General features: G+C 43.9%; 1 pseudogene; it reads left to right on the forward strand.

Moving 5' to 3' along the window:
- The first annotated feature begins 22130 nt into the window (after window positions 1-22130).
- Window positions 22131-48620, forward strand: LOC147027231 (uncharacterized; annotated as a pseudogene).
- Window positions 48621-72089: the final 23469 nt, after the last annotated feature.

The raw sequence follows: 72089 nt of genomic DNA on the forward strand, positions 1-72089 counted from the left end.
GAAGAAGAAGAAAAAGAGGAGGAAGAAGAAGAAGAAGAAGAAAAAGAGGAGGAAGAACAAGAAGAATAAAAAGAGGAGGAAGAAGAAGAAGAAGAATAAAAAGAGGACGAAGAAGAAAAAGAAGAAAAAGAGGAGGAAGAAGAAAAAGAAGAAAAAGAGGAGGAAGAAGAAGAAGAAGAAGAAGAAGAAGAAGAAGAAGAAAAAGAGGAGGAAGAAGAAGAAGAAGAAGAAGAAGAAAAAGAAGAAAAAGAGGAGGAAGAAGAAGAAAAAGAAGAAGAAGAAGAAGAAGAAGAAAAAGAGGAGGAAGAAGAAGAAGAAGAAAAAGAGGAGGAAGAAGAAAAAGAAGAAAAAGAGGAGGAAGAAGAAAAAGAAGAAGAAAAAGAAAAAGAAGAAGAAAAAGAAGAAGAAGAAGAAGAAGAAGAAGAAAAAGAAGAAAAAGAAGAAAAAGAAGAAAAAGAAGAAGAAGAAGAATTGGGAAAGGAAGCGTTTTTTTTTGTTGTTTTTTTAAAGATAAGAAATAGAGTGATTAGTTGGGATGGGGGACAGTAAGAAAGTGGGAAAGATAGAAATTGAAGATAATGTGGAGAAAAAACAAATAAACACGATCGTACACCGGGGGGAACAAAGGCCTCAAGCCTCAAGGATAGGCCTCAAGCACCCAGTAAGACAAGTTTGACGAAATCTCACAAAATAGCACGATTTTTGAAACAAAACCGAACTCGGAATACACAGTAACATGTAGGTGAGAAAATAAACAGTTAAAACGGGACAGATAACGACCGGAAACTTAACTTTGAGATCGTCAGCAGGGAGCCACCAAGGAGACCTGCCAATGCTCCAAACCCAGAAGCGGAAGTTGGCCGTTCTTTATCAATCGTTTCAAATGGAGTGCTTCCAGAAGTGTTTAAGCCACTTGGTGAGCGCTCCGCAAGAAATTGTGACTGAGAACATACCCCATACCAGCTATGATTGTGCTTTTTCGTTATTGTTATTTTCCTGTACTTGTATTACCCATGTCTGGTGTTGCCTTAATAGTTAGGGTGATGGGTTTGGGATCCCAGGGTCCTGCATTCAAATCCTGCATGGCTGTTGAATTAATACCAGGTGGGATTGATTCAGCCTGTCATCCTTCTGTGGTTGGCAAAATGAGTACCAGATTGCTAGGAAGAACGAGCCTTTTGAGTATCCTGTATGTTGGAGTGGTGACCTGTCCATGATTGTGCCCAATAGTCAAGGAGACTGCTTCCGCAGCACTGATGCTCTGTTCAGTGAATGTGACCAATGGTTGGAATACCTGTTCTCTCTGGGTACCCTCCCTGCATTTATGTAAATTTGGTGGAGATTGACTCAGACTCAGCCGTGTTTTCTTTTTCTGATTTTCCGACACACACACACACACACACACACACACACACACACACACACACACACACACACACACACACACACACACACACACACACACACACACACACTCTCTCTCTAAAACAAAAATGAAGGCAAAAGAATAGGTGGCAAAATGAAACCAAAAAAAAAATAAGGAAAAGAAGGCATTGCTGATTGAGGTTTCAGTACCCAGTGATTTTGATCTAAATAATACAGAAATCAAGAAAAGGACCAAATATCAAGACCTCAAGAATGAAGTGAAAAGATATTGGAAGCTGAAGAGCGCTGAAAAGCTGAAGAACGTAAGAGATTATAATTGGAGCATTGGGGATGATGAAGAAGAACCTCACAAAGATCCGACAAATCATCACTGGGAAAATGACGACAAACGAACTACAGTTGGAGGCTGTCCGAGGCTCAGTAATGATCCTGAAAAGAGCTCTCAGAGCAAAACTCTGAGAACAAGACACCTTCACAACTTAGGCTATGAATCACGATCCTTCACCGAAACGAAAGTAGATACTTTGAGTACTGGGAGGACTATTTCCACCTTCTGAAACCCAAATTATGGAGCTAACAATGAACAACACACACACACACACACACACACACACACACACACACACACACACACACACACACACACACACACACACACACACACACACACACACCATGGAAACCAAGGAGAGGGGAGAGAGAGAGAGAGTAGGGGTGGAGAGGGCGGGGAGTGGGGAGAGAGGGGAGGCGAGAGTGTGGTGGGGGAGGGAGGAGAGGAGAGTGGGGGATTCCAGCTGATGTGGTGCCCAGTTTAACGTCTGAGGGACTGCACACATATTGATGAATCACCCTGCCTGTGAAACACTGGGATGATCGTTCAGAGCTGGATCAGGATTCAAACCCAGGCGACACAGCTTAGAGCGAATGCGCGTGCCTCTTGGCTATCCTGCCATGATCTGGCAATTCATTGCTTTCTAATAACTGAGTGTGAGGGGAGGAGGTGGCAGCGTGAGGGGAGGGGGAGGCAGCGTGAGGGGTGGGGGGAGGTAGCGTGAGGGGAGGAGGCAGAGTGAGGGAGGGAGGCAGAGTGAGGGGAGGGGAGGCAGAGTGAGGGAGGGGGAGGCAGCGAGAGAAGGGGAGGCAGTGTGAGGGGGTGGGGGAGGCAGCATGAGGGGAGGGGAGGCAGCGTGAGGGGAGGGGAGGCAGCATGAGGGGAGGGGGCCAGAGTGAGGGGTGGGGGAGGCAGCGAGAGAGGGGGAGGCAGTGTGAGGGGGTGAGGGAGGCAGCGTGAAGGAATGGGAAGACAGCGTGATGCGAAGGGACAGGTGATAAAATACGCCCAAACAGCAACATTTTCTTTTTAACTGCTGGGTTCTATATAAAAACTGGGTGTGAGTATTTTTTTAAAAACACCCCACACTATCTACCTGGCAAGTTCGAAACTAAACCGTCATAGTCCCTTTAACAGAGTATAAGGGGGGGTGGAGGAGCAGGGGTGGAGAGGAAGTTGGGTGGGAGCGGGATTAGAGAGGGATGAGAGAGGGGATGGGGAGTGAGGGAGAGGGTGAGAGAAGGATTGAGGGAGAGGGTGAGAGAAGGAGTGAGGGAGAAGGTGAGAGAGGAAGGGAGAGGGATAGGGGTGGGAGGGAGAGGGTGAGAGAGGGAGGGAGAGAGAGAGAGAGAGAGAGAGAGAGAGAGAGAGAGAGAGAGAGAGAGAGAGAGAGAGAGAGAGAGAGAGAGAGAGAGAGAGAGAGAGAGAGAGAGAGAGAGAGAGAGAGAGAGGGCGGGGGGGGGGACAGAGAGAGGAGAGGAGAGGAGAGTGAGGATGGGAGGAGAGGCATATGTGACATCGGGATTAACGGAACTCATTGATGAAACTTCCTGCCTATGAAACACCAGAATGACAGTTTATAGCTGGGTCATGATTCGAACCCAGGCGAGACAGCTTAGAGCGAGTATGCGTACCTCTCGGCTATCCTGCCATGATGTTAACGAAATGTTTCATTATTTTTTATTTGTATTCATCTATGCCGAAGTGACAGGTTGTATAATGAAAGAAGATCGTACAAAAACGGAAAACGTGTGTAATAATATTTCACATTTTCAGCGAGCCAGCAACCGCCCGATACACCACCGAACAATGCAGAGCCAATGCAGCTGAGTGCCCCCTGAACATTGTTCAAGTCTCTCGATATGCAGTATTCAGTGACAGTGTGAATATTGTGGAGCACTCGCCAAGTAGTTTAAGCAGTGTAAAGACATGGTTGATGAGGAATGGCTGGCTTGACAAGCGATTAGTGATCGCCGATCCATCATATTAAACACACTCCTCTTGGAGATGCCCAAAATATCAAACTTTGTCCAAATTAGACAAATGAATACTTTCATATTTAGCAGTCAGAACAGCTGCTAAGTTCATTTCTGGAGGTTAAACTTTATAATTTGGCTTGCTTTAAGAGTTTTTAGATATTATGGTATATGCGTAAATGAAATAAAGCCACAAGCAGTGGTGTCTCCTGGCGTTTTTAAGCATTGCCATGTATCCAGTGATTCCGAGCTATGTTGATCAGGCATTCGATAATATGAGTGAAGAAAGTGAAGAAAAAAAAACATTGTCATGAAGAAATTGTTGCGGCCTGTTCTAAGTCAAGCCATGGTTGAGCAGGCCAAAGAAAATGGCGAATTAAGACCACAACGAGGTAACCGAGGATGAGCCTGGAGGGAGAGTGAGGTGGCCGAGGTTGCGCCTGATAAAGGAAATAATTAATTAATGCCGTTAATTATCTTCAAAAGGGGTGTTTTAATTAACCCAAACACACAATTTTCACTCTTGCACTTCCTTGGAGTTCCCTTGGGATGCAAACAAAGTTTCAGGCTGCTACATTTCATGGTTCTGGAGATATGGAGGAGACACACACACAAACACGCACACACACACACACACACACACACACACACACACACACACACACACACACACACACACACACACACACACACACACACACACACACACACACACACACACCCTGATTGACTGACTGACACACATACACCGACATTTATGATTATAGATTGCATGGTTCTTGGAAGTATTATGAAGGCGATTTGTGTTCTACAGTCTTCAACTCCATCATTTAATTGAAATAAAGGTTTTCAGAGGTTTAATGGAATGTAAATAAATATGTTCCTGTTTTTACCTCCGTTTTATGCAATGTCTGTTGCACCACCCGATCTAACACATTACATTTGTTATTCGTGCCTGTTGTATGTGTCCATTATAACATCCTTTAAAACAGTATGCTTCCTGTTTGGAATGATAATAAATTTTGCTTCATTGCTCGGCGGGCAAACAGAGGAAAAATATCATTTCGCTCCACTCTGCACATGTGCGATCAGGATGAATTCAAAGACAAAGTACGTTCAAACTAAACGCTTGTCTTTCTATTCATGTTCCGATTCATGTTCAAAATACAACATTCGATTGAAATAAATTGTTTCTCGATCATAAACTGACAAGACGGACGGAGAGAAACCTCTTGATTAACCACGATTTTCCCTTAACACAGGATTTGCGGGGTAACAACCACAACCACAGCCACAATGACGATATATTAAATATCGTTTTCGTGTGTTTCCCTTCATTGAGCATCACAGATAGACATGCATTGTGCTTGTGAAGTGCAACATGCTATATTTTGATTGAATATGTCAGTAAAGTGATGGGTCTAATATACTAGTAGATGATACAGCAAAATTCAACAATGGTTCTTTCTAGTTTCCTTGCTGTAGCTACAAATGTGATTTTGCAAACTCTATGTACAATGAGATAAAATCATAAAAGTAATGAAGAAAGTGAAGGTAATGATGTACTTTATGTACTTGAGTGTGCTAATACTGTACAAGCATTTTAATATGTGGAATCATTTCTTCCAGGGTGAGAGTGGAATCTTGGTATTCAGGGATTGCCAGACCATGCCGATCGAAAGATGAACGGCGTTTGCATCCATCTGGGATCAATTTCATATGAACTCATGTGTTGCGCATTGACCTGCACCACTGCAGAGTGAGTAGGATGAGGGTCATCGGAGACATCAAAACGTGCATTGGATTTCGAGCATTCATCGGGTTAATCAATTGTACACACTGTTGTAAAAATCCGAAAATGGAGCAGAATCATCCCATCCAAATGATGAGAATTATGAACGACAGTAATGACACCAATGCATGTAATTAATTGGCAGCTCTCACGAAGAAGCTGAGGCACAGGGGCTGTTGCTCTCACGCCACAGACAGGTCAATGGCCTCTCATTGTTGCCTCCTCTCCTTCAGTCTGGCTTGCTCTGCTCTCTCAACCCTCTGATTCATCCAACATCATTCAAACAGTAGTCCCTCGTTAAAAGGCCAAGATGAAGGCTTACCTCCCAACTCCATGGTTTTGGTTTTTCTTTTCTCCCATTTGTGGAAATGCCTTCTGGAAGTAGTTCAATCTCACTCTTACCCCCAGGGCTTCAAGTGAGTGGTGTACCCCCATCTCACAGCATTGTCCATTGTTACTCACGATCTGTTCTACCCCCCTCCCCCATTAACTATCCCTGACACAACCCTCCAATTTGCAGTTTACTGTGTGTGTTTTATCAGCAATACTCCGACGACATCCAAATGGAATTTGGCCTCCAAATCTTCCTGCTCCTTCATTCTGTTACTTGTTTTGTCCATTGCTGGCCCACCTACTTCGTTTTGAGTGCATTAACTCTTTTAAACTCTCTTCCTCATGCCTACATTTTGTATATATAGAGGCTTACAGCCATCTCAAGTCATCCTCTTTGACTGTTCATGATCTTTTCTACCCAATACAAGTGTTCTCATTTGCTTGTGTTGGCCCATGTTTTCGTTTTTCTTTTTTGAAACCCATCACCTACAAGACCAAAATGTAGGACCAATGCACCCCCACCCCCCAAAATTCCACTCTGCCTTATTGTCATGTCATCAAGAGACTACTTCATGTCACCCTCATTTTTATGTCCTTGAGCTCTTCCATAACCTTTGAGATGTTTTTAAAAGGAAAAAAAGAACTTATAATGCCCATGGAATGCTGACTTCGTTTTTTCACAGGAACAATACCAAATAATATTATATGTTCATCATGTATTATTTGCACTATATTTTACTGTTGAAGGTCAAATTTGGTTGCTGTTGTACTGGAATATCTTCCTTGGTATTTTCATGGATTCAAGGTTACAAAAATTTAGGCCAGTGTTATTCTGCGCAAGCTTCCATGAATGTTATCCTGTTAAATACTCTGTGTGGGAAGGTGTTGAACAATGTTCCAGAGGTTGACACAGTAATAAGATCAAGGCCTGTCTTGTCCAATTACTGAAAGTGGTTGGTTAAGGTTATGCCTACAAAATGAAAATGCCATCCTTGTTGGTTGGAGAATATTTAATTATTAAATTTGTTGAGAAAATGCAGGTTTCGAAAACAAAAATAAATGCATAAGTTGCTTTCTCATCACATGACTGCCATGCACACAATTAAAACTCCAAACTTCAACAAAGTTTCACAGGTAATGTTTCCTTGATACAGTGTTGTTGTTGTTGTTGTCTTTGAGCAGTCAGCCTAATGACAGCAGAGACATGGCAAGCTGAATATTTGCTCGATCGGGTTTATTTATTACAGACAAACATACAGAATACCAGAACCTTTTGAAAGCTAAAAAATAAAATAAAAAACTGCTGCAAGTCTTCTTACCGAGAAAGCCGAATAAATAACTTTCAAGATATGAGTCAATTAAACAGGTTTTCCAAAAAAACATGGTTCATTGTTCACTTTTGGGATGCTGTCCAAGAGGTATGGATTATCGAAACTCACAGCCTCTCAGGAAAGGTGGGAATTGCTTCTGGACGAACAACGGTGCTCCACGTGAAATGAACAAAGAAGAAAACGACTTGGGACCTGAAAATAAACCATGTATTGGGAGATTCAATGATCGGTGTGATGTCTGCAATTCACAAACTTTATTCTCGACTTGAAGAAACTCTCTCTGCTGGAATGTGATATATTTTTACCATCTGGTGTTGGAGAGGATCTTGTAGTGTGATCTGTGCCCTTTGATATGTCATTGGTTGCCTTGTATAATGGATGATTATGTTGAGTTGTTATGTTGAGTAATAAAGCACAAGACTCACAGATATCAATGCAGCTCTGAGTTAACTCACGACTTTTGAGTTGGCAGCTTATCTCAGGTAAACAGTTGGTAAAAGAAACCCCAGCAAGTTGTAAACGAGTGAAGGGTCGGCAGAAAGCACGTTCAAAATTATCTTGTACAGTGAGTGCGCACAGGATAAATCTGATAGGACAGTCGCATTACACAAAAGTCTTCAGAGGGTGAAAGCCTTGTAACACCAGAGCATGGAGAAGAACCCAAGTCCACAGGTCGAGCTGTCTCAAAGATAGGTTGAAGATGGGCACTTCAAGCTGTGAAGGACAATGTGCGACTGGAAGCAGATGAGGAGAGAGTGGAGGAACGGGCAGGCTGCCTTCTCGATAAGGCCAGTGAGGAGATGCCCACTTTAAAGTAGTCTTCAAATCCAACAGCAGTGCAGTAGATTTCACAACCAGAGCGACCAGTATAATTGATGAGCAGAGGGAGTACAGCCAATCTGACCTCACTGGTTATGATATAAACCAAGCTGAATCTCCCAAAACCAATGTACTATGAGGTGCAGTTGGTTTTACAGTAATTTGCACCACATGACATTGAGTAGTTCAGGAGAATACCTGTCTCCCCTTTGTCTCCTTTGTTCCTTCTCCTTCTACATTTTTCCTCTCTACTCTATCCTAATGCAAACTGTCATTATTTTATATTTTCCTAAAACTCTCGGTGCCTCTTTCAGCGAGAGTTATTTATCATTGCCAAGGCCGATACCGCTTCTGTCAGTGTCTCTTATCTCGTTGTGTTGGCTTTGTTGAGACTTCGTTGGTTTCTCCTCTCTCATCTTGTTCTTACAGAGGCCAGTTCAGCTTTGGCAAGGTTCAGTGACCCAACAAAACTTTCTAACAACCCAACAGAATATTAAACAGCCAAAATAATTCCTTTAACTGATACAATTGACTGAACCTTCACCACATTACAATTAACATTCACCCACAACACAATTAAATGTAATCCTGGTCTGTAACTCTCTGGTGAAATAAAACAATTAATATGTCTGTAACACTCTCCCCCTTCAAGGAAGAAAGTTTGAACAGAGCGACATCTTTATTACCCTTTCCACAAAACCCAAACAACAACAAAAAAAAATTCCACCATCATGATCAACATTTACAAATCCAAAATAAAAACAGCTTTTCCTTAATAATACTTCCCAACTGACTGCAAGAACAATCTCAGAGATACTCAGGTCTTGACAGAGCATCTGCAATTACATTGTCTTTGCAATTAATATTTTTAATTTACAAGTTAAATTATTGTAAAGAAAAGCTCCATCTCAATCTCTGATTTTTATTCTTCATTTTATGAAGGAAAGTTGAGGAATTGTGATCTGTGAGAACAAACACTGGAAAAGTAGTTGTACCAAGATATTCCTCAAACCGGAAGTCATCATGCCAGTTAGTTGCCTGTGTGCAGGTATCTCTCTCACCTACCATGGCACTTCAGCAAAGAAATTCTGTGACTCATTGGGACTGACACAATCTGTAACTTCCTGACCTGGATCTCAGTCAACGGTACTCCATCTCTTCTGGATTTGATTTTGACCAATTTCCCTGAAAATATCTGCTGTTCTTTCTCTGCTCCAAGTTGGTTCGTCTCACCACATGCTTGTCAAAGTAGACACCTCTCTGGCCATTATAACAGAACCGCCTCACCAAGTTAAGAACTGCCGAGAGAATCGAGCCTGGTATTTCACCCAGGCTGACTGGCAGGGACTTCAAGCAGCCATCAAACTTCGAGACTGGTCTCCCTTTTCTACTTTCTCCGAAATAAACTCATCCTGGGAATTCTTTCAACGAAATTTGATCTCTCATGCACAGATTTATCCCATCTCATCTTCAGTTGTCACTAGACGACCCGTGAAGCCATTGGGTTCCCGTTGTGACAGCAGTTGATGAAAAAAAATCATGTCAAGAAAAAAAACGATAGCTCCAGCAAACTATACCACTGAGGTTGTTTGCATTCATCATATACTCCCAAAGAGTACTTGAATGAATCGGGAATTGATTTTTTAATAACTTTTTCCTTTGCCTGATTTGAATGAAACTTGATACTGCACACCACAGGAGAATGGTGGGTATGGTGGCCCTAAAATTTTGTGCTATCGTGTACCGTTTTGACTGTATTTCTGGAAAATACATCCATACATATATACAAGATGAGAGTTTTAGTAATATATAGATAGATAGATAACCTTCCCCCTGCCCATGGTACACTAAAGCTTGTGTCCAGGCAGATATCGTGAAACAACTTGCCTTCACCTCATGGAAGGCAAATCCTACTGAAGGCAATCTCAGTTCATTCCACAAAGCTTAGAACAAGTGTGTGCCTACCCTCAGGAGAGCCAGAAAACATCTTTCTAATCTCAAGTCTGAACGCTCAAACCTCCCGCCCTCCTCCAAATCCTGGTGCCATCTTGTTAAGTCTGTTTATGGTGTATGTTCCCCCTCCATCCCCTCCATAACTTAAAATTGCAGTACAGCTGATACTGCATGCAAAAAGGCAGAATGCCTAAACTCTGTTTGTTTCTAAATCCTGTTTCCCAAACCCATCGCTTTCTGCACCTTACGCAGTTGCATCCAGCTGTTCGAGGACTCTGTGTCCTTTTCTCCTGTGATGTGGTTTTCAAATCAAAAGCATTGAAAAAAAATTGCAAACAGTTCAAATAAATAAAGTCCAAATGCAGTCCATCAATGAAATTGATGAAACCTGTGAAAAATGTTGTAATTGAAAGAATTCCATATATTTTTATACTCGTCCTACATTACATTTTGTGCTTTATAAAACATACATATATATATATATATATATATATATATATATATGTATATATATATATGTATACATATATATATATATATTTATATATATATATATATATATATATATATATATATATATGTATATATATATATGTATACATATACATACACAGACAATACATAATCTGATATTAATTGCTTGGTTTTCTCTTGTGTCAAGCTGTGGATTAATAAACCTGGGTGCTCTTACAAATTGTATTGCCTGCAAGATAAGATGTTATCTCATCCTATCTCTGTTTGTGAGGCAACTCCGTGGGGCTTCGTATTTGCAACAAAATGTAGAGCTTGTAAAATCTAACAGCAATTATTTAATATTTTAATGTTTTTGCATTCTGTTTGAATTTAAACTTAAATCAGCTTAAGTTTATGCTTATTGAAGGAGTTCGTTCTTAATAGAAGCTGCTTGGAATGTGAGAATATGTAGGGAAATTATTCACAACCTTTTCTGTACTCTTAAAGCATTTTTGGACTTCTCATCTGAAACATTTTAAATTGTAACTAATATGATAAAATGAAGACATTCTGTTCATAATCACAATATTGATGAAAACCCACGTGACATGCTATAATTTAGAAGATCCTGTTGGGAATACTAATTTTCTTTGTGTTCTATCAATTCACAATGATTAATAGAATTTACAAGAACTATTTAGTTACATGATTAAATAGCTTTTATATTCTGCTTAACTTCATTCTTAAAATTATATTTTAGCTGGCTTGGGTAAGTGCTGAAGTGGTCATTATCTACTCACAAACAGCTGTGTATTTCATCATTGGAGCTTGAGAAAGATGTTTGTACTTTTGAATTAGGCTGAGTTCATCCTTCAAAAGCAGTTTTGCTCAAATTGTCTCATTACATCATTGTTTGCTTGAGTGGATAAAAGGGACACTAGATGGCACTGGGAGAGGATTCCACCATTGTTGGAGTGCCTACCTCCATACGTATGTTTGAAGTGATTCAACTCTGTTGAATAAAGTATTAAAATAACCTGTGAATGAGTTTTCTTCAACACTCCCAAGATGGAGAGTTTGCTGTCAAACCTCGACTCTGATTTGGCAACCAGACCAGACGGCATCAGCTCATGTGTCCTAAAAACCTACTCCCCTGCTCTTGCTTACTCTCTCTTTGTTCTATTCACCCTCTCATTTTCTTATGGTCATCTGCCATCTGCTTGGAAATCGGCAAATATTCCCACTTCACGAAAAAATGCGCAAAAACAGATCCCTGCAACTACAGACCAATCAGCCTTCTCCAAATCATCAGCAAGGTTATGGAATCCATCATCGCTTTGGACATTCAACCCTTCCTCTTCTCCAATGGCTTGATCTCCGATCATCAATTTGGATTCAGACCAAGTAGTCAGGTTCACCATGTACCTGAAATGTGGTCCCGTGGGAATTTGCGTGCCAAAAGCGATTTTATTGTTTAAATGGCATCAATAGGGTCTTAGTGGACAGAAAACCTTGGGTGGCAATTTGACTTTTGGGAATTTGGGTTTTTGTGGGGGCTTAAATGGGGGTACCGTCATTTCGCAGTTTATTGCCCGAAATGAAAGTGCTAATATTGATATAACTATTTTTATCTCTTAAAATATTAATAGGAAAATTATGAAAAAAATCAGGTGTCTTCCTCATATCATCATTCATTTATGCACCAATTATTTAGTTGATATCTGAAATAATTATTGATATTTATGTATTTCCAGATATGCACTTATGAAGAAGTTCACCCGTTTCGAAGCAAGGCCTGTTTATATTCAACTATAACGGATGTGACAATGAAATTACTCACCTGCATCATTTGCGATAAAGGCAAGCGGAAGGGCTACTATACACCTTTGTACAGAATGTTACATCATATTCTATTGGTAACATAAAGAACTTTGCCGAGAAGTGAGCACAGTATGGAGAAATGCAGTATGCACCTCTGGCTGAAAATCTGTCAAAGTTGTCTGCATCTGATATGGAAAACATCCATTACCACAAATAATGTTACAAACTCGTAGTGCACAAAGGTATGCTGGAGAGAGCCGAAAAGATATTTTGTGAAACATCATCTCGTGAATCACAAATGCGACCAGCTAAACTCGGACGTCCATCCTTGGCACATGATGAGGGTTCTGTCAGACGTGTTCGCAGGTGTCGCCCAATGGAGCCAAAGACCAAGTCCTGTGCGTTTCTCTGTGATAATCCGACAGATGGAGAGTTGCATCTTGTCCTGACAGATACGATGGGGACCCGCTTTCTGGACATAATAACGAGGATACGTGATGACAAAGTCCGAGCAAACCTGTCACTGTTGCTTGAAGTTGGTGATGCCGCTGCAAATGAAATGTGGTATCACAGAGATTGTTTCCGAAATGTTGAACGCCAATGCTATTATTTCAGATTTGATTGTACTGGGGTCGATGATAATATCACCAAGCATATGTGTGACATTGAAATTGTAAATGCAGTCAAATGTTCGCTCTCGTCTGGTGCTGTTCTAAGTATGAATGATGTTAATTATGAGTATCTGTCAACTTTAACTGAACATTGTGTTAGTGTGGATAGCTCTGACTTCAAACGCCACCTAAAAAGTTTGATAACAGAAAATATCAGTACTGCTGAATTTGTCAGGCCCTATCGACTCAATGAAAGTGAGCATATCATCAATAGTAAAACCCTTTCAGTTGCTGTTGGTAAAGTAGTACCCCAAGATTCGGGGGAAACACTTAGTGACATTGTTAGAGTTACTAAGTTGCTTTGTGATGAGTTGTTGAATTGCAAAGATAAGTGGCACTTCACTGGTAACATGTCGTTTGAAAATCCATCAATGGTAGCTTTCTTTCTGAAGCAGCAACTCTTTGGCTCAAATGCACACTCTGTTTCTGGTAAGCGGGATGGAGCCATAAAGAACACCGTTAGCATTGTATCACAAGTACTTGTGCAAAAGTAAAGAGCGTCAAGCAAGTTCGCCATAAGCCGAAGTCAGATGTTGGATTTGTGTCACACACAGAGACAGCGCTGAACATTGGCTTAGCACTCTCTGTACACAACAAAGTACGCAGCAAACAGCTTGTCAACTTCCTGTCAGACCTACATCTTGGAACCAGCTGCAGCAGTGTCCTCAACATCGAGAAGAGAGTGGAGTGTGGAGTGGTCGAGAGAATGAAATCCACTGGTGGCTATTGCATACCGACATTTGTCAAGAAGGGCAAATCCGTCTTCTTTGCCGTAGACAACATCGACTTCCTGGAAGACACGTGCGATGGACAGAATACATTGCACGGAACAGTGCTTGTCATGAATCAAGAAGACACAGATAAAGGTGAAGTGGTGAGCCAGCCACTCATAATACCGGACAAAGTAACACCAGTAAGGCAGGATGTACTGTACCTTGAAGACCCACGGATCATCCCCAAAGCTACCAAGTTTGATACCTACAAGGTCAACGCGAACTCTGGACTTCTGAAGAGATACGCCACAATGGACCGCTCTTGGATGCTTGCTTGGCATCGAGGCAACAACACTGTCCAATGTAACAGTGAAGATGTCACCATCAACGCCAACACAAGCTTTGACGACCACATAGCAGGAGGTACTTTGACAGAAGACCTTGATCCGGTTGTGGAAGAAGATACCATTGAGGACACAGCAATGCCAGTGACGAGTGACCACCAACAAGCATCTCGGCCGACCAGTAGACTGAACAAACATCCACCTCGGCAGTCTCTCATGCCGACATGGTCTGCAACAAATTCCTTGCTTCTGCAACTCAAAGATTGCAAGTCAACAAAGACACACAGTGAAGTTGTTGCACCACTCTTTCAACAGGCTCCAACGGATTACGCGACACTTTATACCGTCCTTTCACTGACACAGAATATATCTGCTGTTGTGATGGGTCCTGACAGAAAAACTGTTATCACTCTAGACCTTCATCTCGATGAGAGAGCAGTGAAGATCCAAGAATCAGAGGGGAACACCAATTGGGTTCTACGTGCAGGGGAGCTCCACATATGTTTTGCAGCCCTGCATGCACTAGGAAAGTACATTGAAGGCAGCGGTCTTGACACGGTCGCCATCGAAAAGGGCATCTATTCTCCAACAACACTGCGTCACATCTATGGTGGGAAAGCATTCACGCGGGGTGTTGAGTACCACACAGTAAATGCCTTGGCATGCTACGTCATGAAGTACGAGCAGCTTGATGCTGATGACACCTCAGTCGTTGCAGAACAGTGCCAACAGCTCCGAGAAGTTCTGCACAGTTGAAATAAAGAAAGCACCACAGTCTTTGACAACATATGTGCAAGCTACACTGAGACTATCGACGAGAAGATGACAACATCAAATGATGGAGAAGTTGGTAAATTCCTCATGAATTATGTGCATCAAGTCGAGTGCCTACTACACTTAATCCGAGCGTGCAGACAAGGTGACTGGGAAGAATATTTGGCCACCCTTGACAATCAGGTCAAGTATTTATTTGCGCACGACATGTACAAGTATGCCAGACTGATGCCATTTCCTTTGGCTCAAATGAATGCACTGAAGACAGAGGACCCTGACACATGGAATGCACTTAAAGATGGTGACTTCTATGTCAAGAAGACAGGAACACCGTTCTGCAACCTGTTTGTGGATCAAACCCTCGAACAAGAAATCCGAAGACTCAAGGTAGTGGGAGGGATCACAGGAATCACGCAAAATGTGTCTGCACTGAGTCGTTTCCTGCTGACAGCAGCAGAGTTGACCCGTATTGTCAGTGATTTCTGACACCACTACACTTTGACCACTGATGCAACTCAACAAGAACATTATCAACTATCAGGAACAATAGCCCAGCGGTTCACTACAAATGTGGATAAAATGAAACGTGGCCTTGAAGAACATTGCGAAACTAACCCATTCGCCACTGACATGCAGTTGGTGAACATTGGGTCAATGATGGCTGTACCCGAAAGTGCGAAAAGCGATATCCTGGACAGAGACTTGAAAGGGACGAATCGATATGAACAGTTTGTGGCTGACAGACTTGTAGATGCTTCTCCCGTTTCAATATTGGAGAGAATTGAGAAGATGAAGCTGAAGACACACAGCACGTGTGTGAAGAAGACAAGCTATGGAGTTGGAAACAAAGTTGTGAAGCTTCGTGAAGATCGCCAGTTACTAGCTCGCTTCCTAGTAATTCAACAGTCTCGACCACAACTCATAGACAAATTGGGAGACACAATCGGAAACTTTGAAATGGTGGTCACCCCTCGTTTTCTCTTTGCAACAGATGGGACACTGCTGATCCCGAGTGACAAGAGCGCGTTCATGAAGGAAATAGAGTCTTATACACCACCAATAACTGGATCAGACAACACTACACCACGCATCCAAGAGGTACCAACTGAAATCGTTGCTCTCACCAACGATGAGGGAATGGAGGGTACCACAGAGGGTGTAGAAGAACATCCAGAATCCATCGAGGGCAATGGATGGAAACTAAATGACGACCAAAACCTTATACCAGTACAATGTCTCGAAAAGCCAGCACCACGTGTAGTACTTGAACTAGTTAGATGTGGATGCAAAGGTGCGTGCAAAGAGAAAGTGAACTGTTTATGCCATAAAAATCGTTTGCCATGCACAGCATTATGCAAATGCACCGACTGTGGAAACGTGAATGACTACAGTATTTGTGATGAAGATGACATGTAGCCAATCAGTTAGCCAATGTATTAAGATCAGCAAATGACCCAATAAGATTCATTTAAGATTCTACATTCATTTAGTCTATTGTTAGTATTCATCTAGATGTTGAGTAGAGTAATTACTGGTGGTAAAAGGTGGTATGAATGTGTGATGATTACAGAAAAGTATATTTTTATTTCCTTTATTTGTATCAGTGCTATGAAATCATGTCATGAATATTACATGTTTTATCATATAATACATTTGTCGTTTTTTTTCATATATATATATATATATATATATATATATATATATATATATATATATATATATATATATATATATATATATATATATAAACATACACAATCATCTCGTGTAAATATCACAGTATATGCCTAAATAATTTAGCAAAAGAAAGGCAATTCCTGACACTAACTGGTGCTGAGGTTGTTAAAATCTTCTAGTTACGGATGACTTATTTCTGCATTGGATACTTATCTGGGAAGAACATACTTCATAAAATATTGCTACGTTACTATCATCGATTAGGCCTAGCATTCATTTATTGTACATATATTAAGTGAGAATTGTTTTATAGTTGGAGACAATCAAAGGTGCTGAAATGGACAAAATCTTAACCTTGTTCAGAGAAGGCGGATATCGTGGTTCACATACTCTGCATGTACAAATAATATATTTGTTAATACATCAATGATTATTCAGGATATCAACTAAATATTTGGTATATAAATGAATGATGATATGAGGAAGACACATGATTTTTTTTCATAATTTTCCTTTTAATATTTTAAAAGATAAAAATAGTTATAACAATACTAGCGCTTTCATTTCGGGCGATAAACTGCGAAATGATGGTACCCCCGTTTAAGCCCCCACAAAACCCAAATTCCCAAAAGTAAAATTGCCACCCAAGTTTTTCTGTCTACTAAGACCCTATAGATGCCATTTAAACAATAAAATCGCTTTTGGCACGCAATTCCCATGGCATGACACGGTGAACCATACTGAAGTCACTCGACCCTGGACATACTGGTTCTGTTTTTCCAAAAACTGGATGGAGGTCCTCAATGCCAGACATGAGATCAAAGGCATTTCCCAATACATATCACGAGCTTTCAATATGGTCTGGCACCCCGACCTGCTCACCAAACTCTCTTCTTGTGGGATCCAAGGCAATCTCCACTCATGGGTAGTGAACTTCCTCTCCTTTCGCAGTCAAGTGTGGCTCTTCATGGAATTCGCTCATGTCCTCTTCCTGCCCATGCTGGAGTACCTCAAGGCAGTGTTCTGACCCATGTGCTTTTTCTGATTTTCATCAATGATCTCTCCGACACTCTGGAAAAATCATCTTTATCGGTTTGCTGATGACTCCAACCTCTGCTGTACCATCTTTCATCCATCAGATCAGCAGGCAGCGGCCTCTTCACCCTCTGCAGGCGTGGATAAAATCGCAAGCTGGTCAAACACTTGGAACATGTCTTTCAATCCTGACAAATCTTACACTTTCACGATGTCCCTCGGAAAGGACCTTCTGAACCCCCACCCAATCTACTTTTTCAACAATCCTCTTGAAAAGTCCCTTCATTCAAGCTTTTGGACCTTAATATCTGCCTTGGCTCTTTCCTGGGAAAGCCACATTTCCAAGCTAGCCTCCAAAGACATTCGCTGACTGGGCATTCTCCATCGTGCAACGTCTTTCCTTGGCACATGTGAACTTCTCACCACTTACAAAGCTTTCATCTGCAGTCTGATGGAGTACTGCTCTCCCTTCTGGGCTGGTGTTCCTGCCTCAAGCGTAGCTTAGCTTCGCGCCATGGCCACCATGGCTTTTAGGATCATTGGTATCTCCCATGATGAAGTTGCATCTTTGGGTCTTTCACTCTCTCACTGCAGGCAGGTCGGTGGTCTTTCTGTCCTCTACCATCTCCTCTGTGGCATTGCCCCCGTGCTCTGTCTGTGTTCTGTCCCCCCTATATTTATGCAGGGTGCTCAAGGTACATCAGCAACTCCTTCTGGTGATACTGCCAAAATGAAGAATCACTGCTCACCTTCACTGTTTCATTCCTTTTTTCCCATCTCTTGAACAAATGCCCACACTATCTTCAATCCCACTCTTCCCTCCAGTTCTTCAAGACAGCTGTTTACTGTCATCTCATGTCTTCCCGCTTACACAACCATGATCTTTTCCACTCTCGTTAATCCACCCAAAAGCCACCTCCTTCAAATCCCCTGCTTTCCTTCCTGAAACTCCCTGTAGTGTCCACCTTGTTTACCCCGTGTTCCCTGCTCCATCGCTCTAACTTCCACAGATCTCCTAATGTCTCTGTTCCCTACTGTTTTGTGCTTCCCTCTCCTGCCCCTCTTGTCTCCTGCTTCCTTTGTTATATGTTCTGCTTTAGCTCTAACTAGATGACCCGTGAACCCGTTTGGTTCCCGTTGTGACAGCTTTTGATGAAAAAAATCATTTCAAGAAAAAAAAAAGATAGCTCCAGAGAACTATACCGCTGAGGTTGTTTGCATTGATAAAATTCTCCCGAAGAGTACTTGACTGAATCGGGAATCGATTTTTTAATAATTTTTTTTGTTGCCTGATTTGAACGAAACTTGATATTGCACACTGAAAGAGGATGGTAAGTAAAGTGGGCCAAAAATTTTTGAGCCATCGTGTACCTTTTTGGCTGTATTTCGGGAACATACATACACGATGAGAGTTTTAGTAATATATAGATAGATAGATAGATAGATAGATAGATATGAGTGTCAACAATGTATCCAAATTTTTTTTCCAAATTTTATGGAGCAATCCCTCCCTCGAGAGGGAACATCCACAGACACTTGTTTTGAGCTTGTTGGCCCTCGTCAGTGTGAAGGAGTGAAGCAGTCAATCCCTGTTGGTCAGGATGCATGCAACAATAGCTGGTGTGGCACTTGCTTCCTGGTTCCCACTTCATTGAAGGGGTCTGATCGGACTTAATGTCTTATAGGGTGTGGCCAATTCACTCTGGGGAAGAGCTGCTCCACACTAATGAGGGCCAAGCATTTTGAGGCATGTGCCTAGACCTGAGTTTTACCCATCACAGCGAGTATTTGGGCAAATGCCATATCATTACCTTTGACGGATTATTCAGAATATTGTGAGGAGGAGTATGATGATGCTGTTTTGGGTGTTGCTCCTGTGGCCGATGCTGCTGAGCCGACTACTACTGCTGATGATGCTGGTATGACTGCTGTTGCTGGAGCTGTGAAGTCTGCCAGTGCTGTTGTGACTAGTGTGGGTGCTGCTCATGATAACTTGGATGAAGGTGATTCTCTGCTTTCGGAAGACTTGGAAGATGATGAGACATTGGAGGAAGAAGCCACGCCTGTTTTGGACTTTCTACCTCCATTGCTGGATTTGGGAGGGGGGGGCATCGTCATCTTCTGTCGGTGGGTTTGTTCCTCCTCTGTTTCCTTTGAAAGCTGATGTTGGTGCTTTGTCAGCTTCTACACCTTAGTCCTGGAGCCAAGGGCAAAAAGTGGCATAAAAGAGCCCCAAAATCACTCTCCTGATTTGGATAGAGGACCATCTTGAACACATTGTGAGGGAGGGTGGACATCCTGAAACCCGGCAGTAAACCCAGAATTCATGGTTTTGTCAGAATTGCTGGAGACTAAAACCGTGGCAAAAGTTAGGGGTAGAGGAGATTCAAATTGACAAAGCGTCACAAGGAAACAACCTATGGTAACATATTACCACTTAGAATTGAGCTTATAGAGTCACCTATAGGATGAATGTAGGCACGATCTGATTGGTTGAAGTTCAAGCTCAACAGAGGTCAAAATATGTAGTCATTTGACTCTTGCCCAAAATCTGGACCCTAAAAAACTAAAACGACCCCCAAAATAATGTAAATGAATGTATTTTTCATTTATTGATCAATTCTTGTACAGAACAAGATAGTTAAGTTTATAAAACCAGTGGTGGGAAATGTACATGTGCATTAACCCTTCGGGGTCCAATTTATATCTTGCTGAAATTCGAAAAAAGAACGAAAATGGCCATTCGGAGGCGAAAAGTTCAACTCACTTAAAATGTCAACATTTTGTGAATAAATGTCCTGGAATCACTCTCTATCAAATTTAGAGGTGTTCGACAAGGCAAACCCAAACTCATTACAGAAATATTTCGAAGCGACCCAGGCGCCGTGCGAATCCCGAGATTCAAAGCTGCGTCTGGGTGACAGAGGCTAGCGCTGGATGGGGAATCTACATGGGGAACTCCCAGGTGGGAATCCCCTGTTAAAACATCGATCCGCATGGCATCATGAAACTCATCTAATCAGCTCATCGATTTTCATGGAAATTACATCAGGTAAGTACATTAGTTAAACAATGGCACTAAATATTAACTGATTGTATAGATATTGCATAGCAAAGCATTGCCGTACAACATAAAATTCATGCAGATTCTCCCCAAAGAATAGAGGAAAATACCTTCAAGAAATCCATGTGATTGATGACACTGTAAATTCTGTTACAAAGACGACTGATCTGTCTCAGTTTATGGCAAGTAGTTCCACAACCTTGGAGCAGCACATAACGCCCTGTCAGCCTCCCCTTCACTACACAAACATCAGACCCACGGAATACCTAAAGGTCTAGGCCTATAGCTATTCTATGGACCATAATCAATATGTCACGAGTTAGCACAGTTGTGCTGGTGGTTTGGAAATGGGGCCCCACTATGGACACTGTAAGATTTTAATTGCAAGCCCATTCTGTTTTCCAGGAAATGAGATGTCTGATTTACCAAGTAAACGGCTGAGGACGACGTCGCCATCACCGACCCTCTCCAACAATACCGAGAAGTGCATCATATGTCAGAAGACTGATCTTGAACATGAAACTACAAGCACAGAGAATGGTAGGGCACGAATAAATAATCGAAGCAGCAGGCATTAGAAAGGACATTGTTTTTGAAAGACTGAAGCAAGCTGACCACAGTAAAATTACGTATCATGTATACAATGACTGTTACAAAAAGTACACACATAAGAAGATACTTGAAAAACTTAGGTAATCAAACTTCAGCTCCACTGCAGCTGACCCAGGTAATGCTAACCCCAGCCCACGGCAGAGTACCTCGTCTGCTGACCAACGGTCACGACGGTCAATAGCAGCCTCACGGGATTCAGCATGTCGGTCAGAGGACGTCGATGTCTTCGCAAAAAGTGTTTTGTATGTGGCAATGCAAAACATAACGTGTACACCAAGTACCGAATATCTGAAAAAGAAAGAGCAGAATCGTTCCTCCAGGCAGCTTCCTTACTTCAGGATGAAGTTTTTACATGGACATGTGATCTTCAAGATGTAAATGCCGTGTTTGGAGCGGATTTGTACTGCCACAAACAGTGTATCCGAAATTACATCAGGAAGGTCGAAAAACTATCCTCCGAATCTGTGTCATCATGTCAAACAAATTCTGTTCCACAAGAGGGAAGCGCTGTTCCAAAAGCATCAGGCGGAAGCCAGGAATTGGATTCGGACGCATTGAAGAGTTGTGGTGCCCAATTGAGACGTGTATCTTAGAACAGGATTTGAAACTGGACAACAAATTCTGTGATGCTAGTGAACTAGAAAAGGCATACAAAGATATTGTGATTCCGAAGTTAGTTGCAGATTTCTTCTTTGCACTTTTTGACATTGACATTAAGTGCAATGACATTGACAGCTTGGATTAACTTGAAAACACTGAAATGAACTCTGAAACTGCTAAATTGAAAAAGATCTTGTCTGTGTATCAAATCATCTTCTACATTTTGAACAATGGTAGAAAACGAACTCCGCTACACATGATGAATTCTGAATCAATTTACAATGCTTGCAGGTGAAAAACCGTGATTTCTAGCCTGAATCGGTTTGGACTGGCAATTAGCTACGATGAGATTCTCCGATATCATTCAGATATGGGATCATTTGTTACTTAATCAAGCCAGGGTCAGGTACCTCTCCCTAGTATGTTTAATCCTGCCGAATTCACCATGGGGGCATTCGACAACTTTGACCATGAGGAAGCCACACTGTCTGGTATTGGGGGGAGTCATGATACTGTCCTGATTCTTATGCAGGACAAATCACTTGGAGTGTCAGATAGCATGGGTAAACTGAATATGTCCGAGACGGGTGTAACACACCGAGAAAGACAATTCAAGGAAGAACGAGCTTGTCAAGTGCTGAAAAGTTACACCAAACCTAAAAAGAAGCCCAACCTTTCATCACAGTACGAGGTTCCCAAGGATTTGTTCAAAATGGATCAGAGCGACTCCGACTCTATCAGGAAGAAAGATGTTGCATGATTTTTGAGCAGATTGGATCTGGCAGACTTGAATGAAGACTGCATCAAAGAAACAAGCCCGGACCAAACAATGCCATTTTGGAGTGCCTTCAACTCCCTTGTCACTGATGAGAATGTGGCGCAGAAAATCAGAGGGTTTCTGCCTGTTCTACCATACCCTGTGACGGAATATGCCACGGTATACACAGCCCTCAATAATTTCCAAGATGTTCTAAGTCAGTTGAAACAGTCTCACTTGTCAGTTGCCTGTGATGAGGGCGTGTATCATATTGCCCGTGAGATCATTATGAACAACCCGACTGAATTCAGTAACTTAGTGTTATGTTTAGGTTCCTTCCATCTGATTAAGGTAGTCATGGGTGCCATTGGCAAATACGTTGACGGAAGTGGAGCAGAGACCATTTTGGTGGAGTCAAAGGCTTTTGGCCAAAATGTGGTCAGATCAGTTCTTGATGGAACGCATTATACTCGGTCACTGAAAGGGTTATTGTTGCTCTGTGAATGTATGGAAAGGTTGCAATGGGCAGAATCCTTCAAACCAAAGGTGTGGAATCGTACAAGAATGAACTGGAACTCCTTAAGCTGATGAAAGCTTCCGTATCAGAAAAGAACAGGGTAGACAGCAAAGGACACTTGGATGCATTCCTGTCAACCTCATCTTGCATGATTGAGGACTTCAATACCTTCAGGTCTGAGAGAAGCGAGATGTCCGAGACGTTTGCTTTCTTGGATCGGTTTGTCCAGATGATCTGTATCCTGAAAGACCTTGTAAGAGCTGACCGTGAGGGAAACTGGGCTCTACACCTCCACTGTGTACAAGCAGTGCTACACCGGTTTGCTGCATGTGACCGTATCAACTACCTTCGGTGGGGATCAATATATCTAGAGGATATGAGGAAGCTACCAGAATATGCCCCATCAGGTCAGGTCAGGTATGGGAGCATGTGCCAGAACAGCGCGTCGCTGCGTCCACTTTCCGCCGGTACTCCAGGGGCCTCCGTCTGGCCATCCCACAGGCAGATGCCAGGCCCATCCCCATCTCCTTCAGATGATGGTCAACCTGCTGCAACCATGAGGCAAGTGGTCAGCCCACTGGCCTCCTCCACTCATGAGACTCCCTCGCTGAGAGAATCTGGTGAGCAGGATCAGCGTCAGGAAAACGAGCCACATGTCCATACAGCCGCAACTGACGCTCACAGACTATGCAGGTAACAAATCTCATCCGAGTCTCCCTCAGCAACCGCTCGTTGGACACAAAATCTGACCATCAATAGCCAAGGATTCTCCGAAGACACCTGGTACCAAAGGAATTAAGTCTCCGTCTCAGATCCTTGGTCAGAGTCCAAGTCTCGCACCCATAGAGCAAGACTGGAAGTACCAAGGACCTGAAGACTCGGACTTTCGTCCTCCCGCACAGGTACCGGCAGCGCCACACCCCATGATCCAGTGAATTCATGACTCCCCAGGCCCGACCCAGACGTCTATTGACCTCTGACTCGCAGCCAGCAGATACATGAATATCACTGCCAAGGTAAGTGAATCTCTCCACGACCTCAACATCCTCACCACAAACAGACACAGACAGGACAGCAGCATCCAAGATGTCACCGAAAGCCTGGATCTTAGTTTTGACCCAAGAAACCCGTAATCCCAGTGCCTCCGACTCCTCATTCAGCACCTCGAGGGCCCCCAAAAGGATGTCTAAAGTCTCCGCAAAGATGACTACATCATCTGCAAAATCAAGGTCCGAGATCTTGACATTCCCAAACGATGTACCGCAACTTGATCTCTCCGACATCCTCCCTAAAATCCAGTCCATACAAGTGCTGAAAAGTGTGGGGGCAAGTACACATCCCTGACGAACTCCAGTAACAACTGGAAATAAGTCACAGATGGTACCACCACACTTCACAGCACTCTCAGTACCAGAGTAGAGTTCAGACATCAGATCGATCAGTTTTGGTGGCACCCCACGAAGACCAAGAATCCTCCAGAGGACATCCCGATTCACTGAATCGAACGCTTTACAGAGATCAACATAGGCTGCAAGCAGCCCCTGCCGAAACTCTCATCTGCGTTCGGTGAGGACACGAAGTGCAAGGATACGGTCAATCGTAGACCTCTTTGGTATAAAGCCTGACTGCTCTGGATGCTGGTGCTCAAGCAGATGGTGGCGAACCCTACCAAGAATTATCCGAGCAAAGACCTTGCCCGGCACTGAGAGCAGCGTCACCCCTCGGTAGTTGTTGAAGTCTTGGTGATCACCCTTCCCTTTCCAGAGAGGGACAACAAGGCCCCTCTTCCAGTCAGTTGGGATGATGCCTGTGTTCCAGGCAGAGCACAAAACTGCATGCAACGACACGAGTGCAGCATTTCCACCAGCCTTGAGAAGTTTGGCATGGATGCCACAGATCCCTCGTGCTTTGCCCCGTTTCAACTGGTTCACCGCAGCCCGTGTTTCCACAAGCGAAGGTGGACCACAGTTGATTCGAGGGTCAGCAACAGGGATTGTAACACCCTTGATGTCCAACTCGACAGCTGCGGGATCAGCCTGGTACAACCGCTCAAAGTAACCGGCCCAGCGGGCCTTCACTTCAGACTCCTCTGTCAAGAGCCTACCACTCTCTGCTCGAACTGCAGTGCTCCGAGGATGGGCTTGGATGAACGTAATGCGTGAATTTTCTCTGAAAGCGGGACGAGAATCACCTGTCCACAGGTGATGCTCTACCCCCTCACAGATTCCTCGCACATAGGCCTCCTTGTCCACCCTCAGTGCACGTACAGTTTTACGCCTCAGCTCCCTGAACAGCTCAGCTCTGTCATTCAGCCTGGCCCTGCGACTCTGGTCAATGGTATCCAGTGTCCCTTGAGAGACAAAATTCTTCTTTGCCCTGCGGTGAGCTCCAAGACATCCACCGGCAACATCAAGGACGGTGGTCTTGAAGGCGCTCCACAACTCTTCAGTACCCCCCAAAGCACCCAGACCCCCCCAAGTGTCCACTCAGCCTGTTCGCAAACTCCTCAGCTACTCTCTCATCCCTGAGCTTGGCAACATCCAGCCTCGGCTGGGATGGTACCATTCTCCAGGATTTAAGGTGCAGCTTTAGAGTTGCTACAACAAGCCTGTGGTCAGTATTGAGGAACTGAGCACTCCGGTAGACCCTGCAGTTCTGGATCATCCTCCAACGACCGTCAATGAGGACATGGTCAATCTCCTTTGCCACACCGCCAGCGTTGGAATACCAAGTCCAGCGATGAGCTTGTGGGTGCTGAAACCATGAACCAGCCACCCTAAGTCCATGACTTCTTGCAAAGTCAAGGAACTTAGTGCTATTCTGGTTCATAGTTCCTGACCCATGGGGACCAACACACACCTCATAACCATCCCTATCCGTTCCAGGTGATGCATTGAAATCCCCCAAGACTAGAAGTGTATCTCATCTAGGACACTGATCAACCACAGACTCGAGTGTGGCGTAGAATGCATCCTTCACGGTGAGATCACTCGCCTCAGTCGGAGCATAAACAGAGACCAGGGAAATGACACCTAAGGAGTGACGAATCCTTAATCTCATAATACGCTCGTTAACCGGTGTTTCCTCAATTATCATTGGGGTCAGCTTATTGGACACAGCTACAGCAACTCCTTGGGTATGGTAACCATCAGAGCGACCAGACCAATAGTAGGTGTAACCACCCACCATTATCTCGCCGCAATCCGGTCTCCGAACCTCAGAGAGAGCTGCAATCCCGATTTCCAAACGCTTGAGCTCAGATGATAACAGAGACAGGTGATCATCCTCTCTTAGGGATAGGACATTCCAGGCACCCACCCGAAGGGACTGCCTCAGGTTAACCCAAGGAGTCCGCCGTCTGGTGGACGACACCTCAGCACCATTCCGACACACTCTCCCGCAATCTGACCCAGGGATGTAACCCCGTGGTTTCCCTCCTATCATCAAAGATTGGGGGTCCCGAAGGCTTTGCCCCAATCCCGTCATCCGGTGAGCTGCCCTGCGAATGGGAAGCTGCACAGGAGGTACTCCCACGGAGTGGGTTTTCAGATTTTTTTGCGTTTTTGCGTTTTGCGGAATGAAGGGTTTTACGGTGGCCGGAGTGCAAATCCTGCCACCAACCTCCTAATAAGAAGTGACCCAACTGCAGGAGGACGTCTGCAGACACAGTTGGGCACTAGATATGGATGGCCGTTGGCTCACAAGGAGCTCCTCCGCCCTTTGACAGGTTTTGTTTTTAATCCTGCTGGGTGTCCATATCCAAACACCCTCCTCACCAGAAAACCTGGTGGGGGAGACGGTTTAGTCGCCGACAACCCGACCATGGAACAGGTTAGTACAGGTTTACATGGTACCTGTAGCAGGTCACAGATCGAACCTGACCTGACATGCCCCATCGGTTTATGAAAACTTCCAGGCTGGAAAATTTGTAGTAAAGTGGACAGAAGGCAGATTCAATTCGGTGGGCGCGGACATGTGTCTTGAGCAGACAATAAAGCGGTCCCAGAAGAGCATAGTTTGCATCATTGGCAGCACGAAAAGAAAACAATTCGTGGCTCAATGGGAGATCATACATACATCATGAGATGTTGTCTGTCGTTAACGTTCACCATAAAATAAGTGATGTTGTCACACCAAGCACAGAACTTCTTGTGAACCACGAGTTCAATGTACCCGCCACGCGAACATCTGAAGCCTTGATCCATGATATGATGGAGTACATCAAGCAACATGAAAATCCAGTGACCGTATGCACGGACAGAGACCATGATGAGCAGCAGACGCTGCGCAACATCTTCACCCAATAAATCATGTCGCCTGCAATCCGAGACCATCTTCTCAAGTTCGAAACCAATTGTAACATACAGTATGAAACATTTCGCACAGAAACGTTTGTAACAATGACAAGATCGGTATTTCACACAATCCATAGAAACAATCTGAAGACGTTCAAATCAATGAAGTCTGAGAAAACCAGCAGCCAGACGAAAGACAAGGTGAGCAAAAAGCAATTGGCAGAAAGACAGAAGATCTTAGATATTGCCCGCGTCCGAGAATATGATATGAAAGATTTGTTAAGCTTTGAACTGGTCGATAGTAGTTATCTATTCGATGGAGATGGACTTATGAATAAACCAAACAAAAGTGACCTGTGCACCGAGTGAGAGAAACATCTTGAGAAAAAGGACTATGTATCACCATCCAAGTGGAAAGTGGAAAAGACTGCCAGCATCATTGATGTAATGGGATGCGTACGTCGCATGCGCATAGCCTTGGTGAAAACCTTTGGAGAACTTTGGAGAACAAAGTCCAAGTGTCATATCAAGGAACGAACTTCCTTGATATGACACTTGGACTTTGTGGCAATTCCAACCGCATTGACTATGTCTTTGACACATATTTGGAGGGTTCCGTGAAAGACAGTGAAAGAGCACAGAGGTATAGCTGCAGTCCCATTGATCTGAATGTAATGTGCTGAGATACACATTTGCCTGTTACAATGGACGCCTTCTGGGCATCCTCTACCAACAGAGCCAAGGTACAAGGTTTACTTTGAAGCCACATCTTGGGGTACCCAAGGGCGATGACAGATGTTGTCGTCAGTGGTGTGGGTGTGTCTCCTGAAATGGAACCATGCAGAGCCATTTTGAGTGACTGTGATACTAAATTGCCTGATTTAGATGTTGATATCGAAGAGGCAGATGTGAGGATGATACCTCATACTCTTCATGCTGTCAATTGTGGAGCAACCAGAGTTGTTCTGCTATCTCGTGACACCGATGTGATGGTCCTTGGATTGCATTACTGGAACATTCTGAAATGTCATGGTTTGAAAGAACTATGGATGAGAGCTGGTATGGGGAATAACATGAGGTATATACCTCTTCATACCTTGGCTGATAGGTTGGACACACATGTCTGCAAAGTTCTCATCCCACTTAATCACCTTACTGGCTGTGATTCAACAAGCAAATTCGGTATAAAAGCTGCTGGTCTGAAGACAAATCCAGGACATTATCTCTGTGACTTTGGAAAGGACCCAAATGATATTGACTTTGGCTTGGTCGAAGAGTTTCTTGTCAATGTGTACAAATCGGGCACGCATTGTAAATCGATGGATGAGCTGAGGTACCACCTCTACCACCACAGCAAGAAAACTATCTTGGACCTACCTCCCACTAGCTATTCAATCAAAGGACATATCCTTCGAGCATTCCATGGCACATACTTGCAGTTACACTGCTTAGATAGACCGCAACTAGACCCACAAAGCTTCGAGTTTAGCCAAGAAGATGGGATCATGCAACCGGATCAACTCCAGATCTTGCTACCAGATGACGTCCCCATGCCATGTAAATGCAAATCTTGTGCTACCAAACGCTGTCTTTGCTGACAACTTGGCATCAGCTATTGCCCTTATTGTAGCTGTTAGGGATCCAATAAGGGCTGTAGAAATCCAATATGATACAAGTACAAGCGAATCACTGTCCCCAGCCACACCCCTTCAACTCCACCGAATCAACGGGTAGAGTTCTGATTTGGATGTTTCCTTGGTAAATACTTTAAGATTCCCTGTCCAGGGCTTGTATAGATGACTCATGAAACTGTATCATGAGATATCAGAAAACTGAGAAAAATAATTATTACACGTATTATTATTCAGGCCGACTAATTCTTTAAACTTTGAGCACATAATCCAGCAACAGAATAAATAGATAAAACACCTGGTTTGGTGACTATTCCATTTGACCCCCGGGGGCACCCTATCCATACCTACTACGAATTGGTTTCCTTGTCCAACACCTCTCAATTTGATAGAGAGTGATTCCAGGACATTTATTCACAAAATGTTGACATTTTAAGTGAGTTGAACTTTTCGCCTCCGAATGGCCATTTTCGTTCTTTTTTCGAATTTCAGCAAGATATAAATTGGACCCCGAAGGGTTAATGCACATGTACATTTCCCACCACTGGTTTTATAAACTTACCTATCTTGTTCTGAGCAAGAATTGATCAATAAATGAAAAATCCATTCATTTACATTATTTTGGGGATCGTTTTCGTTTTTGGGTCCAGATTTTGGGCAAGAGTCAAATGACGTCATAATTTGACCTCTGTTGAACTTGAACTTCAACCAATCCGATCGTGCCTACATTCATCCTATAATTGACTCTATAAGCTCAGTTGTAAGTGGTAATATGTTACCATAGGTTGTTTCCTTGTGATGCTTTGTCAATTTGAATCTCCTCTACCCCTAACTTTTGCCACGGTTTTAGTCTCCAGCAATTCTGACAAAACCATGAATTCTGGGTTTACTGCCAGGTTTCAGGATGTCCACCCTCCCTCAAAATGTGTCCAAGATGGTCCTCTATCCAAATCAGGAGAGTGATTTTGGGGCCCTTTTATGCCACTTTTTGCCCTTGGTTCCAGGACTACCTCCTATGGAGGTGATTTGGAACATTGAGATACTCTGGACAGACATTCTCTGGTTGTTACTGCACTCACTCCATGTTTGGAAAAAGCCAGGTATGAGTTGACGGTTAGCCTGCAGGAGAATGTTGCATCGGCAGTAGCACATGCACCCAGCCTGACTGGTAATCCTGACTGACTAGGATCAGGCGGTATCTCGTCACTCTACTCCTCAAAATACACCTAGGTCCATTGTAAGTGCACAGCACCAGCATGGAAGGAGTACGGCTGTGGCCACAATCATTCTAAGCATATCACGGGTGCAGCATTGGAACACTCTGCACCTTGAAATGTGTTAGGATTTTACAATGGATCGTCCAGCACCCATTTAGCAAACTCGTTGTTCACGGAGCATTGTTCTTTTCGTGTTTCCCAACTGGATGCAATTTTTGCTTTGCCTGGTGGTAGGATATTCAAAATTGTTTTCACTAACTGCCCTTCTGTGCTCCAAATTTCGGAGCGTTTGGAAGAGAGGAAGAACACCTAACTACTCAATCATCTTTCAGCAGTGGCATTTTGAGAAAAGGGTGTGGTCAGCATGATGATTGAAATGTATTGTGAGGTTCCTTTTGACTTGTGTCCTGATCTGTTCAGTGTCCTCCATTCGCTCTTCCACGAGCCTCGACTCTGCATACAAAAAAAAGGAAAGGACAACAGGAAACATCACTGCAGTGTTCCAATGAATTACGAGGACAATGGAGAAACGCATGTTGAATGGGATTTGAACCTGGGTTCCGACATCACGAGTTCAGATGATATTATTCTCAGATGGCAATGCCAAAGAGAGCAAACTCAAAAATAAATCTTTGAAAAAGAACCTGAAATTATGGATCCTTATTCTTTGAGCAAAAAGCATGGATAACTTCACCAATTGGAATTGATATAAGGGGTGTGGCAGAGGCATCACATGGTATATCATGATAAAGTCAATAAACGAAGCTTCACACAGTGTTACTTAAGCTATAGACCAATATGCAATGTTAACAATCATTGACAGCTGTAGTTAGCAAGTCTGGAAAAGCCATGCATTTAGTATGAGATGGGCCATTACACACTTCCACCAGCTTGTGCGAAGGTCAGGCCTAGTGCATGCAAGCTGAATATCAAGCAGTACCAGTACACAACAGCTCTGGCAACATTCATTTGTTTGAGGGATTGCTCATGGCAATGAATCGTTCTTATTTATTTATTATTATTTTTGCCTCTTTTGGAGTTACTTTTCATTTCGAAAGCTGATTGTCATGTTTTGTAACTTGTTCCATCATAATCCGGCATAGATTATTAATACAGTCTTAGACATTGCTGTCATTGTAAAGCAAAAAGGCTTTCTGTGGCTTTTGATGTCACGTGATTATCGGTGAGCTTGTCGGTTGCTTCGTGCACAGGATAAAGTAATGGCAAATGTTTATTTTCCAATTTTTGTTCTTTCGTTCTTTCCAACAATTTTAATTGCATAGCTTCCCTTCATTCCTGAGCCAATCCTCTTAAAATCTGGCAGGGAGGGATCTTGATCCAATGAGCCCAGATATCTTTTTCATTCTATCGATGTAACAACTCCTCCCCCTTCCCCACTCCCCAACCACTCATTCCTCTTCCTGTTCCAATTGAAAGGGGTCAAAGGTGAAAAAAAATAAACATCACACATTTAGACATTGCCTTGTATTTGAGTCCACAGACATGAAATTTAGCATAAAGGGGCTTTCAAACAGCCCCTATAGGGATGAAAAGAACAAATCATGACCGATTGGGGTAATTTTAGCAATTATACAGGGGTAAAAGTTCAAACTGGTCCCAAATTTCATGGTTTTGGTTTGCCATGACCCGTATTTAATTATAGGTAGACAAGAATGGAGAAAATGATACATCACTACAACCTCTTTAGATTGAATTAAACAGAGGTTGGTTTGGTGCGTTTCTTTAGATCCGACAGGGGGTCAAAGTTCAAAATCGCGCATTAAAATAAGGTGTTTGGCCTGTCAAGGATTCAAACCAATCTCGAGAAGAATTGACAAATACAAAAATCCCTTGCTATAAAAGATACCCTGCAGGTTAAAACAGGTAAACAATGTCTGGTGTCTTCTTTTTGATTTTTCCATGTGTCAAGGTGTATGCGGGGTGGGGGGCATGGGTTGGCAGAGACATATTGCATTCACTTGTAAATGTCTGTGATTCTCGTTGATATGATTTTCATTGTCGGCTTGTTTTGTAAATTCATGGATTTTTTTTTCACACAGACAAAGGCGTTCTGATGAAAACATGCACAAGATTAAATATGACCTTTTATTGTAAAGGAGCAATGATCTTACCTGGAAATATTACTGTAATGGAGCAAACGTGGATGTCGCCAAAACTCCAAAATTGACAAGTGGTGTAAATAGTGCCATCTTTGGTCAGGTCAGGAACGGGAACATATGCTGGAGCATGCATCCACTTTCTGCCGGTACTCCAGGGGCCTCAGTCTGGACATCCCCCAGGCAGATGCCTGGCCCATCCCGATCTTGAGATGCTGATCAACCTGCTGCAACCACGAAGCATGTGGTCGGTCCATTGGACTCTTCCACTCATGAGACCCCTTCGCTGAGAGAATCTGGTGAGCAGGATTAACGTCAGGAAAATGAGCCACATGTCCATACAGCCACAGCTGATGCTCACGGACGACACAGGTAACAAATCTCTTTTGAGTCTCTCTCAGCAACCGCTCGTTGGACACAAGGTCTGACTTGGGATAGCCAAGGATTCTCTGAAGAGACCTGTTGTCAAAGGAGTTAAGTCTGGGTCATTGGTGTGAGTCCAAGTCTCACATCCATAGACCAAGACTAAAAGCACCAATGACTTAAAGACTTCGACTTTCGTCCTCCTGCATCGGTACCAACAAAGCCATGCCCCATGATCCAGTGAATCCATGACTTCCCAAGCCAAACCGACATGTCTTATAACCTTTTGCACACAACAAGCAGAGTCATGACTATCACCACTATGGAAAATAAATCTCTCTGTGACTTCAACATCATCGCCACAAGCATGAACAGACAAGACAGCAGCATCCAAGATGTCATGGAAAAGCCTAGATCTTAATTTTGACCAAGGAAACCCATAATACCAGTGCTCTGACTCCCCATTAAGCACCTCAAGGGCCCCCAAAAGGATATCCAGAGTCTCTGCAAAGATGACTGCATCATTTGCGAAATCAAGGTCAGATATGTTGACATTCCCAAATGATGCACCGCAGTTTGATCTCTCCGACATCCTCCCCAGAATCCAGTTCATACAAGTGCTGAAAAGTGTGGAGGTCAGTATACACTCTTGACGAACTCCAGTAACAACTGGAAATAAGTCAGAGATGGTACCACCACATCTCACAGCACTCTCAGCACCAGAGTATAGTTCAGAAATCAGATTTATCAGTTTTGGTGGCACCCCACAGAGTCCAAGAATCCTCCAGAGGGAATCCCGATTCACGAAATGAAACATTTTGTGGAGATAAACATAGACTCTGAGCAGCCCTTGGTGAAACTCTCATCAGCATTGGGTGAGGAACTGAAGAGGAAGGATACATTTAGTCATCGGCCATTTTGGTGTAAAACCTGACTACTCTGGGCACTGGTGTTCAAGCAGTAGGTGGTGAACCCTATCAACAATTATCTGAGCAAAGACCTTGCCCAGCACCGAGAACAGCACCACCCCTCTGGAGCTATTGCAGTCCTGGCGATCACCCTTCCCTTTCCAGAGAGGGACAACAAGGCCCCTCTTCCAGTCAGTTGCGATGATGCCTGTGATCCAGACAGAGCGCAGAACTGCAAGTTATCTAGAAAATGATAGTTCTGGTCCACTTTTTCCATATACGGCTCTTCGTGGCTCTGGACCCCTCCTACGCTATGCATCATGCCAACTTATACCACTTTGTTGCACTTTAGGGTGCAACAAAGTGCAACAGAGTATGGCATACCTTGGCTATTGCAGAGTAAGCCAGGCACCCTGGTGTACACACAGAACACCATAAGGGATGAATATAGGCATATTGAGGCAATAGTGGTCTGGTTTGTACCACTGAGATTTCTATTTAGCAACTCCTGGAGCAACCCCGGGAAACCATTCGGTGCAACAAGAAAAACCATTGCCTACTCATAGTTGATGGCATCCGAGCAATGCTGAAATAAATTGGGCAAACATATCTGAATAAAAACTCCCCTCTTATTATGTGATGCCTCATGATTATTGACCCCCCCCCGCAGCTTCCTGAATCGATCTGCCAATGGGCAAATATCTTTTCACGGAAGCCATCAAAATTTGGGACCAGGTCCGACCCACCAGGTGGATGAACCGCCATTATTACCCTTACTACATATTCAATAACCTTGATGCAGTTCTTCCCAAAGATACTGACCCGTCGGCAGTAGAAGCGAAAGAGCTCCGGCAGGTCCTCAGCAACATACACATGCAGGAATGGGCTTACCCTCAAAAAATGTGACAGGAGTGGAAAAAAATTGTTTGGAGCTTCCTGAGATCGAGTGGACTGCCACGAACCAGGCAAAAGCCCAGCAACACTGGGGAAAAGCCAGGCGGCACCGGCTGCTCTAATTCTTATGGCCATCGAAGGCAACTGGATCATACTCTGTCGCAAAGTTTGGTTTCTGTAATTCTTGAGCATAAAATGAACCCAAGATTTCTTCGCCATACAGATCATATAATTTGTAAGTCCAGGGTACTGTGTCGAGCACAACAACAATTGTAAATAACTCATGAGTCCATCTCTTAGTATACTCCTTCTCAAAATGTGATTTCCATCAGTGTATTTGTACGGTATCGCCAACTCTAAACTTTGATTTGCTCAGATTAATTTCTTGTTCATATTTTAATTTTGCGAATGTTTCTGAGGGTTTTGATTTTGCGCTTGAGTGAAGTGTCATTGTAAGCATGTACAACATCTTGTATGATAGAAACCCATTTCTTATGGCTGAGGTGAGTAAACTTTTTGTACAATCTCTCCTTCAAAGTGTGATTAAAACGCTCAATGACAACAGCCTTTCCTTCATTAAAGGTACTGCATAATGGAATACCATTTTTTTTTCCTTTTTGCACAAAGTCTTCCTTTTTGGTGGAGTTTGATATGATAATGATATCATCCAAATCGTAGATACTACAAATCGCTTCCATACTTGTGCCTATTGAGAAGCAAATATTTTTTTTTGCAAAACTTTTGAAATCCTGACCCCAATATGTGTATAATTTTTTTCTCTTGTGAGGATAGTTGAGTTTTACCTTTCTTTATTTCTTTGATAGCCTGTAATTTACGAGATTCCTTCTGAGCATACATCACACTCTTTATAGCACTTGCAACATTTCCCACAGCAGAAGCGGTCGAACCTATGAGGTCCTTATGTTTAAGAATTGCTGAACCAATACCCATTAGAGTATCGATTATTCCATCTCCACATCAAAATTGTTCTCCAACACTGGGTTGCCTTTTAGATTTGTAGTATCCTCTACCAAGAAAAACACCTTTACAGTGGGGATTGTTCGAAGAAAGGTATGGATAAAGGTATATACCCTGTCCTTTAGGAATTATTTTATATTTCTTCAACTCATGCTTCCTCACTGTAGGCATTATATAATACAACGTAGAAAAATTTGCTTAATTGCTTCGCAAATAAGGGACTTCTCATAAGTGAATTGTGATGGATATAATTTCTCCATTGAAGGAAATCAGGCAATTACTTTGGTCGGTGATTCGAAAATTTACTCTGTCGATGGTTTTAACTGATACAGGCAGATAAACAAGATTTTTCGGTTCTATATTGAATCTATATGCAATGGGGGTTGCGTACGCATTGAAGGAGAATATTGCATTTATTCTTTTACCGTCATTGTAAGTCCATCAACCATATTAGAGTGAATCAATACAGAATTTATGCCTGAAGATATTTGGATAGTATCAACGCTGTATAAAAGTCCGTTCATTTCAATCTTTTTTAAGGAGAAACCCAATAATTCTCGAAATGAATTATCAATGCTGAGATCAACTATGTAATTGTTTTTCAACTGAATGCTTGATGTTGAAGTATGCTTTTGGATGCCGATGGTTATATTTCTTGGGTCATCCCCTTGTTTTTTTTTCATAAGGTACGCAATTTCAGAAGATATTTGAGAAATCTCATGTGCTCCGGGTGGGATTGTTATCGTTTTGTACCAGCTTCCCAGATTATAACTGAACTTGTTATTTTTATCTGTGATATTGAACAGGGTATTATAAGTTTCCATTGATAATAGTGAAGCTTCGTATTCTTTTGTCAGGTCAAGTTGCGGTGGGTATGGTGTTGAAGCCGTGTGATCACTAGTTGTGAAGTTAAAGCTTAAGATAGTGTTTCTCATTCTAAATAGGATAACATGTCTTTGTATTGGACTTTATTAATTATTTTCAAATTCATCAACTGGTCTGAAATTGCTGAAGCCTCATTAAAGCAATTGTTGTTTCCAGCCTTCTTACGACCGAATAGTAATCACAGTCTATTAACTAGTTGTGCTGGATCATTTTGAAGAAAGCTAACACCTGAACCTTAACCAAGCTTACTTTAAGCACTAATAATTTGTTTGTCCTTCTCATTCTTCTTTGTTCTGCCAGCAACATAACCTCATAGTCACGTGAGTCCAGTAAATCAATGTATCCTCCATCATCCTCATTTTTCAAATTCAATGGTTCAGCAAAATAAGTAGAATCGTGATAACCATCTTTTGTTTGAAGAAACATTAATCTTTGGAGTTAATTTAACATTTCATTGAGCAGAGCTGAGGAATGCCAATTTAGCATTGAATATCAATACCTTCTGTTTGGCAAGATAGAATATTGCTGGTTCTTCTGTTGGAATGAGAACCACGATGGTTATTCAATCCGCTGAATATTCATTGTTTTTTAAGAGCTCTCACAACATAATTGGGAGGTTGATTTGCCTCCTCCAGTTGTTGGAATAATCCTTCATCATCATATTCTAATTCTCCTTATCTTCTCAGTCTTGCTCCGTCATTTGACCAAAATCTTTTATAATTTAAGTTTTTTTGGGGGGTGTATTCTATTGAAGGAATTGTGGAAACTATTTCTCTTGTTTTCTTTCAAACGCTTCTTCACCCATTAGTTTTTGCCTCCGTTTCTTCCAGATGTCTTGTTGTTGTTGTTGTTGTTGTTGTTGTTGTTGTTGTTGTTGTTGTTGTTCAGCGACTTTGAAAACCCACTTTTGATGTTCTTTACATCTTCTTGCTCGTTCTTGTGCATCTATCTATATATAGGAAAATATCATAAAGCATCTTATCTTCTTTAACAATGAGATAATTATATTTGCCCTTCGTGGTGCTTCATGAAATCTTCAAATCCACTTTTATGATATACTGTTGAATAGTTATCTCTCCAAAAATTATGCATATCTCTCATGTTTAGCTTGAAGAGTATGAAGGTATTTGCATTATTTCTTATCGAGCGATGCGGAAGTTGAAAGTACGACTGTGATAGAAAATACAATTACACGAGGAATGTCTTCCTCTGGTATAGTAGACATCCATTACCGTTTGTTTTTTTTCATTAACAGAATCATCGAATATAATAAGGTTCTTGTTTGATTTCTCCAAACTGTGTGGTGCGGGAATGTCATCCGAGTTATCGCTAAGAATACAAGATACTTGAGGGTTTGATTTATTTTTCTTTTGGGTTTGGCAGAATAGCTGTACGACATCTTCAATGTTATAATAATTTAGCTTGTTTTGAAGTTTGAACAAACCGCTGACATCTCCTTTTTGAAAACCTGCGCTAATACCTTGTGAGAGCAGTTGATTTTCTGGTTGAAAGGTTGACTTCGTGAAAAAATTTTCATTGTCGTAATCTGAAAAGCCCAGAGTAAGGAGCGTCTTTAAAAGCAAATAAGTTTTTCCGCATCTCCTCGGGCCTACTATGAGATAGCCAAGTGATTCTGGGATATTTCTAAGGTTGCTACATTGTATCTTGCTATCCAAGATGGGTGAAAACTCCATTTGTATTTTAGTTGAAATATAATATCACCTCCTGCTTTTTTTTTTAGCGAAGTCGCTCATGTATCATGTCATTGAAAGGAGTCAGGGATGTCTGTGCCCATATGCAAGTGTGTAAAGACCTTTTTCCGCGATCCACCACTTGTAGTCGAAGGGGGATAAAGACACCTTGTTTACCCACATACCATAGATCTGGTGTATCTCGCTTCTCAGCATATTCATACCATGCCTGAAGGTTTTCCTATCAAAGAGAGCCTCTTTGTACTGCTCATGGCGAAGGTGCTTCTTTACAACACACTTCTTCACACCATTAGCCTTCCGGATCTCCTTATCATCAGACTTCTGGATTGAGTACATCTTCGGATGGAAGCCGACGTATTCGGCAATCGGTACTCCAACACACTCGTCCTTCACCTTTCCTAGGACCCCCTTGTTGGTATTGCTGTGTAGCGGGTTGTCCTTTAGGTAATCACTGATGACATAGAGCCCAAATATGGCTTGTGAGGCCATATCACCATATACATCTTCAGTTTGGATCTGTAAGAGCAGGCTGTCAGTGTCTGTCTCGAGGAGATTGCATCAGTCCCCGTATTGCTCTTTCAGCTGGTTGTAGTAGAAGTCATTCATCTGGAGCTTGGAGAGGTCCAGGATGCTCACACCCACAAAGACAGGTCGATTTAGCACCAGTCTGCTCTTATTCATGTGAAGAGCAGCGAGGTCGTTATCGAATATCTTCTGCCGTGAAAATCTTGGGCATGAGATTAGGCACCGCAGCTTGTCCTCCGACAAGGACAGGAGCTGGAAGCTGTAGTAGCAGCGACTTTCATCTTTTTTGTTGGGTACTAGTGCTTCATTATTGATAAAGCTGGCCCACGGAGACCTTAGCAACTCCTTTCGTATATGTTGGGGCACCCACACTCGGGTGTGCTCCCCCTTCCGGTTCTTGAGATCTAGAATCATGCCAGGCTCGATAAGTGTCATAATAGTTTTATTCTCCCTGATCCTGTATACTCCTAGGGGCAGGTCTCGCCACTTCATCATTGGCTGTTGCGCTTCGCTAAAAGCGCCTCTCTGCCGGTCGAATTGTTAGCTCTCTTGCCATTGAAGGTCTTCACTTGAAAATTCTTCCATTGCTGTTGCACTATGCTCTTCCATTGCTGCTGTGATATGTTACTAACTAGGATAGCTCTAATTGGATGTTTCGGTATTACACGTCAGACCTCTTTGTTGTAAGATGCCTGGGCAAACTAAGGAGTATACCAATGTCTAAATAGAAATCTCGGTGGTACAAGCCAGATCTCTATTGTCTTAAGATGCCTATATTCATCTCTAATGGTGTTCTGTACGTACACCAGGGCACCTATCTTGCTCTGCAATAGCCGAGGTATGCCATACTGTGTTGCACTTTGTTGCACCCTAAAGTGCAACAAAGTAGTACAGCATGGCACGATGCATAGCATAGGTAGGGTCCAGAGCCCTGAGGAGGCTTACAAGAAAAAAGTGGTCCAGAACTATCATTTTCTATTCTACGACTGCATGCAACGGCCAGAGTACACCTCTTCTTTTGATATGGAGTCGATGTTGTGATCAAGAAAATTTCTTTCAAAAATGACAATAATTATGAAGTGCATTTCCAAGAATGTTCCGCAGCACCTTGCTCACCGAAGGTAGGCCGAGAAGGGTACTCGTGCCCTTGGAGAGGGGGGCGGGGAAGATGTGCCCAAAGAAGTTATAATTCATTTTATTTCAGACAACAGTTAGTGGCCTGGTCATACTCTGCTGTGAGTTATGACTTTCATCTCTTCAAATGTGAGCCTTGTTTTTGCTTTTCCCTTGTTGTGTACCGTAATACCAGTTTGAAAAGCCAAATCATGAGAAGGATGAATATGTGCCTAGAATAATATTTTGAAAGCACAGAGGTGGCAATGGCTCCTGCAAAGTGATGTCTGGGCTAATCTGTGAAAGCAGTGAATGAGTAACGAAGTGAAAGAACACCCATTTTGGGAAAGAAGCAATGCCGCAAACAGTGGTATCACTCATAACGGCAACGTCATTCACCTGCACTGCATCCATCAGATGAAGGTTAACCAACGACAAATGATGCTGTGAAATTTTGACCGAGCTGCCCCAATTCGCCAAGGCCTTGTATCCCACGCTTTGCTCGATTTCATGCACGATCTTGTTAATTCTGTTCCTGTTCGTGAGGATTAAATTGTATTATCCACAGCCACCTGCCTAGCTATTGAATCATATGAACATACAATATTTGTGAATACGATTCATCATTACCCATCTGTATATTTGTATGTCATGTCATGTGCTTCTTCCCTCTGCGATGCTACAGAAGCGTTCCCTTCACACGGTTTTGGATTGTCTTAGGGAAATGATAGTTCCATGAGCAGATCATCACGCTTCATCAGATACGAGGCCAGATAACTATTACTTGTGTAAAGGTGTGGAGGTAATGGTAATTTTGAGAAAAAAACCCATTTTCAGAGGAACTAAGAGAAGGGGAGAGAACATGGGAGGAAAGGACATTTAATTCAGTGCATGTTGTGGAGAAGGGAGAAGAAAAATACGAGGTTTGGGATTTAATTGGGAGAAGAGGGCTGGGGTATGAATGGGGAATCGTTTGGTATGGGGGCGGGGGGGGAGGGATGGGGGTGGAAATGGGAATCAATAATTAAACCACTCTATGCTGATTATGCTATGCTAACAATGACAACTTACTTGATGTTGCCACAAGTTGTATGAAATTGTGGTCAAACTAAAAAATTCGACAAATGCTCATATTTGGCTTTTGAACCAAACATAAGTTGTCTTTTTAGATTCAAACTAAGCAAATGCCATCTGAACCACAGGCTCATGATGTAAGGGATTTTTGTTCATATTCCCTGTATGGCATGTGTTTGTCCATTATCTACTGATGGCCTTGTGATCATGTAAAAGGCCATTGATGTCCACTTATGTCTTTGTCCTGTATTTGATTTAACTACAAACTCTTCTATGAACCTTGATTATATAATTGTCAAACAACTCGTCCAACAGATGTCTCATGGTCTCGATAGACACACACACACACACACACACACACACACACACACACACACACACACACACACACACACACACACACACACCAAATTAAGCTCTTCAACACCTTCCATACAGCTGGAGTCAAACAAGGTGTATAGTTCCCCAATTGTTTTCTTGAAACCTTTATTAATTGATGGTGTCACATTTGATACCCTCCAATCCTCTGGTACTGGTCCTGATGCATATTATCTGGCCTGAGACCTAGAGCTTTATCATCCCTTAGTTTTCCTCACTATTCGGTACTTTCTCCACTCATACTTGGATCTCCTCAAGAAGCCCTTGCCCACCTCTGAGACTCTCAGCAATTGGAACTTCCCCTGACTATTATTCTTACATAAATGTGGAAGCAAAAAACCTATTCAATTAGCCTCTATTCTCACCATCATTATCATCCACCAATCACTCTGTGCTATTCCTCGATCGGTCCACATTTCTTTTAACCTGTTCTACACTACTTATTTAATTAAATAATGATGTTTAATATTTCTGATCTGATTTTTATGTTTAATATTATGCTCTGATGTTTAATATTTTGGCCCCAAATCCTTTTCATATACTTTTAATATCCTTTTTTGGCTTGACGAGTTATTTTCTTAACTAGCCTCTCTTCCATCCTCCACTGATGTCAGTTCACACTCTCGTCTCGTTTTTTTTTGTACTTTCTGAATACCCTCTGCTTGTCTTTAATCACACTGTTTACCTCCTACCTTATCCACCCTGGTCTCTGTCTGCCTCTACCTTTACACCTCACTTGAATATACCTGGAGCCTACCCTATTCATCCTTCTGGGTTTCCCATTTCTCTGATGCTTTCCCCAATTTTCCCACTCGTTAGCTTTCCCCAATTTGGAGCACCCAACTCTCTTCCCATACTTTCAAAGTTTACCTTTTTGAAATATACCAGCCTTACCTTACTATCTATCCAGAACTACACATGTCAACAACATAGGTTCACACACGATGTTTTGATCACTTGTCCCCAGACGTTCTCCGACTCCATCTCACCCAGGAGATTGGGATCATTGCTTAGAATAATCTGCAAATCATTTTACATTGTTGAAACAACAATGGCATGCGTCCGAGGGCATTATGATGACATAACCCTCCTGACCAATGGGGAAAACTGATTAACATGCACTGACACCTTTTAAATACTTGTTTTTTTCCTTGATAGTCTTCATCTTGATCAATTACCTCCATTACGAGGTAAAATGCACGCACTAGTTTTGTTCATCATTCATTGAAAGCTCGTGGAGGAACTTGTGCAGAAATATCATGCAATACAAAGACATAATTATAGACATAAAATATACTTTTTACATGGACTAAAAAGACATTATAAGATAGGGTATCCATCAACATAATATAAGCCATATATGGCATATGACCCTGGATCCCAACATCATAAGCTATTGGTTCAGATGAGAACACAAAACAAGCTGAACCAATTTGTACTCCCCCACCAGGTGGGGCCTGGAGTGTCAGGATGCCTCACCACTAAGATGTTTGCTCTGAGTTGTCTGGTTTGGGCCTCATTCTCAGCTCAAAATGTCATGCTGTTGCATGCTTCAGAAGTTCCATCCTGAAATTCTGCCGCAACACGTTCTGCTTGTTTGGATCTTTCAGATGCCACATATTCTTGCAAAAAATATCGAGGGTATTCTGTTAACTGCTTCTTCCTTCAATATCTGTCATGACTCGAAACAGACATGCTACTTACCAGGGGCATGCAAAAAGTTTGATGAATGAAATACCATACTCACATTAGTCGACGACATTGCAACATCTTGTCTTTTTCGAAATCTGAGCATATATAATCAGCAAGAAAACATTTAAATTTTAGATTTGTAAAATGTATAATGCATCGTTTGTGAGCAGGTCATTTGTCAAACTTCTTTGAATGCACCATAAACTTTGGCTCAAATCACTGAAACGTAAACAATGCTTCCACTCAAACAATGGATTTTTGCTCAGAGACAAGCATTGTGGGCTATGGAAATCCAGAATGCTGAGCTGCAACTGAAAATTATACTTAATGATGTGACATTCTTCCTGTGAAGGATTAGTAGTCAGATGAGATACTTTTCTATTGACAACCAAACCTAAATCAAACTAGAAAGCATCTGAAAATGCAAAGCCCATCCACATCCGTATTGTACTCAAACTAAACTTGATGAAAATGACAGTTAAAAAAATTGTACATTTTATTAATTTGTGTTCTCCACAATCTCATAATAAAGGTTTGTTGAAGATTTGTGAACAAAAGCTTAATTGGTAAAAATGTTACAGCCTGGACATACACACTGAATGCCAACGTCAACAAGGATTTCGAATTAAAACATTTATGGCTGGTCCACGACTCCACCGATGACATCATCCGTACAATTCCCAATTCCCCATTGGGGGTAGAATGAGATCTGCTAAGCTTCAAATTTTTCCGATTAGCGGTTTCAGAGATATAATGTTTGAATTTTTTTGTTTAATCAAGGATGGCTGCCATACCACGTGACCTATGACGTCACAATTATCATTAAAATATTATCTCCGGGGGGGGGGGACGGAGGGGCGTTGCTCCTACCTTGAAAATTGTATCACTCAGAGAAGTGGTTGCTGAGAAAAAAAAAGTTTTAAAAAAATAATAGAGCAAAAACAGGGTCGAAGAATAACAATAATGACAATAAAAAAATATTATTAATAATATTGAAAATTATTTTAACAAAATTATTAATTTGTCTTCTCCATATTCTCATAATAAACCTTTGTTGAAAATTTTTTATGACAAAAGCTCAAATGGTAAAAAAAAGTTATGGCCTGGACACACAGAACTGATTGCAAAAGCCCGTCTTCCACTATGCGGGGGACAGGCCAATTCGACAGTTCATAAAACATCTTATCCCATGCAGTCTCAAGAAAAAGGAGCACGTTGAGTACCAAGGACACCATCTTTATGACGTCACGTTTCTCTTCACACTCAATGGAGCAACTAAAGAGGAATTTCCTCCTCCACTTGGATTCCAAACCAATGGCACTTGTCCATGCACTATCCTTAAAATGTTGAGCATCAAGCAAGGCAGAAGTGCAACCATTTTTAGTGTTTGTTATGATTCGGCTAGGGTTCGAATCGATACGGCGACCTTTCAGACTCTTCGTTGATGCTCTAACTATTATATCACCGAGTCTGGTGATTGCACACATTTACGAGTAGTAGCTGTCAGGGGTCTGTCCAAAGAGTGACATTATTTAAAGAACAAGAGAGCGAAGCCACAAATATTTGGTGGATTTCTCCATCTCCTGTGATTATATTTTCATTGAGTGATGGCCAGACATCTTGGAACAACACGTCAAGGTCCAACCACAGCTACCTTTCTCTCTATATCTATTATGCACTCAACTTCAGTATTAAATGAGGTATGCTTATAGATACCAAAGAATGGCTTGTGTCATATTGCCATGCTCCCATGTGTTGAATCTTTCATGCAGACCATTATAATTTCTTCTAACCTGCCCAGTGGTGTAAATTAAGGCAAGATTTTTTCTGTCAAGAAAGGTGGAGAAAGATTTCCCTCCACCTCCCCCCACATCACCTCCTCCCCCGCCCCTGCCCAACCCACAGCCTAAAGTCGTTGGACTTGGGTATATGCTCAGTATCCTGAACATTCACACCAAAGAGCCCATTGGTTTATGGCATACCATCAATTTAAAATGAAAAATATTGATTATATTGAATGAAAGAAGTGTGCAGGATGGTGATGGAGGAAGGAAAAGCTTGCCCCTCTTTTCCAGTGGGGACTCTTGCCCTACTTTACTCTCATATTTCTGCAAATAATTTAATTGTCAGTCAATCAGGCTGATTGATTATCACAGCTCTTGCCAAATAAGTTCGATGAGATAATATGATGGATGTCTGGAGTCATCACAAAATTAATATCGTCCTTGATACATGACTTTTACCTGTGACATGTGCAATATTTTACAATGTAAAAAGGTATTGTCAATGATGCACAAACATCTCACAATCAAGCCTTTTATTTATGGTTCTACAGTCCAAGATGATTTTTTCTTTTTTGGAGGAATTATGTTATGTGACAAGTTTGAAATAGATCAAATGAAATTTGAGTTAAAATTTCAAAATCCTAGAGTACATGTCGTGTATAATCAGACAGAACATGAACATATCAGTTAACCGAACAACAACCATTATTGTGAATTGATACAATCCGCTTGACCTTGTGTGTCGATTTTATTTTATATTGATGCAAAACATTAATAAAACAAGAAAAAGAGCCATCAGAGATCACAAACCCTCTCCAGGACTTGTATTGAGTGGTGTATTTTTTTTTATAGGTTTTAGGGTAAATCCAATATGGCTGCCAAACCATGTGACCAATGGCATCATGTGTGTGAACCTTTTGTTCCTCATGGAGAGGCAGTCATACATGTAAAGTTTTGTCTTGATCTGCTCAGTCACTTCAGAGAAAAATATTTTTAAAGGTTTTTTAACAATATGGCTGCCGAATCACGTGACTGATGACGTCATGAATTTTTTTTTCTGTGGACCATTTTATCCCTGGATGACCTTCAAAATTTTTCATACTGATTGGATGTGGCGTTCTACATATGCATCATAAAAATCACACATTCCCCATGAGGAGTATTTGCTATGTGGCAAGTTTCAATTGTTTCCTTGGTGTGGTTTCAGATCCAAATGTCCAAAGTTTTTCCTTTTTTCCAATATGGCTGCCACACCATGTGGCCTATTATGTCATAATTATTAATAAAACATTCTACATGAGTAGTCGCACCAATGGTGAAAATTTCGTTTCAATCCAATGAACGGTTGCGGAGAAAAACACGAAAGTTCTGTGCAGACAATCAAACAAACAGACAGACAAACAAAAAAAACAAACGGACCCAAATGCAACACCCTCTCAAAATCCTTTGGCGAGGGTAACAAGACAAGGAGCAATCAGAAATTGCAGACCCTCACCAGGACTTTTTTGTGTGAGGTTTGTGTAGTTTTGTGTGGCATCTGTGTGAGTTACGTAATTAATGAGACATAATTCGAACTGTCACCTTATAACTGCTGGCAGTGATGACCGGGTACAGAGACGTCCCGCTTCGATACAACCCTGCTTTGATACAACATGGGACTGATGAGTTACGGACCGAGTAACACGAAGTGGTCAATCTGTTTATTACGAATGCAGTTAGCCCTTTTTTCCTGGGGACATCGTCGGGATCAATTCAATTGGTATTTAAATAACCTGAACACGAAGTAACAAATGTTCACAGCATGGGTCAAGATGCTTAAAACGGAACGCCCCCAAGTAATACGAAGGCCCCCACACGTCACTCTACCATATAGTCTAGGCTCTGGGGTATATTACTTTGTGTCCATTACTCTTCTACGCCGTTACCTTGGATTTTGTTGTTCTATATACTAAGACCTTCAAGAAAAGTCTGGGTAACACTTCCAGACCAAGTACGTTTTCTCTACAGCCCCGGCCAAACATTTACGGTTACGCCCGTCGTTTTCAAAATTGACGATATCGGAGTTCCTGGGAAAATATCATTATCCGGTAGACACAAATGGTTTATTTTGCTCTGGTTTGATTTTTGGAGTGCAATTAACTAATTTCTATTGCGATTTGTTACACTAAATGCATTACAATAACAAGAAATTGCTATATTTTAGCCAATTTTTTTTAATGGAATCACATTCGGGTTGAAACATACCTCAGTTTCCAGACAGTGCTATTACCTAACTATCGTTTCAAATGGACCCAATGAGAATCAAAAGAACCTTGCAAATGTTTTATACACAAACAATTTAGATGTAAACGGGAGGAATTTATCTACAACAGTTTATTTTCAGAGGAGTCGTAGTTTTGGTCCAATAAGCGATTTGACGATTTTGATATTTCCTTCACTGAATCACGATATTTACGAGCAATAGAATGATTTATCACTGTATATAACCTTTTCGCGTTTTGATGAGAGTTCCTTTTTTATCGATTTATCGACAAAACTACCAGACTGAGTGCAGTAATCCATCGTTCTCATCTCAAATCCATGAAAACGATCCGTAGTAAGCCACAGAAGACTATCAAAAAGACAATCAAGGAGCTAAACATAGCTGACAAAAACATCGAAATCGCCCGTGACCGTGGACTCACTACAGAAACTTTACTACTTTATGATGTTGTACCCTCCCCACTCCTTTTTAACGAGGAGGGACTGATGACCAAGCCTGATAAAAGCCAACTTCTCAAAGAATTGGAGACTTCCCGAAAACCTGACGACTACGGATACAAGCATCAGAGAAACTCAAACTTCATTATAGATGTTATGGCTAATGTTCGCAAAGTTCGATTAACCAGACTGGCAACTTTCCAAGAATTAATTACGGCCTTTTCAACATTTACAGATATATACCATGAGTTTGGGTAATGTGACTATGTTTTCGATATGTACTCTGAAGAAGGCTCAGTTAAGGACAGTGAGAGAATAAGGCGTACTGACACTGCACCAATCGAGCTCAGCTGAGTCGAGCCAGGGACACCTCTGCAAAAAGAGATGCCAACCTTTTGGCCTTCAAATGGTAACAAGATTCAACTAGAAAAGCTGATCTATTCTAATCTTCGTGAAAATGCGTCTCGAGTTGTTCGACATTACCCCACTGTGGTCGGCCAAGTGACGAGAGAAGACGAGGATTGTCATTGCATCAAGGTTCATGAGGGCACAGAGACTGTTTTAGATAATCTCCAGTCAACATTTGAGGAAGCTGATTTTCGCATCCCTATCCATATTCTTGATGCTCTGGACTCCGGATACAGCGTGTGTGTTGTGGTCTCCAATGACACCAACGTCGTTGTTGCTCTTTTGTATCACATGCAAGTGTTTCTGCAACACAACCTGGAGGAGTTATGGGTTCGAGCTGGTCTGGGGGATACAACTCGATATGTGCCACTTCATACACTTTTCCAGAACCTGGGTCAACAGTTATGTGCAGTCCTGCCAGCTCTTTACAGCCTTACAGGATGCGACATCACCAGCAAAGTTGGTACCAAGAAGGCTGCACTAAAGGCGGATCCCGAGAGATTCCTCAAGCATTTCGCCACATCCCCATTCCTATCGGCTGCCGTAGCTCGCAATGCTGTACGATATCTGGTGAAAGTGCTGAGAAGAGGAAGCGACGCTGACGATTTCGTCACCCTCAGAGCAGAGATCTTTCACTGCAGCAAAAACAGCTCTCTGTATAACCTACCACCGACTAGCCAGGGCCTACATCCTCACATTCAGCGTGGGTTTTATGCCGCTTATACCATCATGCACGCCCTGGAGAACCATCTGGATCATGAAACAGAGTCTCTGAAGCCTGAAGATTATGGATATGTGTATGATCAGGGTCATCTCATGCCTGCGAGTTCTTGGAAAAATCTCGATTTCCGCTGGTCTGTCTCCTGTACTTGCCAAAAGTGCACCAAATCAACATGTTCATGCCGCATGTTTGGGGTTAAGTGTGGGAAGTTCTGTCGCTGTAAGAAAACCTCACCCACTGCCTGCAAAAATCCCGTTGTTTGTTAAGATAGGCTAATTTGCAGCATAAAAGCACTGCTTGAGATTGTCGAGAATTATAATTCCCATTTATATGAAGAAATTAGTCTGCCATTTATAGCTATACAATTTTAGTAACTACCGGGTACTATTCGTTATCACTCAGTAAAATTCATTTGTTGAAATTGCTGAAAATTGAAATTCCCCATTTTGTTTGAAATGGATATATCGGTAAATTATGGTTATTACCTGTTTATCACTACTTCTTTTATCAAATTGTCATTTGTAGTACTGATAAGGCGATGACAGAAATGTCTTCCTTTCTTGCTCTCTTGTGAGAACTATGCTCGCATATGATACCAGGTTTTGTCATTACATTGACTTACATCTAATCATCAGAGTTCAATATATGTATATGTAGTACTTTGCTTGTCTTAAACAGTTTTTGTAGAATTTTGTATGATTCTACAACTGCCCATTTCACGGGATATTTAAGTTTCGTCCTTTGTTGCTCTCTCGTTTGAACTATGATCGGATATGATAACAATTCTTGTTATTACATTTTTACATTTAAGCATCAGTGTTCAATATATGATACATGCACTATATGTAGAACTTTGCTTGTTTTGAACAACTTTTTAGAATATTGTATGATTCTACAATGGCCCATTGCACGGGATATTTAGGTTTCGTCCCTTGTTGCTCTCTCATGAGAACAATGCTCGCATATGATAGTAATTCTTGTTATTACATTATCTTACATTTAAGCATCAGTGTTCAATATATGATATATGTAGTACTTTGCTTGGTTTAAACAACTGTTTTCGAATATTGTATGATTCTACAACTGCGGGTTTCTCGGTATATTTAAATAATGATGTTAACTCCTGCAATTTCGAGAATGTTTCCTATTGGAAGTGACATTCATGAACGTTTTGAATAAATTGTGTCATTTATAAACATCTTAATGTTTTTCTCTATGTATAATACCAGCAAGCTGTTGCATATACGTCAACAATCAGATCAGAGCTAAACCAGTCATTGTAATTTATTGAAAGGGATGAATATCGTCAACCAGCTTAATCCACAAACATTAGGGGTAATGTAGCGTGTTTAAAGCTACTACTCATACGAAACTAACAGTTATAGATGAATTCCTCATGTTTGTATTCCTAAATTCCTTTAGAAAGTGATTGCAAACAACCTTGCAAGGTTCTTATAATATTTACTGGTGGCATTTGAAGCGATATCTGGTAATAGTACCCCAATATAATAAGGTATGGTTGAAACCGGAAGTGATGTCATAAACAATTATCTAAAATATGGCAATTTCTGGATATTTTGTGCATTTAGTGTAACAAATTGCAATAGAAATTAGTTAATTGCACTCCAAAAATCAAACCAGAGCAAAATAAACCATTTCCGTGTGCGGGATTATGACATTTTCCCAGGAACGCCGATATCGTCAATTTGGATAACTATGGGCGAAACCGTAAATGTTTGGCCGGGGCTGTAGAGAAAACGTACTTGGTCTGGAGATGCTACCCAAATTTTTATTGAAAGTCTTAGTATATAGAACAAGAAAATCTAAGGTAATGCCGTAGAAGAGTGATGGACACGATCTCCCCCCCAGCGCCAGGACTAATAAGTTATTGAGTTACGGACTGAGTAACACACCACATTCAATTTCTTTATTACGTATGCAGTTAGCCCTTTTTCTTGGGGACATTGTCGGTATCAGTTGAATTGGCGTTTTAATTACCTGAACACGAAGTAATAAATGTGCAGGAAATGTCACCATTGGTCCACAGGGTAAACAGGAACTCCACCGAGTAATACGAAGCCCCCCATATGTCTCTCAATTATGTGGGATTGATGAGTTATGGACCCAGTAACATGCCGCATTCAATATATTTATTACGTGAGCAGTTAGCACTTTTTCCTGACGACATAGTCGGTATAAAGTATTGAATTGGTGTTTAAATATCCTCAACACAAAGTAATAGATGTGCACCTCACGGGTACAGAGGGTAAAGTAGGATTCCCCTGAGTCTAATGAGGCCCCACACATTTCTCTACAATGCAGGGTTCACAAGTTATGGACCGAGGAACAGGCCACGTTCCATCCATTTATTATGTACACAGTTGACCATTTTACCTGGGGCCATCATTGGTATCAATTGAATTGCGACTCCTGTACCCTCAAACGTATGCAGACGCACCCGAGTGAGCCTTCTCCAAAAAAAAATTCTAAACATTCTCAGATTCAAATAATTAAATAATTATCGCTGAAAGACCTTGTGGCTGATTAGGTTGAAATTTAAAACATAAATTCCACATCTCTACTCGATCATAAATTTGAAGTTTCACATTGAATGATGGTGCGGTTTCAGAGTAAACATTATTTCATATTTTTCCTTCAATCCAATTTGGCTGCCAAACCATGTGACCTACATCAAAAGGAGGTGCAAACTTTTTGTTTGCCATGCATAGGCGGTTATACCTCTAAAGTTTCGCCTTAATCTGTTTAGCTGTTTTGGAGAAGAAGACTTTTTGATTTTAAAATTTTCAATCCAATATGGCTGATGAACCAGGTGACCTATGACATCATAACAATATTCTGCCTCTAATGGGGAAAGGGATCATGCTTGTTAAGTTTCGTGTTAATTGGATATGGTGCATTTTTATATCCAAGATGGCCACCAAACCACGTGAGTTGTGATGTCATAATTTTTACCCAATATTCAGCAATGGCGTGAGATTGTAGGTGCAAAGTTTCACTTCAATTGAAGAGGGGGTTCCAGAGAAAACATTATTTAATATTCTCTTAAATCCAATTTGGCTGCCAAACCACGTAACCGAGCAATTATTCATTCATAAACTTATATCCATTATACTTGTAGAGTATGTTTGTGAAGTTTCCCCTCGATCTGTCCAGCCATTCTAGAGAAGATTTGTTTTATAGGTTTTTGGGTAAATCCAATCTGGCTGCCAAACTATGTGACCTATGATGTCATATGTGTGAACCTTTTGTTCCTCATGGATAGGCAGTCGTACATGTAAAGTTTCGCCCCAGGATCTGTTCAGCCACTTCAGAGAAGATTTTTGAAGGTTTAAAATATATATCTTCTTCTTCTTCTTTCGGCTTCTTCCGTTAGGGGTCGCCACAGCGGATCATCCGTTATGATCCGCATAATGATTTGGCACAGTTTTTTTTTACGCTGGATGCCCTTCCTGACACAAACCTGGTCGCCTCTTACGACACAGGGATATATATATATATATATATATATATATATATATATATATATATATATATATATATATATATATATATACATATATACATATATATATATATATATATATATATATATATATATATATATATATATATATATATATATTGTTGTGGTTACCAGATTCGCAAACCACCATTCAGTTCCCTTAGGTGAGGTATCTCGGTAAGTGCATGTGTAGTTAGGCCCAAACCCGTTGTCTAGTGGGAATACATGTCATTTATGCGAGCTGCGACTCTTCAGGATAGCCGTTTTTCTTTTACTATCTTTATTTTGGACCAATCGCCACCATCACAACCACAACAACAACCACCAACCACAACGCCGCTTCACCACAACCGCCATGACCTTTACCGTCACAACTCGCCACCATCGCATCACCGTCATCTCGCGCCACTCATGGGCACCGATGCTGGACTCGTGTAGGGCGCACGTTGAACAGCGTGTACAAAATCACGGATTTTCTGCTTCAAAAACGGATCAAAAACGACACACGCCCACTTTTTGCCGTCCAATCGGTGAGCGAGGGGTGAATTGGCCCCGCCCCCAGGGCGATCGATATATGCAAATTTGTGGATCAAAAAGCCTTCACGCCCACTTTTTCTCGGGCCAATGGGGAGCGAGGTGAAAGGTCAAAGGGAGGGGGTCAAAGGCGAAGTTACGGGGGGATAAAAGGACGGTGTTCGTTAGGGAACGAGAGAGTCAGCAGAACGGGTCGGAGAGTCAAGAAGAGGAGAGTCGGAAGCAGAGGGTCAAGACTTCGCGGGCGGTGGAGCTGCTCGTCGTGTGTGTTGGAGTCGGAACGGAGGGGACGGAGCTGTGGAAAGGCGGCGACACCAGACGAGGGGGTGCTCGCGTCGTGCAGGAAGCTGCACGCCCGAGGGAGGCCGGCAGCGCGACCTGGCCGAGGTGGAGACGCTCGTCGCACATAATAAAGATCCTCTATACCCCGAGCATCAGCAACCCCCTCCTGTTTCCCCCCGCGCTGAGATAGTGCGACCAAGGGGGCCCGTTCCCACCCCCTGCCAGGCACTGTCCACGAGGCCCGCGGGTTGCGGGGCCATCGCCGCTCCGCGTCTCATCACCAGACGGGTAGGCCCGACCCGGTCTCGGCCCCAGGCCTACCTCATTCTTGGGGGATTTCTTTTCCTTGGTTTTGGGTATGTGTTGTCGGCGCCGTCTGTGAAGTAGAATTGTATAAGTGTTGCCGTGTGCTCGGTAGTCGGTATTAGCTCTGCACTGTGTTTTCACTTTTATGTTTGCTTTTTGTGTAAATGGAATTGTGTTTTCTTTTTTGTGTGCATTTGGTGGAATTGTATTTGTGTGCTTTCCGTTCGTCGCGAATAAATGTGCTTTATTGTTGAACTGTTCTCCCGCTTCGCTTCGTCTTTTCCCCCATTGAACCCTCATCTTGCTTCACGTAAAGGGTTGGTAGTGGGCTGAATACGCCCGATAATTAATCGAACAGTCGAGGTCGACGATAACACCGCTCGGTTATTCTGATAGTACGGAACGGGTCGCTTAAGTGGCCCGTGTCCGAAGTCGACCTGCGGCGAGGTGCGATCGCCCGGTCTACCCTCCGCGTGGGTACTTAGGTAGTTCGAATTTGGCGAGCAACCCTATCCCACGCGGGGGCTGATTGGCTCGATCGCGGTGAGACCGAAAGGTCCACCCGTGACTGGTTCCCGGCGTTAGTCCGAGAGGGTCACGACTGGATTGTCCGTCCAGTGGGCGACGTGCCGCGATTCGAGTTACGTGGCCGTCGCACGCCGGCGGGCGCGAAAACCGCAACACTGGTGTCAGGAGTGGGATACAAATTCATCGCCCTCCTCGCGGCACTGGTATCGGAGAACAGGAAAACGGGCTCTCCTGTCTCCGGCTAAATTCACGGGAATCGGTCCAGGGGTGAGAGAAGCGACCCCCGATTCCCTCCAAATTACGAGCGATTTAAATTAACCCTTCACGAGAAGCAAGATGGCGTCTCAAGGCGAGCGGGAGCCGGGGGTATTAGAAATGTATATGTGTAGTAATGTAGAATCCATGGTCCAGGATGGAATCCCCGAGCAGGAAATGTTGATTGTGCAGGAACACGGACTCGCCCAACTGAACCCAGAACCTGAGGTGGGTGCGGCAGCGGCCGCGGTGTATGATACCTCCCCCCCCCCCTCTCCACCAAAACCCTTCCCCGACCCCTGCCGAAACGGCTCACCCAAGCGCACCCGACATGACCCAGCTATACACCATGCTGGCAAAAATGTATGCGGAAACGACAGCGAAGATGATTGCGAACATGAACAAGCAAATGGACGAAGTAAAAACGAAGATGGAAGCGAATATGAAAAACGAAATGAAAGGCATGAACGAACAAATGAACGAAAAGATGGATACAAATACAAAGGAAGTGAAAACGACGATGGATGCGAATACACAGCAAATGAGGGAAGAAATGAAAGAACTACGGGGTGAGACGCAGAACATGGGCCGATGCCTGCAGGCGGGCATGAAGGCCGTGACCAGGGAGCTGGGAATGGCGACTCCACGTGTGGGAGCAAACGAGCTGGGTGGGGGTGCAACGGCTGACAGGCCCGCGGTGGAGGCGGGTGAAAAAATAATTCGTGGAACGTGTTGGGCGAGGGTCGTGACGATGACCGAAAGGGAAAAATTAAATGGGGAGACCAAAACGTGTGAGACGAGACACGAGGTGACGACAACAGAAATAATAGTTGAGACAAGGGAGGTAAAGGGTGAAGAGTTGGCAGAGACACGGGAGATGGGAACGATAGAGGGAAGACTACACGATGAAGACGGGGTAAGTGACGCACACACACACACGGAGGTAGTGGAGGATAATGGGGGTGAGCTCGCGGAGCGTGTAGGGACCCGGTGCGAGCAGCGGGATGGCCTCCTCCAGGAACAAGGGGAGGGAGTATGCCCCCTTGAGGCGAGTCACGACCAGGTGAGTTCGGTCGTGCTTTGCGAGGTTGAGGGGACGAGTGCTGTGGACGGGTGCACGGAGAGCTTGGGGGGTATAGAGGCCCCGGAGACCCTTGTGGGGACACGAATCCCCAGTGTAGTTGTCCCTGTGTGTGTGGTGCAAGGCGTGAGTGCGTCCCCGTGTGTGGAAGCGACCCCGTGTGTGAGTGGTGTGGTGGCGATGGTGCTGGAGTGCGTGCTTCCCAGCACGCCGTGTTTGGATGAGGCACCGTGTGTGGATGAGGAACCGTGTGTGGAAGAGGCCGTGTGTGTGAGTGAAACGGCCAGTATGAGTGAGGAACCGCGGGTGAGTGCCCCCGCGTGTATGAGTGAGGGACGTTGTGTGGAAGAGACCGCGTGTGTGAGTGTCGCCGTGTGTATGAGTGAGGTACCGCGGGTGAGTGCCCCCGCGTGTATGAGTGAGGCACGGTGTGTGGATGAGGCACAGCGGTTGAGTGCCCTCGCGTGTGTGGGTGAGGCACCGCGGGTGAGTGCCCCCGCGCGAGTGAATAGAGCACCACGTGTGAGTAGTATGGTTTGTGTGAGTAGTGAGGCACGCGTGAGTGAACGGCCGTGTGCAAGGTCGCTGTGTGCCAGGGAGACCATGTGTGTGAGAGAGCGGTATGTAAGGGAGATGTCGGTTGGCATGCGGGAGCACGCGGCCGCGTCTCCCGGTGTGAATGTGATGGAGTGGACTGTGTGCGTCGTAACACGCAGGTGTGCGTGGGTTGAATGGCGACGACGAAGGCGACATGAGAAGAAAGAAAGCCGAGTAGCGGCTGTAGTTGTTTCGGGGACCGTGCCGGGTTCACCCAGCAGTGAGCACGCGGTTCGTGCTGTGCAACGCACGAGACCGCCACGTGCTCGCTTGCGAGAGTGAAGTCCCGGTCCGGAAACGCACGCGGTGGATTTGCCGATCCCGCGGACGGACAAAGTTTAGGCAGGTAAATGGATTTGGACCGGACGGGTTCTCCACGCGATCGTGTGTGTTAAGCTCCAACGGGCAAAGCACATGTGTTCGCGTGGGGAACCCCTCGAGACGTGGGGCTTGTGTTTTTTTTTGCGCACGGTGACGTCATGGCTGCACGTGTGGTTGGAATCCGGCAGGAGGGGAATCTCTGCCGGATGGCACCGTCCAAGGAGGGACGAGGAACACGTGCAGCTGCATGACGTCACGGCCAGGTGCAAAGTGCGCGAGCTCTGAGTTGCCGCGCAGGTGCTGCGCATGGAAGGGGAAGAAGCAAGCCTCACTTTCGGGTGTACAGGATTCCTGGGCAAGGGGTGAAAGACCCCCTTACCCTGGGCACAGGATGGAAACTAGTTAGGGGGAAGGGTTAGCTTAGCTAGACCGACTCCATGGGGCAGGGGTAAGTCCTCATGGAGTCCGTGGAATGGATTAGTTAGAGGGATTGTAGCGAGATTTAGGTTGGGAAATAAAATGGGATTATTTTGGAGACAGAGACAGACTTGTGAATGTGTAGAGGGGACGTAGCTTAGCTACGTAGTGTTAAAAGGGACGTGCTATAGTATAAGGGACGACGTGGGAGCACGAGTTAGTTAGGGGATGTAGTTAGGAGGATGGCAGAGTTCAGTGGTGTGTGTGTTGAAGAGTTGGAGAGTTGTGAGGTGAGTACATGGTGAGTGAGTGAGGCCAGCGGGTCTGTGTGTATGGAGCGAATGGGGAATGCATGGTGCGATGAGTGATTGGGGGGAGGAGTGACTCCCGCCCAAGGGACCCCGGGGTCAGAGTAAAGTGAGTTAGCTGGGTTAGTCAAATTGAAAAATGGAGGTCGTTTTGCTGTTGGTGGGAATGTAGGCTCGAAACCCATTTGGAGGGGTGCAGGAGCCCTGTTGACGGGCTTGGGAGCGTGGCTGCGAAAGGTGAGTATCGCTGAGTGGGTACCCCGGGCACCAGGCTAGTCGGCCGCGGTAGGCCATGGGCCCATGGGGGGCCGGGATAGAGTAGTGGGCACGGGTGCGCCTGCTTGGTGCGGGGGCCCGGGGCGCCATTAGCCGCGTGGGCAGTGTTGTGGGCACGGGTGACCCTCGGAAAGGGGCCCGGGAGGCCGGCCTGCCACGTGTGCGTTTCAGGGAGGTGCCATGGGGGGCACTCCCCGGTGTTAGGGAGCTGGTAGGCTCGGAGGCAGTGTAGTGCCCGGGGGTGCCATAGCGGGAGATTCGGCAGAGGGTCGTGCCTGCCAAAGGGAGCCACGTGTCCCAGCCAGGAGACCGTGTGAGGGCACGGAGAGAAAATTGGGGGCGAGGCCCGAAATTGTGAGGACACCAACACAGGCGACGGGAATCTGGGTTGTTAGAACCAATAGTTAAGCGAGAGGCGCTTGTTGAAAGCCCCGGGGTAGTTTAACAGTTAAATGGTTAGGGTAGATTAGGAGATGTACCCCTCCGCACCATCCATCCCCTCGCTGTCGTTGTGGGCCGCTGGACCCACTTTGGTTAAGATCGCCGAACTCTGGGGAGGCCATTCTGAGGCTTCGTTGGGCCTCGACACAGGACGTTAGCTCTCCCTTATTCCCCTCCGGGAAGGGAACGTAGGGGTTGGGAGTAGGCTAGGTGACAGGATAGGTTAGCCGAACAAAGACGATAAAGGGGGTTAGGGGACGATTTATAGTGGGGAAGTAAAAATAAAAACAATAAAAAAATAAGTTGGGGCTAAATTGGGGTTTGACAAATTAAGGGAGTGGGTATGTACAGTGACAGGCAAAGGCGATAGGTTGGGAGGGAGACAGGTAGGTAGGTCCGAGCCCGCCTTCCAAGTGGCCAGCACCACCGCACTCCCTCCACCAACCTCCACTGAACGGCAAAGGCTGGCCAACTTCATCGGCTGGCCGTGTTTTGCTTCAAGGCGGAGGCCGGCCAACTTCATCGGCTGGCCGTGTTTTGCTGCAAGGCAGAGGCCGGCTAACTTCATCGGCAGTTGTTGTTGTGCTGCAAGGCCTGTACCGGCCAGTTCATCTGCTGGCTGTTTTTCTTCGAGGCCTGTGCCGGCCAGTTCATCTGCCGGCTGTGTTTGCCTGCAACGTTCTTCTTCTGCGGGCTGTGTTTGCCTGCTCACCTTTGCCATGCCATGCCCACTGCCCCTGTTCACCAGCCCCGTTCAATTTTTGCTTTGCCCCCCCTGTTCATTTCCATGTGCGCCAGGATCCGCAAGGCAACAGTTTGCAAGCTGCAAGAACTGCCCTGTTGGCAGCGACAACACGGGCCTGCAGTGGCGGCCCGTGCACCGTGTTTGTGTTCATGCATCCATTCGTTGTGCTCATTGCGTGTGCCACTTGAGCTGGCACGGAGACTGCGTTTGTGCAGCCCAAGCACCGTTGTGGTTCACTGAGTTCAGTTCAAAAGGGAAGGCCTTGGACTGCGTGTGAGCAGCCAGCCACGTTCCCTGTCACCTGCATTGTTTGAGCCAGAGACTGCATGTGGGCAGCCTGGCTCCCTGCTAACTGCTTTTCTTTTGCAGAGTTCAGTGATCCTGGGCCATGGTTTAGTGTAAAATTTGTAAGTTAAGGTTAAGATGTACTGTAAATATGAGTGCGCCCCCGGCATGTCTGTCTAGCGCCGGCAATTTTATTTAAGTCGTCCGTGTGAGTGAGTTTGTTTCGATAGTTACGCAGCCCTCAGGTTATTTATTTTGGGGACACGAATACCATGAATGTCGCACTCAGGGATCCGTAGGTAAAATGTACTAGGGGAAAACTACACATGATGGCACACGAAAATTTGACGACTCGGGACGAGTCTGTAAAAAGGGAAGGGGGTAGTGTTGTGGTTACCAGATTCGCAAACCACCATTCAGGTCCCTTAGGTGAGGTATCTCGGTAAGTGCATGTGTAGTTAGGCCCAAACCCGTTGTCTAGTGGGAATACATGTCATTTATGCGAGCTGCGACTCTTCAGGATAGCCGTTTTTCTTTTACTATCTTTATTTTGGACCAATCGCCACCATCACAACCACAACAACAACCACCAACCACAACGCCGCTTCACCACAACCGCCATGACCTTTACCGTCACAACTCGCCACCATCGCATCACCGTCATCTCGCGCCACTCATGGGCACCGATGCTGGACTCGTGTAGGGCGCACGTTGAACAGCGTGTACAAAATCACGGATTTTCTGCTTCAAAAACGGATCAAAAACGACACACGCCCACTTTTTGCCGTCCAATCGGTGAGCGAGGGGCGACTGGCCCCGCCCCAGGGCGATCGATATATGCAAATTTGTGGATCAAAAAGCCTTCACGCCCACTTTTTCTCGGGCCAATGGGGAGCGAGGTGAAAGGTCAAAGGGAGGGGGTCAAAGGCGAAGTTACGGGGGGATAAAAGGACGGTGTTCGTTAGGGAACGAGAGAGTCAGCAGAACGGGTCGGAGAGTCAAGAAGAGGAGAGTCGGAAGCAGAGGGTCAAGACTTCGCGGGCGGTGGAGCTGCTCGTCGTGTGTGTTGGAGTCGGAACGGAGGGGACGGAGCTGTGGAAAGGCGGCGACACCAGACGAGGGGGTGCTCGCGTCGTGCAGGAAGCTGCACGCCCGAGGGAGGCCGGCAGCGCGACCTGGCCGAGGTGGAGACGCTCGTCGCACATAATAAAGATCCTCTATACCCCGAGCATCAGCAACCCCCTCCTGTTTCCCCCCGCGCTGAGATAGTGCGACCAAGGGGGCCCCGTTCCCACCCCCTGCCAGGCACTGTCCACGAGGCCCGCGGGTTGCGGGGCCATCGCCGCTCTGCGTCTCATCACCAGACGGGTAGGCCCGACCCGGTCTCGGCCCCAGGCCTACCTCATTCTTGGGGGATTTCTTTTCCTTGGTTTTGGGTATGTGTTGTCGGCGCCGTCTGTGAAGTAGAATTGTATAAGTGTTGCCGTGTGCTCGGTAGTCAGTATTAGCTCTGCACTGTGTTTTCACTTTTATGTTTGCTTTTTGTGTAAATGGAATTGTTTTCTTTTTTGTGTGCATTTGGTGGAATTGTATTTGTGTGCTTTCCGTTCGTCGCGAATAAATGTGCTTTATTGTTGAACTGTTCTCCCGCTTCGCTTCGTCTTTTCCCCCATTGAACCCTCATCTTGCTTCACGTAAAGGGTTGGTAGTGGGCTGAATACGCCCGATAATTAATCGAACCGTCGAGGTCGACGATAACACCGCTCGGTTATTCTGATAGTACGGAACGGGTCGCTTAAGTGGCCCGTGTCCGAAGTCGACCTGCGGCGAGGTGCGATCGCCCGGTCTACCCTCCGCGTGGGTACTTAGGTAGTTCGAATTTGGCGAGCAACCCTATCCCACGCGGGGGCTGATTGGCTCGATCGCGGTGAGACCGAAAGGTCCACCCGTGACTGGTTCCCGGCGTTAGTCCGAGAGGGTCACGACTGGATTGTCCGTCCGGTGGGCGACGTGCCGCGATTCGAGTTACGTGGCCGTCGCACGCCGGCGGGCGCGAAAACCGCAACAATATATACATATGTGTATATATATATATATATATATATATATATATATATATATATATATATATATATATATATATATATATATATATATATATATGGCTGCCAAATCACGTGACCGATGATGTCATCTCTTCTATTTTTCTGTGGACCATTTTATCCCGAGATGACCCTCAAAATTTTTCATACTGATCAGATCTAGTGTTCTACATATGCAATAATGATGTCATAACAAAGGCAACTATGATGTCATAAAAACACACTTATTCCCCATGAGGAGTACTTGCCATTTGCCAAGTTTCAATGTTTTCCTTGGTGTGGTTTCAGAGATACAGATGTCCAAAGTTTTTCTGTTTTTCCAACATGGCTGCCACACCATGTAACCTTTGTATTTCACGATGTTTTCCTCAGTATTTTACATTGTTTCATTTCCTGGTTGATGGATTGAAAGCCCACGAACGGAAAATCAAAATCGATATTTTCTGAGCAAATTTTTTTTTGAGCAAATACTCCAATACTTGCTGCAACTTTGTGTAGACAAAAAAACATCAAAAATATAAATAAATAAATTAACATTAGTTTTGCACACAACTTCCAGGTCCTCAGTTATTTCCATCAATGCATGTTCAGAATAGACCCATCCCCTTGTCTGGTGGGATTCTAACTCTGATGCGTTGGAGAAGGGTAGAGAACAGGTTACTTTTCTTTCTTATGGGATAACCTTTTCCTCTTTATGACACTTTCATGATGTAAGATTTTACATCAGTTTTAATTTCTGCATGAGCGATGTTCACCGTTCATGCACGTGATAAGATAGCCGTTAGCCCAACGGAGACTCGTTCTTTACCCTTTCCATCAAGACACATTGGCTTGGAAATAGACGATATATTCACAAATTTTATTTTGGGCATCATTTTCACATTGGACTTACAGGACATTTGAGTCATTGATCACACCGCAAGCTTTTCCCGAACAGTTTGTTCTGACGATAAAACATGGCTGTGGCCGAGGATTGTTTACCTCGGGCACACACCTTTTTCCATTGAGGATCGACACACCGTTCAGCAGCTCAATGGATGCTAACTAGCTCTTCTTCATTTCAGGCTAAACAAAGAGGTGATGATTGCACGTTAACATTTTGTCATGTTTCATGTTTCCGTGTTGAGCGAATTTCATGTTGAGCTGTTAGGGTTAGGGTTAGTGACCTACAACACACTGGTCACCAATAACATTTACCAAAGACGTTTCATGTTGAGCAAATCATGTTTCTGCTCAGTTGTTCCGGCAAATGGCCGCAAAAAAAATGTCATTCGTCTAGCACCCCGAACATGGCGTCAAAAGCCAGGCCTGTGTTAATTGGGAGTTGCATCTCGTTCGATGGTCGGGAGAGAATAAGCGTGAGAATGGACGGTTGGAGGTCTCGTGCAGGAATGCGCCAATAAGCAAGCGGGATTTGGCTGAAGTCGTGCTTGACGCTCCGCCCACACTGGTCACCTATAAAAGGATGGCAGGACCTCCCTGATGACAGTTGGTGAGAGATTCTGATGACAGTTGGTGGCAGCTCCTGACAGCTCTTGATGGCTTCTGATGGTTGGTGACAGCAGCAACAGCGGTTGGTGACAGTTGGACTGTTCCTGCTGGTTCTGCTCTGTCTGACTGGTTCTTGGCATTCCTGGAAGATGGCAATGACGACGTGACATCGATTGGTATTCGAGCCTGTTTGCGGGTGGGTGTGCGTGCACATCAGCCAACAACAGCAACTTGTGCACGTACGTGTGTGCGCACACACACGTCACACAACCACACATTCTATGAAGGACACCATGGAGTCTTTAACTTTTACCAAAGATACTAGCAGATGGGACACCGAACTTAACATCTATCAGAGCAACGGTGCATTTCCTAATGCACTATCTTGTCCCAAAATCCATTAATCAGGTCGGTAATCAAACCCAGATGACTTCTTCTTGCGTATGGCAGCTTGGCTGCTGGGTAGCTATCATTTTGGTGGGTCGCGACGATGCCACTGATACTGTGCCCCTATATCAGCACACTGGTACTCATTTCGACGTCTTCGGAAGGATGTCAGGCTGAGTCAACCCCACCTGTTGTTAATTCAGTGGAAAACGGTGTTTGAACTCTGGACCAAAAGATCCCAAGCCAGCCACCCTAACCACTAAGCCAACGCCGGATTTAAACCCAGAATGAATAGCTTGAAAGGTTAGTGCTTTACATGTGCTCCATCCTGTTGGACAATGTTCAAATATTTTACAAAATGATGAGGAATTTATTTCACTCCAAGATGAAAAATGTTGAAGAAAATTATCACATTGATGCTTTTGAACGTGGCTTTTCATGTTTACAAATTACTTTGTGAAAAAAAAATATGTAGAAAGTAATAAAATACAACAATGTACCTCTCACTTGTGCTATTGGCTCTATAAACATCCTTGTTATATACCCATAAGTTTGTAATAGCTCAATCAATCTTGATGACATTTTCAGGGTTAACTCGTGGCCACTTATACACAAGGAACCTTGATGCACGAAGAGGCCATTTCACCCACGAATCCTGTGTTACATTTGTATTCTACACCACATCGATTAAATCCAACAGTTTATCAAATTACATTCGTTGGGAGGGGGTGAGGCTGGAGAAGAAGGGTTGAGAACAGTGGAGCAAACACAGAAATTACATGTGTGCACTTTTTATTATTATTTTCCTATTATATAAAAATTATGAAACTATTTAGAATTTGAAAAGTTATCGAGTTATCTCGTTTGGTCAAGTGATGTCTGACCTCTGCTCTTTGGTGACATTCATGACCAGATTTCTCCAAATATCCCAATCTTACACTGCTTCTCTGGCAAACAGCTTGGTTGCATCCTTTACCCCATCCATCCAGCAAATATAATAGTCCTTCCTCTCCCTCCTCTTCCCACAAATACATTATGTTTTCTTTGCCTGTTCATTCATAATTGTATTACTATGGCCCCTGTGGTAAATAATAGTAGACATGGTATTGTACCCCCAAAGGGGGGGGGAGGGGGATACCCTCTCATGGAAAGACTGTTGCTGCTCCAATGGTTGGTAGTGAGTGACATCTCTATACATTGGAAAATTGCATACTCAGCCCATACATTCCCCAGATTTCAGAGAATTGGTGTGGTTTACCAGTGGACATTGGTTTGATTCCCAGTCAGGGTAAGTAACATATATATATATATATATATATATATATATATATATATATATATATATATATATATATATATATATATATATATATATGTATATACATTGTTGCGGATCCGGGATGGCGGCTTTCTCACCCGACTCTTGGCGCCACCCAAACCACCGCCATCTCCGGCGTTTATAACACCGGCCGGCTCATCACAGGCCTCAGGTCACTCGTCTTCAATCGCGATACCAACGTAATCCTGAACCTTACCAGTTGGGGAAATAAAACCCCGGTTACAGACTGGTTTTGTCAGATTTTTTTTTCTTTCTCTTCGGGTTTTCCAGAGCGTTTTCTGCCAGTCTGTAACCATTTTGGTTTTATATGCCAATCGAACGGATCGTTCCTCGACGCGACACAAATTAATCCATAGCGGCAACTTTATACGAACCAACTAGATTTATTGGGGAACACCGAGGAATACGACACAAGCAAAATATTAACGACAATGTTTTTATTAACAATCTTTAACCCGTTCTTAACTAGGGAACTATGGATTGCAGGTTCCGAGGGGGTCCCTACCGAGATATGCCTTATATAACACGTGCAGACAAGACAGACAGCATGCATGCAGACAAGACAGAGAACTTGGTGATGTTTCATGGACGAGAGGAAAGTGTCAAAAAGCACGAATGTCGCTCGTAACAAGTGGATGTCAACAGATTCGAGCCCCCAGCTCGAAATGAGAACACACCGCGTGGCGAGACGGCGCTCGCCTTCCTTCTTCACACCACACGCGGTCTCCGCGTGCTCTGACCCTGCGTAAGGTTGACGGCACAAGACCATCAGATCAACGATGGGCCTTAGCTGATTTCTCTCAAGGTCCAGCATACAAATCCAGGCCTGGCCTGTTCACCAGACAAGGCTTTGTCAGACTAGGCTCCGGCAAGCGGATCGGCAAACGTGTCGAGCCGTGAGGTGAGTAAGGACCGTCAGAGGCTCCGTCGTTTCCTCTCTTGCCTTCCCGCCTCGAAATCCCGACTTCTCAACTCCGTCCTCTCAGTTTTTTTCTCTGCAGATTCACCTTTTCTTTCCTTTTCTACGCTCGCCTCTCAAAGCCGGCTGCCATTTTTCTCATGGCAGAATCACCTCCTCATAAGAGTCGATCGCCGACTCAACTCGACGTGCAGGCCGCCTCTCCCACTGCCCAAAAAGGCCGACTCGACATGCAGGCAGCCTCTCTTACTGCTAAAAATGCAGACTCAGTGCAGTCAGGTTCAGCATCTCTCCTGGCAGACCCAACACTGTCCCTCCTTCGTTCGCTCGCTTCAAAAACCCGAGCACGCCAGTGACAGTGTCACAGTAACATTGGCATGTCCCTATCCTAGTGTGTCGGGTCACCAATCTAACAAACAAATTCACACTCTATGCACACTACTTAACATTCTAATTATGGATTTGAACGGGAGGGAATTAAATTTTACTTTTAACACCAATCTTGGCATAAGAGCAGAACATTCAAAGGTTCAAAGTTCTTTCACATGTTCGCTCCTTCATACCCCCTCCCGGCAGTATTGTCCATTCACCCCTGAGGGTTTCCTCACTTTGTGGCCTTATTGGCCTCTCACCAGGTGAGTTCAGTCAGCCCAGTGGCCTAACCTCACAAAGAGTTCTTCTTTGCCCTATGGTTTGTCAGACTATGTGAACATTGGCAAGCTTCAGATACAATTGGAGGATGCCTTGGAAGAGGTGAGGATTAAAATTAAAAGAGACAACGGAAATGAAAGCAGAGACATGGGAATTAGAGGAAGTAGAGGAGAAACCACAGGAAATTGACGAGCATACACAGGGAGAGATAGTGAGGGACGATGGGGTTGAGCTAGTAGAATGTCTAGAGATGCGATGCAAGAAACAGAGGGAGAAAATAGGCTCCCGCGAAGTGGACTGCGACCAGGTAGGTCCGGTTGGGCCGAACGAGGTTGAGCAGGTGAGTGATGTGAACGGGTAAACGCGGAGCTTGGGGGGGTATGGAAACCCCGGGATTTCTTGAGTTAACACGAATCCCCGATGTGATTGTCCCGGAGTGTGTGCTGAAGTGTATGAGTGGTACGAGTGTTTCAAAAGGTGTGCAGAATGCGAGTGACATGGCGTGCGTCAGCGCTTGCATGGAATTGGTACATGGACCGATCCAGATGGGAGAAACGAATGACGAGCTAAATAGGCCACAACGGGTTAATTTGGCTACTGTGCCGGGTTCGGGCGACGGCGCGTACGAGGTCCATGGCGCATTTCACGCATGGCCTGCATGCACGCATCTTCGCGATCTGGCCCAGAAACATTCCACGTCGGACAGGAGCCGGCCGCGCGGACGGCGAAAATATAGGCGAGTGTTGTGGGAATTTGGAACGGATGGGTCCACATTAGAGTGCGTGTGCATAGCTCCATGTGCTGCACGCGCATGTTCTATTCACGGAACACGCTGAGTGGGTTTTCGGGATGATAGGCTCGTGCTGGCCTGCACGGGAAACCGCGCAGGTTCGGTGCGGTTATTGATGGGTGACGTCATCGGCACCGACCTGCTGGCGCGAGTTACGGGTGACTGGCACACTTTGGCTCGTATGGCGGACCCCTCGAAAGCGAGTGCTGATTGTTATGCGCAGGGTGACGACAAGGCTGCAAGTATCGCAAGACGGAAGGAACGAACGAGCGAGCCGTAGACCACCGCCTTGGCGGTGCAAAAAAAAAAAAAAACCCTCACTTCAAGTACACAGCCTGTTGTTTGGGCATAGGGGCGCTAGTTAGTGGGATGGGTTAAGCTTAGATAGACCGGCCTCATGGGGGCATGAGCCATCCTCAATGGGGCCCATGGACTAGGTCGTGGGAATTTAGTTCAGATTTAGAATGGGAAATGAATTTTGGGGACATGGACAGACATGTAATGTGGAGTGGGGACGTAGCTTAGCTACGTAGATTAAATGGAACGTGCATTAAAATAAGGGATCACGAGGAGCACGAGTTAGTTCGGGGAACATAGGTAGAGTGTGAATTGGAAAAGTGAAAAATGTGTACATTGAGTGAATGTGGGACAGCGGGCCCAAGTGTGAATGGAGTGAATGTGGAATGCATGGTTCGAATGAATGAGTGGGGGGAGGAGCGAATCCCGCCCAAGTGACCCCGGAGTCAGTGTAAGGTTCGTTAGTGGGTTAGTCAAATTTACCAAAAGAGGTCGTTTTGTTGTTGGTGTGGAAAGAAGGCTCGAAACCCATTTGGAGGGGTGCAGGAGTCCATGGACCGGCTGGGAGCGTGGCTGTTAAAAGGTGAGTACAAGTAGAGGGCACCCCGGGCACCAGACAGTCGACCAGAGTAGGCCTAGGTTCCAAGGGACCGGGATAGTGTAGTGGGCACAGGCGACCCTCGGAAAGGGACCCGGAGCACCAAAATGCCACGTGGGCATGGAAGGGGGGTAATGCCAGGAAGGGCAACCCCCCGCGCTCATAGAGAGCAGGTGGGCTCGCAGACAGGCTCAGGGCCTGGGGGTGCCATGGTTAGAGTTCGGCCGAGGGGAACTCCCTGCCAAGTGAGCCACACTGCCGAGCCATGAAATTGTTCAAGCGCATGAGTGAAAATTTGCGGGCAAGGCCCAAAGTTATAAGGGACACCAACACAGGCGATGGGAATCATGGTTTTTAGAACCGATAGTTTAAAGTGTCAGGCGTTTGAAAAGCTCCGGGGATAGTATAAAGTTTAATAAAGGTTAGGGTAGTTAGGTGTCTGGTCTCGTCTCGTCGCTGGCTTCTGGTCTCGTCTTGTCACTGGCTCTGGTCTCGTCACGTGCCGGAGGAGCGTGCTGGAGCCCGACGCTGCCCTCCGTCCTCGGTGCTTGGAGTGGCACCGTGGTTGCGGGTTTGAGTCCCACCGGTCCAGGACGTCGAAGAACACACGAGGTGGACAGGTCCAAGATAGCTCTGGCTTCCAGCTCATCTCCCCTCGAGCTGGGAACCTTCAATAAAGACCATTGAGGTCCATCTTCTTTTGGTTATTCATGTATGCGTGTGTGTGTCATTGGGCCCCGTCTTTTAGTAAAAACTGTTAACTGCTTTTGCTTGTACATTATTTACATTTCATATTCGGTTGTAATCTGCTCTTTGTCTCCCTTCCGGGTTTTTTTCCAATTATTTTTTAAATAAATTCCCCTCTTGTTAAATGTATCAGCTCGTTTCTGTGTTTTTTTCATTGGCTTAGCATGATGCGCATTGGGAAGCGGAAAATTGTGCATTCGGTCCGACGGGTCTTGGTAACCATCCGCTCGGGTTATGCACGGTTCGAGCCTGATAACGGCTCATTCCGCTCGAGGCCTACCGAGTGTGTGAATTCCCCAGTTGCTTTACCACGTAGATACTTAGGTAACTTGAAATTGGCAATCGACTCTATTCCACGTGGCCGAATTATTGGCGATTCACGGTCCTGTAAGGGACACGTGCCCTTCAGAGTTCTCCGAGGAGCACGATCTGAATTCCAGGTGTTCTGTGGAAACGACTCTACTGCTCCGCATAGCGGTCGTGCTCGCCACTGAAACTCTGCCCCACAACAATATATGCTATCATTTCTTGAACTATAGACACCAAAATCGCCATTTTATGAAGAATATACATTGTCCTTGATCCATTTATTCGGTATACTGAACGTTGTTTTACTTGAAGTGAGCAAGTTGCACCTGCCTGCACGGAATTCTAAATGGGGTTGGGATGTAGACGACAAAAATCCAAATGACGTCTGTCAAGCCAGCAAGCTGGGAGCAACAATTCCCATTTACTGCCACATCCACATCCGATGCAATGTGAATGCTCTAATGATGGTGAAGTGCTCCATTTGATATTGTTTGTTCGATATGCGGCATGTTTTGCTTTTTGATGTCTCAGGTCTGTAATAAGTATTGGTATTGGTGTCAAAGCCAGTCACAAATTGCAGATTATTATGATTGTCCGCTGTTCCATTAATCAGAGAATATTTGTGAAGAGGTTCCGGATTCTAACCATATATAACAAGGACCAAAGACGAAACGGGAGCTGGGGAGGGGGGGGAAAGAGAACATCTTACCTGTGACCTGATTCTACATTGTCAGGTACGCTCAGTTGAGCATGCCTTTTGTTTGTTATTGTGACTAAGAATTGTGGAGGGCTTGCATGCATATTACATGCAGAACAGGGACATTAGGAGAGGTCGATCTACTTTTACTTTAATTAACAAGGCATTTGTCGGCAATCAACAAATAAACAGTACCATTTAAGGAATTTGAATCTGGGATTCCTCCATCATAAGATGCGTGCTCAGATGGGAATGATAAACAGGCGAACGCAGCTTTTGTATTGCAATATGAATGTTAAAGATTTATTGATTAGTGGCTTTACGATAAGTATAAGAATTTTGAATGAACTTTGATGGAATGATTCTCTGAAATTTGTTTTGTAGATCTCTCTGCATGGACTTCGAATGTGGGTTCAATTTCATCGTTGGACAGACTCTGGTCTGTATCTGCTGTCACCGTGTTGTGAGGCTCTATTAGAGGAGGTACAATGATAAATAAAATCAAGACTTTCATGAATGATAAAAATTTGTTTGCATTATTTTTTTCCTTTTCGCAAAGCAATTGCTGTCCTTTTCTGTTGTGTCACATAAAGCCTTGGCATGAGGATTAAGGTGAGGACCACAGGCATCAGAATATTTCAGTGATTGAACTGTTGAGTGCTCAACATCCATTACTCGTTTGCACAGCAGAACAACTCTGGCTGATGTAATGGAAGAAATCAACAGAACTTTGATTGAGGTATGCTAACCGGGCTGTGGAAGCAAGACGAAGCTGATATTTCAGGCATTAACCCTTCATCAGCCTCTCGTTGCTTCCCATGGTGGTTATCATACCTCAATCAACATCCTGTTGATTTCCTCTGTTTTTTTTTCCTATGCACACCGCATAGAATCCCTATGAATCAACATCCCAGCGATGCACACCGACGCTAGTCTTCACGACCAAGACCAGTTCTTCATTCTGCATATGACTGATGTAATTTTCCCCGAAGATTTAAAAGAGCTCAGTGCTCATGACGAGCAACCTGAACTGCTAATGGATGCAGTTTGGCCACTCCAATGAATCTTGGCAATCTCCGGATGAAAGAACTTGAGCCAGCCTCACATCTTGCTGGTGCTGTACACAGCATGCCCTGCAGCTCATCGGCACATGTTTCTGACAAGCTACACCATGGGAAGGAATCTAATTACACAAAAAGGATCTTTTCCAAGTGATTCTGATTCCGGATTGACAAACTGACTGTCAGCACAAACACAGTGTCAACTTGTCTCAATGGCCTATTCTTGGTGACAATTGTCCGTAGGCTAGGAGTGACAGAGCATGTCCACATCAAACAGGTTAACACCCATAGAGCACACACACACACACACACACACACACACACACACACACACACACACACACACACACACACAATGATTCAGAGAGTACTTGGAAAAGGAACACCCGACTGTGAATAATGCATAAGGCATCGTCATTTGACAGCAAAATGGCTGATTGTCGAGAGGTATAATTGGCAGTACATTTCCATATTTCTTTTCATCCAAGCAAACAACAAAAACTATAAAAACCCAGAGCCACTGAGTCATCTTTGTTTTGTTTCTGATGGCAGATCAATCAAATACACTCCAGGACAAAATATTTCATGAACGTTTTAGAATTTAGACTTTTCAAAAAGACTCATTACAGCGAAGCGTGAAAATAGTCTCGTCAAAAGAGGTGCTAACAGATGAGTTGAAAGTCAAAAGTTGAGGTCACAGACTGTATAATGTCATTTATTTCCAGTTTAAACCACATTGTATCGATCGCTTTCAGAATGATGAATCGTCACTTCATCACTGGATAATTGTAGTGCCTTGGAGGACAACGGCATTGTTACTGTTTTATTTCATTGTGTGCTTGCAAAGGTATCCGGCATTGCCTCCTCCCATCCCACCGCTCCAGACTCCCACCCCTTCCCCTCTTTCCTCCACCTCCACCCTTACCCTCTCTCTTCCCATAAAGGTACCCGGCAACGCCGGATCTCTCCTTCAACTCTTTCTTCTCCCTCCTCCCACACCACCGCTCCAGACTCCCAACTATTCCCCTCTCTCCTCCACCTCCACCCTTACCCTCTCTCTTCCCATAAAGGTACCCGGCAATGCCACATCTCTCCTACCACTCTTTCTTCTCCCTCCTCCCACCCCACTCCCTCTAGATTCCAATCCCATCCATTCCCATCCCCCCTCCCAATTCCTCCACCACCCTTTCCCTCCTGCAAAGGTACTCAGCATTGCTCAGGATGTCGTGTACATTTATTGGACTCCCATAATTAAGCACATATTTAGAGACAAACGTTTAATTAATCAAGTTGCAAAAAATCGAACAGAAATATCAACAAAATTGAACATATTATTGTACTGCTTTTGGTGAGACAATATCGAATGTTTTTCCATCAAATACAGGAACATGTAAATTGTTCCAACTCGAGAACAGCCCACATACTGTATAGCTGACCGTGTGAAAAAGATATTCAAAATCTGTTTTGTTGTCAGACAATAGGAACTCACTCGGACCAACTATATAAGTATATGGATCAAAATCGATTGTTTTGAAATGTTCACAATTGAGTATAAATTTTTCAAAGAGTAAATTAATTAAAATACTATCTGGTCATCTTCTTTTTTTCCTGTGCAGCACATGGCAGCGAGTAGCATCATTGATGGAGAGTGTGGCAGTGCTGCTGATTCTGATGCAGTGCCCCTGTAGGTTCGAGAAGTAATTTTGAATTTGGCCAGGATGCTGGGGATAGTTCCCCTACTCTTCGTGGAGGACACTGCAAAGGGATCTTTAATGTCCACCAACTAATTCCGGCAGATGCGATGCCCAATTTAACGTCCTGAGGGATGTCACAGACATTTATTAAGCACCCTGTCTGTGAAACACCGGCATGACAGTTTATAGGTGGGTTGAGATTCAAACCCAGGCTAGATAGCTTAGAGCGAATGTTCACACCTCTCGGACATATTCCGTGAAGTGGGGATGCATTGCTTTGTCACCACTGAAAACATTTTTCAATTATTTATTGAACTCGCAGTTCACTTTACTCATCCTAATCCTCCAATTTATTTTGGGACTCTTGGAACTTCCAAACTCCTGGGATTTCCCAACGGACAACCGAGCTGTGGTCACCATGCTCATTGCTTGCGTCGCAGGGGCTTTCGCCTGCTTTAAAATGATTTTTGTTGCACTCGATGAAGTTACACTTCAGGCATATTCCTCCATCTTTTCTTCACTCAATATAATTGTCGAAACAGGAGAAAAAGTTAAGTTTAATGCTTTGGCAATTTCACATGTTTTTGTGTAAATATAGAAAATATGGAAGCATAGCCTTCCATAATTAAATTTGCTAATATGCTTACCATATTTTCCGGTGTATTAACCGCACTTTTTATTGTCAAAAAAGGTAAAAGTTGGGGGTGCGGTTTATACACGGGTATAGATAGTCTTAAAAACAATCCATGCAGAA

This window comes from Eptatretus burgeri, chromosome 5 (assembly GCF_056783735.1).
Source record: "Eptatretus burgeri isolate ZD-2024b chromosome 5, Ebu_testis_v1, whole genome shotgun sequence".
Classification (NCBI taxonomy): Eukaryota; Metazoa; Chordata; class Myxini; order Myxiniformes; family Myxinidae; genus Eptatretus; species Eptatretus burgeri.